Here is a 72,089-nt window from a genome sequence, read left to right as displayed (position 1 = left end):
AAAACACGCCCACGACAATCACCTGGACAGACAAGCAATTCAAACACTTACTTTGATTATGTGTGTGTGTGTGTGTGTGTGTGTGTGTGTGTGTGTGTGTGTGTGTGTGTCCTGTGTGTGTCCCTGTGTGTGGATATATAATGTGTACAATCATCCAAGTCTCTAGGAGTGTAAAACCAAACTTTTAAAAAACACTATAGTAATTCCTCCCGTCGACTTTGCCACTTAAGAGGATCTAAGCGTCCGTTCTGAGGAATTCTTCAATATCCCGAAAAGGACTGAAAACTCTTTTGCTAACTTTTTTCTAAGATAAGATAAAATTGAAGACATCTGTAAGATTTCGTAGTGGTATTTATATATTTTTGTTGAAAGATGAATAAAACTTTTGTTGTACACATTTGAAAAGACACACACACACACACACACACACACACGGACAAACCAGGCGTCAGAAATACGTCACAAGTCAGAGGAAGATTAAGAAGTACAATAAGTGAAGATATAGACGAAACAGAGACGCTGGTTTTGTTTACACCGACGTACGATACTCTTGTTGATATATGAACCAGCAGCCAAGGACGACTTCTTAATACTGTAGGACATCTCTCTCTTCTCTCTCTCTCTATTCTCCTCCCACACTCCACCTCACCTGGCCATCCCACACACTCAGACTTAATCTGGTTCACGATCACAGGAGGACAGAGATGATGCGTCAAGAGGCCGCCGACTGTGGTTTAACTGTTAATTGTCATGAAGGACCTCAGTTAGTGCTGACTGTGATTTAACTGACTGTCACGATTCACAAGGATAAACTCACTTCACACTGATACCATATACTCTACACGTCCTTATATCCTCTGTTGTTTAAGATGATCATAAAAAAACCCCATTCGACGTCAATTAACTTCCTGTAAAATCTGTCAATAAAAACCCACAGCTTTGGAGAGTTCTAACTTTGTCTGCCTGAGTCATAAATATTAATGTATGATTTTCTATTGAATTTTGCTTCCGGCGGCTATTTTGGATTGAAATTTAAGCATCTGGCACTATTTTGAATTTAATTTTAAGCTTCTGGTACTATTTTGGATTCAATTAGCTTCAGTGGTTATTTGGGATTGAATTTTAAGCTTTTGGTTCCTATTTTTAATTGAATTTAAGCTTCTGGCGGCTATTTTGATTTGAACTGGTTCAGGTTCATTTTGGATTGAATTTTGCTTCCGTACAATTTTAATTTATAAAGAATTTCACTATACATAAATAATACTCGCGCATTCATGTGTATTTTGGACGCCTGAAGTAACATCATTGATAATAATCTTTATTTCATGACCCGAATTTTCACTTCATGGTCACAGTGACGTAGAATGGCCGCCATCATCCAGTCAGAATGATTTGGGAGAGTTTATTATCTCATATCTTCTAAATGGTTTCGGATAGTGAGATAGTCTCTTAAATTTAATGCCTTTAGAGATAGTTTGAGACGGGAACTGAGGTCATGGGAGCCTTCTAGAACAGGTCATGAGTGGTTGAACTTCAAATCAAATTGACCAATCAGAATCTAAGAATGACATAAACAATAATGGCCGCCACCAACCTAACAAAAAGTCTTGATCACAATATTCCGTCGACAAATAAAGTGTCTGTTGTGTTGTTATCTCTTGAAGATGATGATTATGACGGCCATTTGCTCGAAACTTTAGTCATTTCCTTTGATGAAAATGGTCGATAGATTGATTTTTTTTTGGGAGGGGAGAGACATCTTGTATCGGTAGTGTGTATTTGGTCATATTTCTTAGTAATTATTATTATTATTATTATTATTATTATTATTATTATTATTATTATTATTATTATTATTATTATTGTTGTTGTTGTTGTTGTTGTTTGTTGTTATTATTACTACTACTACTTTTTCTAATTTTTTTAATACTCACTACTACTACTACATACTACTACTACTACTACTACTACTACAACGACTATTATTATTAGTCATTCTATTATTATCGTCATCATTATCAATACAGCAATTTTATAATTTTCATCACATTTTCCAGAACTCAAAAAAAGGTAATTTTATTTTACCTGTAATAACAGAGTCCATTACCCAGTGTTAATATCAGCCAAGTGTAGTCGATTAAAGCTTAATACCAGTGACGGTCAATAGGTTCTTGTTCACCTTTATTGTCCAGGTGAGTCAAATTACCGCCAGGTGATGATGTTTACGCGTGCAACAAAGGGCACCCATTCCGTCAATGTGTGTGTGTGTGTGTGTGTGTGTGTGTGTGTGTGTGTGTGTGTGTATGTGTGTGTGTGATGTTTTTTCTGTTAGTCTGACTGTCCTCTGTCTCTTAGTTACACCGTCAGCTCACCTAATTATACAAGGTATGTCCGATAGTCTGTTTTTCCATACCGTCTGTCATCAGTCTCCCCTGTTCTACCAGGCGGACTGTTGCCATATTCAAAATATGTTATAAAATGTTTAGTGACCCGTTAGGAGGTGAGTGAGGGCGCAACCTGCAATCTGACTACTGCCTGGCACTCAGGTAAGTAGCTGCCGCCAGGAAAGGTGTGTGTGTGTGTGTGTGTGTGTGTGTGTGTGTGTGTGTGTGTGTGTGTGTGTGTGTGTAAATTATTCCTAGAAGCGCGTAGCCTAATGTCTCAGAGTGTACGTGATTTATTGTGTCAGGAAGTAGAGAGATGATGTTATGTGTATGAAACCAACACACACACACACACACACACACAAACGCCTTTACCGGCAACTTTTATCTATATCTAGAATATCGACAACGTTTTGACAGTAGCGCTGACCAACACTGAATTCCACGCGAACGGTTTTTAAAATTCATTGGTGAAAGTTTGACAGAGAATATTCCAGAAAAATAAATATCCACAAGTTCCATTTTTTTTAATTATTTTTTTTTTTAGAAGTTGATTCACTCTTGTAATTATTTTGTTCTGACGCTTTTAGAAAATTGTTCTGGAGTTTGTTTAGTATTTACCAACATTCTTGTTCCTCTCTCTCTCACCAATTATTCCTGTACTCAGATTGTGTACAGTAATATTTCTCATCACTACACACTGGTATCACTCGCATCATAAAACACAGTTCATTTCCTGGTATGATAAAATCGACTTTGATAGAATGATGAGAATGATATCAATATATTTGTTTTTATATGTTCCAGGTGTAATACTGAACTGTATACCTTTAATTAACCATAGATCCCTCGATTGATACTTACATTTTTTTAATATATATTGAGATAAAATAGTCCCCGATGTGTACATTTTCTCAGCCTCTTGCCAATATTTACTAAGTGTCAACCCGCACCCTGAGAGAGTTGTCAAATAGGATATTTCTTACCGACCGTAATGCTATATGTGTCATCCCACCTGGTGTCATATCATGTGAGAAGACAAGAATATCATCATCATCATCATCATCATCACTATCATCATCATCATCATCATCATCATCCATCACTATCATCATCATCATCATCTAATATCTTGACGACAGTTAATATAACATCTATGTCATATTATTATCATAGTTATTGTGTTATGTCAGAATATTATATGATAATTAAAACGAACAACTAAAACATCTCCACTAAATATAATCATACATGACGCATTTATTCAATCCTGTTTTATGAACTTAGTATATAATTGTGTTCTGTTGTTTGTTGAATAATAATAATAATAGTAATAATAATAATAATAATAATAATAATAATAATAATAATAATAATAATAATAATAATAATAATAATAATAATAATAATAATAAAGTAGTAATAGTAGTAGTAGTAATAAGTCACTCATTTACTCATAGAAATTGAGTCAATGAGTAATATAGAGACTAATATGTCGTATTCAGATGAGTGTTTTATGACTCACTTCTGGAAATTCATCAGCTTATAGTGAAGGTATTTAGTCATTTGTGGAATTCAATGAGTTTTTATTTACTCACTGATAATTTCTCGCCTTGTTGAGCATACGTGTTTTTGAATGGGTTAAAATGTGACCTGTATGTATGTGTGTGTGTGTGTGTGTGTGTGTGTGTGTGTGTGTGTGTGTGTGTGTGTGTGTGTGTGTGTGTGTGTGTGTGTGTGGCAAGCTACCCACTCTGTAAACATAAACTCTTGCGTGAATTATACCTTAAATTACCATTACATTATGTTATTGTAACTAAACACACGAACTAATCCGTTTTCAAGTACAATAACGTTATTCCTGGGAGAATTATAATCGTTTAGTGTTTACCAGAATAATAACAATAGCTGTAATGTTATGTACAAACGACTACACTTACACTCATACAGTACCTGACGCGTTTTGTGAGATGTGCAACTCTGTCCAGGAATGTTTATTTGGTATCTTTAATCTGGCTACTATTGTGACGTTCCTGTGGCCATGGGAGTTATAATGTGACGTAAACAAACAGAGGTGTAAGTCAAGGCAGCAGTACAGCACATCCACACCGACGCGACACCAACACACAAATCCTTGAATACTGTGGACGGTTGATGCCCCTCCCCTCCTTTGCTTATCGGAAATTGACAGACATGTTGATAAAAATGAAATAATGTCCTTTTTCCGAGTCTTCCTCCTCCTTCCCGTCTCCACACCCTTGCTAGAAACGTTTATACGTCACTGACTAGGCACTGGATGATCACCAACAAGCAATTACCCAAGTGTTAAACTACCTTTCCAACGACCCAGAACGACGCTCATAACTCTAACCAAGTCAATGTGGGCGGTGAGGTCCACATGTCCGCCAGTAGCTCCTTACACAGTGTTGGTACCGGAACAGGAACACACCCAGCACAGGCAGGCAACACAAAGGTACATGAAGTTATAGTGTTTTTAAAAAGTTTTATTCCGTTTTGATTATGATTGATGATGCGTTTTTATATATTTTTGTGTTTTTGTTTGTAATGGCCCTGTCTCATCAACAGAAAGTATTATATAAATGGTTACATCTGATTTATATTCAGATTTATCCTGTAAATTTCCACTGGCTATGAGGTAACATGTTCAATGCACGTGATAAGGTGTTACGAGGGCTGCGTCATACTATGCTGAGTAAAGGCATAAGTAGCCGGCTCCCGGTCACCTGACGAGCAGTAGTTTGATATCCTTGACTTGAGGAAGATGTTATTTGAGAGCCGCAGTGGATGGCTCCGCCTTCCCTCGAGGGAACGACGAAGTCCCAATTCCTTTCTCCCTCCATGGGTCACTACTCAGAGTCACTCACACCAACTAATATCGAATGGACGTTGATTCACGTTTATATACATAAACGCCGTCCCTTCTCATCACACTCATAAATAGTGGAACTTACTGTTGATCTACACTCAGGATATACATAATACTTTTCTAATAAAACAAGAAACTTCAATTGGCTTTCGTTTCCAAAGCCCAATATAATATATGTGAACCAAACTGGTTAACATTGGAATTAACCAGTCGTTTCCAATTGGTTTTTGTGCTCGTGTGTTCAGTATATTTGTCATGATGAATAAGTTTATTTATCTTTTTAACGAGGTAATAAGTGTCTTCTGTTTATTTATTTATTTATACATCATCACGTTAAAGTGTATTTTGACGAGTCAGTTTTATGTTTTGTGTAAATATTGTTAATGAGGATATTGCGTGTATGTCATCTATGTTTGTAAAGACGTGAATAAGAGGCAGCTAAACAAGGAGTAATAAGGCAATGCGAAGGTAATGCTTACTGTAGGACACACACACACACACACACACACACACACACCATACCAAGACCATGGTTATGCACATCAACCTCTCCTCCGACGTTGTCCAACTTCCATTACTTTAGGTCCCAACACACTCCAGGTTGTAGATTCCACGAAGCTCCTCGGCGTCCATAGACAACAAACTAAATTGGAAACCACACATCAGTGCAGTTGTCCAATCCTCCAGTTTCCGTCTCCTCCTCCGCCGACTCAAGTCCCTCGGAGTTCCTGCACCCAGCTCCTCAGTGTTTACTCAACATTCATACTTCCCAAGCTCACCTATGCCTCCCCACCTGGTCTTCCTCTAAATGCCACACAACGTAAACCCTAGAAAAAGTGCAAAGAGGGCATGCAAGATTATTCTCTTCCCTTCCTACTCCACATATCAAGAAGCGCTCAACATAATGACCCTCTCCCACGACCTCATCTGCAAATTTAGTGAGAAGCTTCTGCATCATCCTCGACACCGGCTTCAACTACCACCTGAGATCCCTCGCCCGAAATTGCTGTTCGACACCACAACCGCATCCAGCCCATACGTGCAGAACTGATCGCTATAAGAACAGCCCAGTCCCAACCATTGTAAAAATTATCAATAACTTGTAATCAACCAGTGTACTCCCCCATTCAATCTTCCTTTTTGCACTGTCACTATGTTGAAATGCTCTGTAGTTTGAGCTTCTCCCCACCTAGTTATTATATATCATATTTGTATCACTTATGTTACTTGTATATTATTTGTAAATCAAGAGACCCATTCCCCAATTATGTAACTGTATATTTTCAGCTTTCCGGCTGCCAGTGCTCTTCAATAAACCGTTAATTATCATTATTTTATTATTATCACACACACACTCACACACACTCACTCACTCACTCTCTCTCTCTCTCTTGTTGATGCTTGCGAGAACACCTGACGCATTCCTAAATGAACCCAACTTCAGATAAATTCCTCAACACTTATATAGTATAAAACTACGTAAAAAATACTCTATTGCATCTTTACTTTTCCCCATCATCTCAATTCAATTAAATTTTAACCAAGTTTAGTTTAATCATCAATGAATTCGTATATATAACTGTCGAATCTCCCAGCTGTAAAAAACCACTCAGAGATGGATGAAATTATTTGCTCCCGTTCGTTAGTTGTGTCGGGGTGAGGCGGTGGAATCCCCCAGAGAACGACAGGAGGGCTGGGTAAATAATGTGTCCCAACTCGGACTGTTTACTGAAGGAAGCTTTTATGGGCGCCGCTCACGTACACAGAGGTGTTTAGTGATGGTTTGTTGTCGCCAGGTGTGTGATGTGTTGACAGGTGTGTGGCGTGTTGGCAGGTGTGTGATGTGTTGGCAGGTGTGTGATATGTCGACAGGTGTGTGGCGTGTTGGCAGGTGTGTGATGTGTTGGCAGGTGTGTGATGTTCGACAGGTGTGTGGTGTGTTGGCTGGTGTGAATGTGTTGCAGGTGTGTGGTGTGTTGACAGGTGTGTGGTTTGTTGACAGGTGTGTGATGTGTTGACAGGTGTGTGATGTCTTGGCAGGTGTAATGTCTTGGGGTGTGTATGTCTTGGCAGCTGTGTGATGTTTTTGCGGGTGTGTGATGTGTTGTCAGGTGTGTGGTGTGTGGGTGTGTTGGTAGGTGTGTAATGTGTTAACACACTGCTGGGAATGACACTTGTGGTTGTCTTACTTGACGTCATGGTTGGCAGGCGTGACAGAAGGTTGACACACTGCTGGGAATGACACCTGCGCCTGTCTCCGTTTAGTTTTATGTTTTTTCTGCTCGACGTGGTGGAGATGTAACACAATAGACTCTAACTTCTGTTGACACTATACTCGTACATGTTGCCAGAGTCAGATGATTGTCACTTTTAGTCGTCTATTTTACAATATCTAGTTTGTTAACTTTTACTAATAAGTTCCAAATCAAGGAATAAACTATTGAAATTGAATTGAATTTAAATAAGTTCCAGCGTCTACGAACCTAAAACAATCTAATATTTTTCTTCAATTTCTTCTGTTTCCATATTAAAGAATATAAACGTGAAATATAGTCAAATAGAATACAAAAATAGAGAAAAAGAATAATAATAGAAACAAAACACTAAGGAAGGAATATATATATATTTTTTTTTATTAGGCACTCCCACGTGTAAGGTGAAGCGCAGAAGCGTTTACAGCGCCCAACGGGAAGCATGCTAAGTTCATGCGCTTTTATGTCTCATGAGTTAAGGGCGTAGAAGCCTGAAGAGTCAAGGGCGTAGAAGCCTGAAGAGTCAATGGTTTATGTCTCAAAGTTATTGAAGCTCCAATAACGTCCCTGAATACAATTCGCAACTTTCGACTTACAACAGGTACCTACTTTACTGCTAGGTGAACAGGGACTAATGGGGGCTGGGAAGTATCCAAACAACTTCCACCGGCCTGGGAATCGAACCGTGACGTCGCTTGCGAGGCAAGAGCGATACCGCTTCTACCACCGGCCCCCGGAAGGAATAGTTCTACACCAAACACGAAAAAAAGCAATAAATAAAATAAAAAGACTAAGAGTAGCTGGGCCGCCTCTCGTAGTTTCTGGTCCGTGAGTATCGAGGCCACTCCGTAACAACCGGAGATGGTAAGGCATTATGGAGGCACCATCTCTTTCTATAGGCAGAGGAGGATAAATAAGACCTCCACCATAAGACTCGTCATAGTAAGAGACTTAAGACCATATAATGTAAAATGAGAGAGAGAGAGAGAGACTATGGCTTTTGACTCTCAAGAGATATTACCCAGAATATACGACGAGGAACTTTTTCTAATGTTAATATCTTTTTTTCTGGTGTTTAGCTTTTTCTATCATTATATTAATTCTTCCCGGAATGAGATTATATTTCCGTGTTGTTGGGTATGAGAGGAGAGACTGGCCTGGTACTACACTAACCATCTTTAAGTTGCTCTTCCATGTTGCTGCTGCTGGTACACACACACACACACACACACTTAGGTACATACACAGTCACACCCACACTTGGAGTTGGTGATACAGTCGGCCTTAGGGTGAGCGGGCTCTTCCACCCTTACTTGACGGCGGCGAGTCACTGTGTTGAACCTCCACACTTACTTCCATGTTCTAACTGTTAAGGACACTACCGTTTGGGTTAATGCAAGAGGTTAATACAACTACAACATTGTCTGGTAAATATGATCTACAAACTTCTAACAGTGGTGGTTTGAATGACTGCCCCTCACGCTCCATCTACTGACCCCCTACACACACACACACACACACACACACCGACAGCTTACGTGTTGTCATGTGCGCGTGTATGGTGGTAGGTTGACACAACGGGTTATGTGAAATATTACATCCACTTTTTTCTCTCTCTGTAAAGCCACACTAACAACTTTTGCTGTTAATATATCAACAATATACACGCAGACTAGAGGTTCCTACTGTGCTGGCGATTTTAGTTAGTGAATGAATTACTAGAATAGAATTGGCTGGAAACTAAATATATCACATACAGGCAAGAGGAAATCAAGGAAACATGTAAGAGTCCAGCAATGATGTCCAAATTGACATCCTGAAATAGTCAGGTCGAATCATACCCTAAGTAAGAAAAACTATCCAATTACTGGAAAGCCTTGAACTTATGAAGGCCAATGGTTGCAGCGAGTCAGCGACGTATGATCACTACACCTCAACATAAACAGTATGAGTTATTTCTAAACTTCAGAACATAATATGCAAAAATAATCAAGTATTTATAATAAGGATCGCGTTTACAGTGTAAGTTATGTGAAAAACATTTACACATTTTAGAAGTATTATATTTAATATGTAAATACATCCTCATAACCTGTAATGTATCTGGTATTGAAATATATTTTTTTGAGTGATGTATTTAGTATTTAAATACATTTGAAGGTATTTGTATCCATCTCTGTTAAGGCCACTAATGAGGACATACAACACGAACCACCTCATCCAATCTTAATGATCTTATACATCTAGTGGTTTAGTTTGGTTGGTGTCTGTCGCCATTTGTCGTAGCTCCACAAAATGTTGTCGTTTTGTAAGAACACTTCAAGGTACAGTTGTAGGTTCATAGTCGTTGTTTAAAGCTCTCCCACCCTATTAAACTTTTTACTGTAGAACAAACACCTGCTTAAGATCCTTCCAATGTGGTATAAATAGCAACTTTCTCCTAAATTTTGAAGATTTTTTTAATAGTAAAGGGAAGGAAGAGGCTAATTTGATCTTTGTTTTTCAGGTAGGTGAAATTAACAGCTCATCGAGGACCGTAACGCACCACAACATATCACCTCAGGTATGTCAGTCAGTTTTATATAATTATCAGTTATCGTTGTTTTTGGTACTTGCTCGGGGTCTTTCGTCTCCACTTAGTCACCGTTACCTCCGTGTTGATGATCAGGATCACGTTGTTTAAATTTAGTCATTGGAAAGTTTCTTGATCCAGCGATTTTCTAGATACTGATTTGCATATATCATACTGTATCAACTTCAGAACTTAAGTTTCTTTACGCCATTATTACACAATCTTGTAAGTCCTGCATCATGGCCCCTCTTAGAACTGACAGGATTTCCAGTGTTTCTTATGATTACCAAAGATCGGGTCCAGAGTGTATCACAATATTTGGTTCTTCCTTTAAGACATCCCTCAGTTTGTTATGATCTACAGTACCTCTCTCATGCACTGGTAGTTATTTGAAGGAAACACAATATTCCTACTTGAATGTCGTGTTTTGTTTTCAAATAAAATATTTCATGGTAAAATATGTTGCTCTGGCAGGCATGAATTGTTCCCAACGTTGTCTTGTTCACAATAGGCTCTTCAGCTTTTGGGGTGACTTTCAAAGAAGAAAACTTAAAGATTTTTTTAGTGGAATCTTTTGTTAGTTCATATTTACAATTACATTCAGAACAGAATGTTGTAAAGGAAATATATAACATCCCCAGACAAAGGACTTTATACCCAAGAATGTTCACTGGTCAGGTGTATGTAGTTCAGGATCTCAACACAGCTGGCGCTGCGTTATCCCATTTAGTTTCGATCTATATTCATTCGGAAGGGACTCGAATTTTTCAGGTGACTGTACTGTAATGTAGATACGTATACAGTCACACACACATAACGCACATGATTATATATATATATATATATATATATATATATATATATATATATATATATATATATATATATATAATATATATATGTATATTGTGTGTTTATGTGTGTTTTACTGTATATAAGGTTTTACGGTTTATGCCATACCCGTTTCACCTATTCTGGGAATACATCAGAGAGGCAGTGCTTATATACATGGTGTCCGTAAAGTCGTGGTGCAATTTAAAATATCAATAACTTAGGTTCCATAGGAGAAAAAAATATCTGTAAAATGCATTGGAGAGTAATTTATTCAAGTTTTTCATGACCAAAGAAATTTAGTTATTAATTTGTTTTTCTGTTTTTTCAAATAATCTGCCCCAACACTATATTGAATGGCTAATAAAAGAGAAGTGGTGTGTCCTCTCGTTAGCTGAGTTAAAGTCTGTAACAGCTGTGTGTGTGTGTGTGTGTGTGTGTGTGTGTGTGTGTGTGTGTGTGTGTGTGTGTGTGTGTGTGTGTGTGTGAGATAAAGGTCTTTTGTTACACACACTAAGAACTACAGCTGAATCTTATCACGTATCATACTTTACACAGTCTTGAAAGGGTATAGTTCATTTATTCATAAGTGCCTGGTGGGCCAGTGGTAGCGTGTCCGTCTTTCACTCGATGGGTTGACGGTTCGAGCCTCACTGGTATATGTGAGTCATGAGTCACCGCTGAGAGAACTCCAACACCAGGAGTAGCGTCTCAGGACACTAAAAGCTTTTGGCGTTTTTCAGCCCAACTGGGTAAAAATATAAAAATGCATTACGTAACGGTTGAGTCTCAGAGCAATTACAGTCCATTGTTCCTTATCCAGCCTCATGAATTATTCCCCACAACCAATTAGAGGAGAATATTATCCTACCTTGGATAATATTCCTGTTGTTAGCAACAGGTAATATTCCCCGTTGTCGTAGCTTGGATAATATTCCTGTTGTCGTAAGCTTGATATATTCCCCATTGTCGTAAGCTTGGGTAATATTCCCTGTTGTCTTAGCTTGGATAGTATTCCTGTTGTCGTAAGCTTGGATAATATTCCCCGTTGTCGTAGCTGGTAATATTCCCTGTTGTCGTAGCTTGGGTAATATTCCCTGTCGTAAGCTTGGGTAATATTCCCTGTTGTCGTAAGCAGGTAATATTCCCTGTTGTCGTAACTAGGTAATATTCCCTGTTGTCATAAGCTTGGGTAATATTCCCTGTTGTCGTAAGCGGTAATATTCCTGTTGTCGTAGCTTGGATAATATTCCCTGTTGTCGTAAGCTTGGATAATATTCCCTGTTGTCATAAGCTTGGATAATATTCCCGTTGTCGTAAGCTTGGATAATATTCCCTGTTGTCGTAAGCGGATAATATTCCCCGTTGTCGTAAGCGGATAATATTCCCTGTTGTCGTAGCTTGGGTAATATTCCCTGTTATCGTAGCTTGATAATATTCCCCGTTGTCGTAAGCTTGGATAATATTCCTGTTGTCGTAAGCTTGGATAATATTCCCCGTTGTCGTAAGCTTGGATAATATTCCCGGTTGTCGTAAGCTGATAATATTCCCTGTTGTCGTATCTTAAAGGAATCGGTTAAATACGTTCTCACATCTGGGAGTTAGAGGCGAATATTAACGGAACTCAGGTGAATTAAGCCTTGTCCCCAGCTCAGTTAAGAGGAGTTCTTATATCCCCAATTAGAGGAAAATGTTAACGCTGGTGCTCAGAGAATCCCTGGTCTAATACTCTGACCTACAATAACATCCTAACCCGGGGTGAAGTTTTTATTAGTTAGCACAGTGGCTGGCTGTGGTGGTGGTGGTGGTGAGTGGTGGTGGTAGTGATGGTGGTGGTGGTGGTGCTGGTAGTTAGGTGGTAGTGGTGGTAGTGGTGATGGTAGTGATGGTGGTGCTGGTGGTTATGGTGGTGGTAGTGATGGTGGTGGTTGGTGGTGATGGTAGTGATGGTGGTGGTGGTAGTGGTGCTGGTGGTTATGGTGGTGGTAGTGATGGTGGTGGTTGGTGGTGATGGTAGTGATGGTGGTGGTAGTGGTGCTGGTGGTTATGGTGGTGGTAGTGATGGTGGTGATGGTAGTGGTGGCTGTACCAGTAGGAAATTCCCCTCGCGTCACAGGCCAAAGTTCAGAACCTCCTAACTGAGACAAAGTAAATTTACCTGCATACAACACCTCTGCCTCACCTGCCCCACCTACCTCTGTCCCACCCACCTCCGTCTCACCGACCCCTCTACCTCCACCTACCTCTGTCTCACCCACCCTGTCTCACCACCTGTCTCACCTACCTCTGTCTCACCTACCTCTACCTCCACCCTCTGTCTCAGCTACCTCTGTCTCACCTACCTGTCTCACCTACCTCACACCCTCACCACACCTACACACCCACCCCACCTCACCCACCTCTGTCCCACCTCCACCTCCACCCACCTCTGTCCCACCCACATCTGTCCCACCGACCCCACCCACCTACCTCCTGTCACCTACCTCTGTCTCACCTACCTCCTCACCTACCTCTACCTCCTCACTAACCTCTGCCTCCTCACCTACCCTCTACCTCCTCCCCTCCCTACCTCCTCACCTACCCTCTGCCTCCTCCTACCTCTACCTCCTCCCCTACCTCTATCTCCTCACCCACCCTCCCTCTCCAACCCCTCTACCTCCTCTCATGCCCCCTACCTCCTCTCCCCTCTACCTCTCCCCCCTCTACCTCCTCACCTACCCTCTACCTCCTCCTACCCTCCCTACCTCCTCACCTACCTCTGCCTCCTCCACCTACCCTCTAGCCTCCTCTACCCTACCTCTACCTCCCTATCCCTACCCCTACCTCATCTCCCCACCCTCCCCACCCCCTCACCCACCTCTACCTCCTCCACCTCTACCTCCTCACCTACCCTCTAGCCTCCTCTCCCCTCTACCTCCTCTCTTACCCCCTACCTCCTCACCTACCTCTACCTCTCCCACCTCTCCCCCTCACCTACCCTCTACCTCCCTACCCTCTACTCCTCCCCTACCCTCTACCTCCTCACCTACCTCCTACCTCCTCCCCTACCCTCCTACCTCCCCCCTACCCTCCTACCTCCTCACCTACCCTCTACACCTCCTCCTCCCCCACCTACCCCTACCCTCTACCTCCTCACCTACCCCTACCTCCTCACCTACCTCTAGCCTCCTCTCCTACCCTCCTACCTCCTCTACCTCTACCCTACTCACCTACCTCTACCACCCCTCTCCTCACCTACCACTCCTCTCTCCCACCCCTCTACCTCTCCCCCTACCTCTCTTCCTCTACCTTCTCACCCAGCCTCCTCACCAACCCTCTACCTCTCCCTTACCTCTACCTCTTCACCTACCTCTACCTCTCCCTACCCCCTCCTACCTCTTCACCTACCCTCCCCCTCTTCCCCCTCTACCTCCTCACCTACCCTCTACCTCCTCTCATGCCCTCTCCTCATCCTACCTCTACCTCCTCCCCACCCTCTACCTCCTCACCTACCCTCTACCTCCTCTCTGTACCTCTCTCCTTCACCTACCCCCTCTACCTCCTCACCTATCCTCTACCTCTCATCCTATCCCTACCTCTCCACCTACCCTCTACCTCCTCCACCTACCCTCTACCTCCTCCCCCACCCTCCCTACCTCCTCCTACCTACCCTCTATCTCCCTCATTACTCTCCCTACCTCCTCACCCCTACCTCCTCACCTACCCTCTGCCTCCTCACCTACCCTCTACCTCTCTCGTACCTCCTACCTCCTCCACACACTCTACCTCCTCACCTACCCTACCTCCTCTTCTACCCTCTACCCTCCTCTCATTACCCTCTTCTCCTCACCTACCTCACCTCTCCACCTACCTCTACCTCCTCCCCCTACCCCCTACCTCCTCTCCCTACCCTCTGCTCTTCACCTACCCCTCTGCCTCCTCCCACCCTATCCTCCCCTACCTCCTCATCTATCCCACTACCTCCTCCACCTACCCTCTACTCCTCACCTACCCTCTGCCCTCTACTCTCTACCTCCCCACCTACCCTCCTCTCCCCCCTACCTCTCCTCCTCACCCCATCTACCTCCTCTCATCCTCTCTACCTCCTCCCTCTACCTCCTCCACCTACCCTCTACCTCCTCTCTACCCTCTACCTCCCTCTACCCTCTACCTCCTCACCTACCTCTACCTCCTCTCACCTACCCTCTACCTCCTCACCCTACCCCTACCTCCTCTCCTACCCTCTGCCTCTTCACCACCCTCTGCCTCCTCACCTATCCTCTACCTCCCCCATCCACCACTACCTCCTCCCACCTACCCTCTGCCTCCTCACCTACCCTCTACCTCCTCTCACTCTACCTCCTCACCCCTACCCTCTGCCTCTCACCTACCCTCTGCCTCCTCACCTACCCCTCTCTCCTCTCATACTCTCCTACCTCCTCACCTAGCCCTCTACCTCCTCCCACCTACCACTCTACCTCCTCTTCACCCTCCTACCTCCTCTCATACCCTCCTACCTCCTCACCCTCCCCTCCCCTACCTCCTCACCCCTACCCTCTACCTCCTCCCCACCTACCCTCTACCTCCTCACCTACCCCCTACCTCCTCACCCACTCCCCACCTCTCCCACCTACCCTCTACCTCCTCCCCTACCCTCTACCTCCCTCTCATCACCCTCTACCTCCTCCCACCCCCTACCTCCCCTCCCCACCCTCTACCTCCTCTCACCCTCTACCTCCTCCACCTACCCTCTACCTCCTCATCTATCCACTACCTCCTCACCTACCCTCTACCTCCTCCCCCCTACCCTCTACCTCCTCTCATCCCTCTACCTCCCTACCCTCTACCTCCTCACCCCCTACCCCTCCTCCCACCTACCCTCCCCTACCTCCTCTCCCACCCCTCTACCTCCCTCACCTCCTACCCTCTACCTCCTCCACCTACCCTCCCCTACCTCCTCACCCTACCCTCTACCTCCTCACCTACCCCTCTACCTCCTCACCTACCCTCTACCTCCTCACCCCTACCCTCTACCTCCTCTCCTACTCTCCCCTACCTCCTCACCTACCCTTTACCTCCTCACCTACCCTCTGCCTCCCTCACCTACCCTCCTACCTCCTCTCATGCTCTCTACCTCCTCACCTAGCCTCTACCTCCTCACCTACCCTCTACCTCCTCCCCTATCCTCTACCTCCTCTCATCCCTCTACCTCCTCACCTTCCCCTCTACCTCCTCCCCACCTACCCTCTACCTCCTCTCATGCTCTCTACCTCCTCACCTAGCCTCTACCTCTCCTACCCTCTACCTCCTCACCTACCCTCTACCTCCTCTCGTACTCCCTACCTCCTCACCTACCCTTTACCTCCTCACCTACCTCTGCCTCCCTCACCTACCCTCCCACCTCCTCTCATGCTCTCTACCTCCTCACCCCTAGCCTCCCTACCTCCCCTCACCTACCCTCTACCTCCTCCCCTATCCTCTACCTCCTCTCACTACCCTCTACCCCCCTCCTCCACCTACCCTCTACCTCCCCTCACCTACCCTCACCTCCTCACCTACCCTCTACCTCCTCACCTACCCTCTACCTCCTCTCATACTCTCTACCTCCTCACCCCTAGCCTCTGCCTCCCACACCTTCCCTCTACCTCCCCCTACCCTCCCTCCTCCCACCTACCCTCTACCTCCCTCCCACCTACCCTCTACCTCCTCCACCTACCCTCTACCTCCTCCACCCACCCCTCCCCTCTCCATCTACCCACTACCTCCTCACCCACCCTGTACCTCCTCTGCCTCATCACCAACCCCTCTACACTCATGCCCTCTACCTCCTCCACCTACCCTCTACCTCCTCCCCACCCCCTCTACCTCCTCTCGTACCCTCTACCTCCTCACCCTACCCTCTACCTCTCTCGTACCCTCCCTACCTCCTCACCTTCCATCTACCTCCTCACCCCACCCTCTACCTCCTCACCCACCCTCCTACCTCCTCCCATCTACCCACTACCTCCTCACCTACCCTCCTACCTCCTCCCACCCCCTACCCTCTACCTCCTCCCCACCTACCTCTACCTCCTCCCACCTATCCTCTACCTCCTCTCCTACCCTCTACCAAGTCCCCCCACTCCTATCCCCCCATCCTTAGTGTTATCTCATCTTCACTAAGTCAGATCATCCTTCCTACCTGTCGCACCACGTCGCCTCCACACAATCTCTCTCTCTCTTTCTCTCTCTCTCTCTCTCTCTCTCTCTCTCTCTCTCTCTCTCTCTCTCTCTCTCTCTCTCTCCTCCTATCCTTTGTACCAGGTGACTCAATTACTCCTCTTCCCGACCAACATTCTTCACCTCTGCCACAATAATTTTCCTTAGACCTCTTTATCGTCACGTCTTCCACACCTCTGAATCTTTTTTGTTTTCATTATTCCTCCGTCTCCGCATCGGCACACACCTTCCACTCTACTAAGTCCCTTCTCCTCTTCACTCATTTTTTTCATTCCTTTTCCTTCCCTCTATCACAAATGGGAGAAAAAATGAGAGAAATAATCTTCCCCCACTTCTTTAAATATTTGCTTCCACATCAACGTAACACATCCACATTTCTCTTCCTTCGTCATTCCACTTCAGTAAACACCTTCCACTTGTTCTCACCATCTGCCCATGACCTCACACTCCACACTCCACACTTCTCTACTAGTGTCTCTCCCATAAGGATGTAAGTTTCACCATTAGTTGTTGGTCCCCAAGAGAGTGGTGAGGGTTGGGAGGTGGTCAAATGTGTCCACTTTTCAGCAGCATTGTTTTATACATAAGCTGATGTTGTCGCTCGGTGCAGTGCTTTTTGTGAGATATAAACTACATACATTAACTAGAACTCCTACGATATTGAGTAAATGTTGAATTCTTTGATTAGTTTAATATTCTGTGTCATACGGGAGTAGTATACAGGAAGGCTTCTGAAATACTGACACCGTCCGAGGAGCATCAGTCCTGTTCTTGTATCAGTCCGAGGAGCACCAGTCCTGTTCTTGTATCAGTCCGAGAGCACCAGTCCTGTTCTTGTATCAGTCCGTGGAGCATCAGTCCTGTTCTTGTATCAGTCCGAGGAGCATCAGTCCTGTTCTTGTATCAGTCCGAGCACCAGTCCTGTTCTTGTATCAGTCCGTGGAGCATCAGTCCTGTTCTTGTATCAGTCCGAGGAGCATCAGTCCTGTTCTTGTATCAGTCCGAGGAGCATCAGTCCGTTCTTGTATCCGTCCGAGGAGCACCAGTCCTGTTCTTGTATCAGTCCGAGGAGCATCAGTCCTGTTCTTGTATCAGTCCGAGCATCAGTCCTGTTCTTGTATCAGTCCGAGGCATCAGTCCTGTTCTTGTATCAGTCCGAGGAGCATCAGTCCTGTTCTTGTATCAGTCGAGGATCATCAGTCCTGTTCTTGTATCAGTCCGAGGAGCATCAGTCCTGTTCTTGTATCAGTCCGAGGAGCATCAGTCCTGTTCTTGTATCAGTCCGAGGCACTAGTCCTGTTCTTGTTTCAGTCCGAGGAGCATCAGTCCTGTTCTGTATCAGTCCGAGTGATCATCAGTCCTGTTCTTGTATCAGTCCGAGGAGCATCAGTCCTGTTCTTGTATCAGTCCGAGGTGCATCAGTCCTGTTCTGTATCAGTCCGAGGAGCATCAGTCCTGTTCTTGCATCGTCCGAGGAGCATCAGTCCTGTTCTTCTTGTATCAGTCCATGAGCATCAGTCCTGTTCTTGTTTCAGTCCGAGGAGCATCAGTCCTGTTCTTGTTTCAGTCCGAGGTGCATCAGTCATGCCTTGTATCAGTCCGAGGAGGCCATTCCTGTTCTTGTTTCAGTCCGGAGGAGCACCAGTCCTGTTCTTGTTTCAGTCGAGGAGCATCAGTCATGCTCTTGTATCAGTCCGAGGAGCATCAGTCCTGTTCTTGTTTCAGTCCGAGGAGCATCAGTCAGCTCCTGTGTCAGTCCTTGCATCATCAGTCCGAGGTGATGCTCTTGCATCAGTCCGAGGAGCATCAGTCCTGTTCTTGTATCAGTCCGAGGAGCACCAGTCCTGTTCTTGTATCAGTCCGAGGAGCATCAGTCCTGTTCTTGTATCAGTCCGAGGAGCACCAGTCCTGTTCTTGTATCAGTCCGAGGAGCATCAGTCCTGTTCTTGTATCAGTCCGAGGAGCATCAGTCCTGTTCTTGTATCAGTCCGAGGAGCATCAGTCCTGTTCTTGTATCAGTCCGAGGAGCATCAGTCCTGTTCTTGTATCAGTCCGAGGTGCATCAGTCCTGTTCTTGTATCAGTCCGAGGAGCACCAGTCCTGTTCTTGTTTCAGTCCGAGGAGCATCAGTCCTGTTCTTGCATCACTCCTAGGAGCATCAGTCCTGTTCTTGTATCAGTAAAGTGAATGAAATATTTAAAGAAATTTTATACTAACTTGGCAGATTGTTTAAGTAATGAGGGTTTTAATTCTTATTTTTATATTTTGGTAAATATTGGGCAAAATTGTCGTCTTGTCATTAATATCAGTCGAGTTATTCTGAACTGTATTAGACCAACTTTAGCAAATATTCTAATATCCAGCTAAAGTCAAACTGATTCAAGAATGGTACTTATATTTGGCAATCAATAATGCAATTAAAAGCGTTTCAGACCTGAGTGAATGATACTAAATATTTACTTCATGTGGAGTTAGGGACAATGAATTTATTCTGGATTATGTCGTCAAAGATTATATTGAGCGATAAAAGTTTAATAGTATTTACAATGGCGGGCGGTTATTGCACCCTCTTCATGTCTTCCTAACTAATATTGTAATAGTGTAAGTTATATGACTGTTAGTGGTGAGTATTACAAACCTCCATGGATGGCAGGAGTCTGGATGGTCACACTTCATAGCTATTACACGACAACTCTCCCCGTTAAAACTCTCTCTCTCTCTCTCTCTCTCTCTCTCTCTCTCTCTCTCTCTCTCTCTCTCCCCATAGTAAACTATGGACAGCAGCCACTCTGGGTAGTACTGTCGTCGAGGCTTACTATAGAGGGCTAGAGAGATGCTTAGATCTTTCCTTTCTTCTCTATATCACGACTGGTGACTTTTACTTTCCCTCTCGGCAACATTAGACCACCGGGCTATCCTTCCCTCTGCCAATTATCATGTGCACACACCTCCCACCTACGAAATGCTAAACGTGACAAAGCCCAATACCATTATAACCTGTGGTACATCAGAACACCAACACTGGTTGACTGGGCTAGAGCTTTCCTAATGGGGTTTTCATGAACGTCAACAAGCTATCACGACACGTAATTTGTGATATCCCATGCGTCTCTTAGCAAATAATTTAACAGTAATCAACACTGTCGCCCCAATAGTTGTGGCAGGAACATCTATTTTGCCTTTCATTCAATTTCACTTACGGTCAGGTTATTTCATACTTTCCCTTGCAGTGTTCAGTTTCCCTCCTGTCCCTCCCCGTCATCCACATTCAACTGCCCTTGTAACTCTGTGATACTATACAAATATGTGACGGCTTTTAACATAGTCTCCAACTTCTTTTCTCTTCACGTTGACAACTCTTTTGAAAACACTGATAATTCATTACAGAAATTAGTTATTGTACTAATATTTGTAAACCTTAAATTAGTTGAACAAAATGGCACCAACTTAAATTGACTAAAATATTATAACTACAAAAATTGTCTTGATCTTTCCAATTCTACTTTTATGATTCTGAATACTTTCATTAACGGCTCAGTTCAAGAGTGTTTATGAGCTTTATTATGAGTGAAACCTGAGGCCTTGTGAGCTCCTCAGACGCCGAGTGAGTAATGGAGACTACGACCTCTGTTGAACTCTGTATACCATCAACATATTATATTATTTAAATGGAAACTGTGATAATAAAACACCAAGTAGAAATAGTAACATCAAACTATTCATAAATTAATTTCCTCTACAAAATTCAATACATTTATAAGAACTTGATTCAAATTTGCATAAACCAACTACATTAATCGAGAACGTTTATTATTATAATTATTTGCCCTTAAGTTTAAAACAGCGGCTCATTCGCTACGCCACCGTAGGACACCTTACTCCGGGAGGCTCCACATTGTCTCACTGTTCAGTACCCAAAACTACTTCTTCCATCAATAGTTCATTAACGGTGTATGTAAGTTCCACCATGTTTTTCACTACAACGGTACAGCAAAGTATATTTTTTTTAGCATTAAACTATTATTATTTTATTGTCTAATAATCACTACATATAACACCACCCATCATCACTACATATAACAACATCCATCATCACTACATATAACACCATCCATCATCACTACATATAGCACCATCCATCATCACTACAGATCGGTAAAGTAGTTTCCGAGAGTCTCGTGCGGACACACAAACAGACAGACAGACTTCTTTGTTTTATATAGATAGATATTGCATAACTGTTTTGCACAGTAAAGCACATTTGTCTTATAATATTTATTTACAGAGCCGATCAGCCGAAAAGGTTGGACAACTACTTCCAGGGTTCACCAAGGCAGAGGAAAGAAATTTACCAAAAGTAGATGTAGCTATGATTGCAGAGTATTATCAAGAACTCCGCCGTCCAGCTATGAAGCACGTTAAATTACATCTGTCATCTAATCATCTCAGGCCCATTCCCCGTCCATGGTCGTCCTTAGTCCTCCCACAATATTAAATATAGACATCAGTGACGAAAACTTACATTTTCCATACATGAAATAGAGAACATTGATGTAAACTTCCATGTTGGAGTTATCGGTCTTTTGCATCATTTTGGCACCCAGCAAGTAAATACACACGATGATACTTGAGCAGTAATTTATTTAAACGTAAAAATAAGGTATACCTGTGTATATCAACATTGTATATGGCCACATGTCCTGTATTTCTGCTGGTTACAACACACACACCACAGCTGGCTGCCTCCACGTTCGTGCTTGGCTCGAGCCAACCTGTGACGTCACAACCAATCACAGAGCTTTTCGAAGTACACATGAATTTTTAGCGACTTTAACCCTTATTTAACCCCTATTTTTTTACACTTTTTGGCTCAAGTCATTTAAAAATATTATTACCATAGTTAATTTAAGTGCTTTCTTTACCCATTGACCTGCCAGCCTGCGTAAAAAATTCTGACCAGCAACTCGTTTATTACAGGGTTTTAATTATTTCTCTTTGACAACACAATATAACTATATCGTTTCTCACTATTTATCTGTTTGTTTGTTTTTATTTGTATGTATTTATAGACCTTTTTTTATTGTTAATATTATTATTAATATTAACATTATCATTATCAATATTATACTTTATTATTATTATTATTATTATTATTATTATTATTATTATTATTATTATTATTATTATTATTATTATTATTATTATTATTATTATTATTATTATCAATATTATTATTATATTTTCATTTAATATTTTTTTTTAATTTTTTTATTGTTATTAATTATTATTATTATTAATTATTATTATTATTATATTTTATTTAACATTTTATTTTTATTTTTAGTAATTATTATAACTATTATTATTATTATTATTATTATTATTATTATTATTATTATTATTATTATTATTATTATTATATTTTCACCCCCAGGCCCTGATGTGGGTCATTGACTTGTGCTCTTATGGGATAATCACATAAAAAAAGACTAATCAACACCAAGGCTCACTCACCGGGTAGCACTGTGGTGATACACAACTCCAGCTTGTAGTGACGACACAACTCCTATTATCCTTTGCACGGCCCACCATCTTGTAGGTATAGATGCGTTGCATTATGGGACTATGTGATGTAATGTGAAAACTAAGAAAAATTTGACCTCGCGGAGACATGCAAGGTGCACGGCTGCAAAGCTACGAGTGAGATGCGCAGCCACAATGCTACGAGAGTGATGCCCGGCAGAAACACTCCGAGAGAGGTGCACAGCCTCAACGCTACGACAGAGGTGTGTGGCCGCAACGCTCCCGGGAGGTGCGCGGCCGCTCCACTACGAGAGAGGTGCGCGGCCTCTCTGCTACGAGAGGGGTGCGCGGCCAGTCCACTATGAGAGAGAGGCGCGGCCGCACCACTACAAGAGAGGTACGCTGCCGCTCTACTACGAGAGAGGTGAGCGGTCACTCAGCCACGAGAGAGGTGCGCAGCAGCTTCGCTAAGAGAGAGGTTTGCGGTTGCAACGCTATGAGACAGGTTCGCGGCCGCTCCTCTACAATAGAGGTTTGAGATCACTCCGCCAGGAGAGAGGTGCGCGGCCGCTCCGCTCGAGAGGGGTGCACGGCCGCTCCGCTACGAGAGAGATCAGAGGCCGCTCCACTACAAGAGAGATGCGCGGCCGCTCAACTACGAGAGAGGTGCGCGGCCACTCCACTACGAGAGAGATCAGGGGCCGCTCCACGACGAGAGTGGTGCACGACCACTCCACTACTAGAGAGGTGCGCGGACGCTCCACTACGAGAATGATGAGCGGCCTCTCCGCTACGAGAGAGGTGTGTGGCCACTCCACTACGAGAGAGATGCGCGGCCACTCCACTACAAGAGAGGTACACAGCCGCTCTACTAGGAGAGAGGTGCGTGGTTGCAACGCTATGAGAAAGGTCGCAGCCGCTCCGCTACGAGAAAGGTCGCAGCCGCTCCACTACGAGATAGATGCGCGGCTCTTCGCTATGAGAGAGAGGTTTATGGTCGCAACGCTATGAGACAGGTGCGCGGCCGCTCCTCTACAAGAGAGGTTTGAGATCACTCCGCCACGAGAGAGGTGCTCAGCCGCTCCGCCACGAGAGAGGTTTGTGGTCTCAACGCTACGAGAGAGGAGTTGGGTCAAAAAATAAGGATTCAAGTCCTCTTTGTATAATATAATATCATAAATGTGGCCTGTGGTCCAAGGCCCCATAAAGTACAAAAGATACCTCGGACTGTGGTATCTTTTGTACTTTATGGGAAGTCATGACATTAATACTGACCAAGACTTACAGCACCCTCACTGAGGCCAATTCAAAATTTGACCATTCAGAAATATACAGTAATTAATGAGGTTGTAATTTCTATATTTAGTAAGAACTTAAGCTCAGTTTATTATTATAGTGATGACAGATGGTGTCAAGTATAGTGATGATGGATGTTGTTAGGTATAGTGATAATGGATGGCGTTATATGTAGTGATAATAGATGGTTTTTAGTATAGTGATGCAGGATGGTGTTATATGTAGTGATAATGGATGGTGATATATAGTGATGGTGGTTGGTGTTATATGTAGTGATGATGGATGATGGATGGTGTTATATGCATTGGTGATTCATGGTGTTACACAGCATGTAGTGATGATGGATAATGTTATGTGTAGTGATGATGGATGGTGTTATATGTAGTGATGATGACTGGTGTTAAATATAGTGATGATGAATGGTGTTAAATGTAGTGATGATGGGTGGTGTTATATATAGTGATAATGCATGGTGTTATATATGGTGATGATGGATGGTGTTACATATAGTGATGATGGATGGTGTTATGCGAATTGGTGATTCATGGTGTTACACAGCATGTAGTGATGATGGATAATGTTATGTGTAGTGATGATGGATGGTGTTATATGTGGTGATGATGACTGGTGTTAAATATAGTGATGATGAATGGTGTTAAATGTAGTGATGATGGGTGGTGTTATATATAGTGATAATGCATGGTGTTACATATAGTGATGATGGATGGTGTTACATATAGTGATGATGGATGGTGTTATATATAGTGATGATGGATGGTGTTATATGCATTGGTGATTCATGGTGTTATACAGCATACAGTGATGATGAAGTGTGTTATATTATGTAATGATGATGGATGGTGTTAAGTATAGTGATGATGGATGTTGTTAAGTATAATGATGATGGATGGTGTTGTATGTAGTGATGATGGATGGTGTTATAGGTAGTGATGATGGATGGTGTTATTTGTAGTGATGAGGGATGGTGTTATAATTAGTGATGATGGATAGTGTTACATGTAGTAATGATGGATATTGTTATATATAATGATGATGGTCTGTATGTGTGCACACACGGTGGTGTAATGCATCTAGTGTGGTTGCATTATGCTTGCTTCCTTAGTTTTCGTCTACCGCCGGTGGCTAGCCCTCGTGATGAACAGGGAAGCAGCCTTGCCGAAGTCTTCCCCTGCCATTACACAGCCTCTTCACCATCAAGACTCCTGCTGTGCCTCCTCGTGATAACACATGGTAACTGAATGCCTCACGACCCCAGGCTAGACCAGCAGGGGATCTTGGAGCAGCATTGTACCCCAGAGGGATAGCATATAAGCCCAAGAATATGTGAACACGACCTGGCGCCTACCAGGCACTGCACTACTGCCTTGCAGATTAACCTTGGTTCGTAAAAGGATGGGGAAGAAAAATCGAACGAAACATCTGCATTTACACCGCGTTGTGGTCGTTTTTCTGTCTTGAGCCTAACATAAACATATTATACAGTGTGACCTAACACAGCCAATCATCTTTATACAATAAATCTCACAACTCTTCTGGTTTAGTTTAAACAGTAAGGTGGCATAAATTTCAACGGACACTAACACTAATCAATATACTGTATATTATTTACCGTGAAATGTAAAACTGTCAATTCACACTATGATCTAAGTGTCAATCAGTTGTTGGGATGGAGTTAACTTTTAGTTCAAGTATAGATGGTGGTCGGCCACACGTCTCAAGACAATTATCATAATGCAACTTTATTTCATGTGTATGTCATCAGGTAACAGGTGGATCAAAATAACATCAAGTTATTACTTCACCCCTTAGTTAAACTGGGGTTAAAGTTAAACAATCCCCTCATACCATGATGGGGGTATAAGCTGCACAGATTTACAGTGTGTTGTCCTCAATCGCACCAATATAATTTGCAACCATGATCAACTCATCTGATAATTATGTACCCGTATGTTAGAAAATGAAGTAAAAGACTCCTGGCCCCGAACTGGTATACTAAAACTGTTCTATCTCCATGCCAGTCAGTAAATTGGTTACATAATCTATTTTGTTTTGGTAAGTCATGACTGCTCCACATTGTCTCACTGAAGTGCATTATGGTAGACCACATTTTTGGTATATATATAAGGATAAAATTAGCTAAAATACGTGGGATGGGATACGACTTTTCAACGTCTGTGTGGTGTAACGGATGGAGGTTGAATGCAGAGAAAAGAAGGCCATATTGAGAGAGAACCTAAGGATCAAAATAGCTGAAAATCATAGGAAGGAATACGACTTTTCTACGTAAGTCTCTCTCTCCTTCTCTTGTTCTCTCAGGTGTGTCGGATCGGATTGGTTGGAGATTTTTTTGAGATCACTTCATATAACACCATCCATCATCAATACATATAACATCATCCATCATCACTACAAATAACACCACCCATCATCACTACATATAACACCATGCATCATCACTACATATAAACCATCCATCATCACTGCATATAACACCATCCATCATCACTACATATAACATCATCCATCATCACTACATATAACACCATCCATCATCAATACATATAACATCATCCATCATCACTACAAATAACACCACCCATCATCACTACATATAACACCATGCATCATCACTACATATAAACCATCCATCATCACTGCATATAACACCATCCATCATCACTACATATAACATCATCCATCATCACTACATATAACACCATCCATCATCACTACATATTACACCATCCATCATCACTACATATAACACCATCCATCATCACTACATATAACACCATCCATCATCACTACATATAACACCATCCATCATCACTACATACAATAACATCCATCATCACTACATATAACAGCATCCATTATCACTACATATAACACCATCCATCATCACTACATATAACACCAGCCATCATCACTACACATAACACCATCCATCATCAGATATAACACCATCCATCTTCACTACACATAGCACCATCCATCATCACTACAAATAACACCATCCATCATCACTACACATAGCACCATCCATCATCACTACATATAACACCATCCATCATCACTACATATAACACCATCCATCATCACTACATATAACAACATCCATCATCACTACATATAACACCATCCATCATCACTACACATAACACCATCATCATCACTGCTTATAACACCATCCATCATCACTACATAAACACCATCCATCACTACATAAAACCATCCATCATCAATACATATAACACCCATCGCCACTACATATAACACCATCCATGATCACTACATAATACCATCCATCATCACTACAAATAACACCATCCATCATCACTGCTTATAACACCAGCCATCATCACTACATATAACATCATCCATCATCACTACATATAATACCATCCATCATCACTACATATAACACCATCCATCATCACTACATATAACACCACCCATCATCATTACATATAACACCACCCATCATCACTACATATAACACCACCCATCATCACTACATATAACACCACCCATCATCACTACATTTAACATTATCCAACATCACTGCATATAACACCATCCATCATCACTACATATAACACCATCCATCATCACTACATATAACACCATCCATCACCACTACATACAACATCATCCATCACCACTACATATAACACCATCCATCATCACTACATATAACACCACCCATCATCACTACATACAACACCATCCATCACCACTACATATAACACCATCCATCATCACTACATATAACACCATCCATCATCACTACATACAACACCATCCATCACCACTACATATAACACCATCCATCATCACTACATATAACACCACCCATCATCACTACATATAACACCACCCATCATCACTACATACAACACCATCCATCATCACTACATATAACACCATCCATCATCACTACATATAACACCATCCATCATCACTACATACAACACCATCCATCATCACTACATATAACACCATCCATCATCACTACATATAACACCATCCATCATCACTACATATAACAACACCCATCATCACTACATATAACACCATCCATCATCACTACATATAACAACACCCATCATCACTACATATAACACCATCCATCACCACTACATATAACACCATCATCACTACATACAACATCATCCATCATCACTACATATAACACCATCCATCATCACTACATATAACACCATCCATCATCACTACATATAACACCATCCATCCTCACTACATATAACACCATCCATCATCACTACATATAACACTACCCATCATCACTACATATAACACCATCCATCATCACTACATATAACATCATCCATTAACACTACATATAACACCATCCATCATCACTACATATAACACTATCCATCATCACTACATATAACACCATCCATCATCACTACATATCACACTATCCATCCTCACTACATATAACACCATCCATCATCACTACATACAACATCATCCATCATCACTACATATAACATCATCCATTTACCATACATATAACACCACCCATCATCACTACATACAACATCATCCATCACCACCACATATAACACCATCCATCACCACTACATAACACCACCCATCATCACTACATACAACACCATCCATCACCACTACATATAACACCATCCATCATCACTACATATAACACCATCCATCATCACTACATATAACACCACCCATCACTACATACAACACCACATCCATCACCACTACATATAACACATCCATCATCACTACATATAACATCTTCCATCATCGCCACATACAACATCATCCATCATCACCACATATAACATCATCCATCATCACTACATATAACATCATTCATCATCACCACATATAACATCATCCATCATCACCACATATAACATCATTCATCATCACTACATACAACATCATCCATCATCACCACATATAACATCTTCCATCATCGCCACATACAACATCATCCATCACCACTACATATAACATCATTCATCATCACCACATATAACATCATCCATCATCACCACATATAACATCATCCATCATCACCACATATAACATCATCCATCATCACCACATATAACATCATCCATCTTCACCACATATAACATCATCCATCATCACTACATATAACACCATCCATCATCACTACATATAACACCATCCATCTTCACCACATATAACATCATCCATCATCACCACATATAACATCATCCATCTTCACCGCATATAACATCATCCATCATCACTACATATAACATCATCCATCATCACCACATATAACACCATCCATCATCACCACATATAACATCATCCATCTTCACCACATATAACATCATCCATCTTCACCACATATAACATCATCCATCTTCACCACATATAACATCATCCATCTTCATCACATATAACATCATCCATCATCACCACATATAACATCATCCATCATCACCACATATAACATCATCCATCATCACCACATATAACACCATCCATCATCACCACATATAACATCATCCATCATCACTACATATAACACCATCCATCATCACCACATATAACACCATCATCACTACATATAACACCATCCATCATCACCACATATAACATCATCCATCATCACCACATATAACATCACCCATCATCACTACATATATACCATCCATCATCATCACATATAGCACCAGCCATCATCACTACATATAACACCATCCATCATCACTACATATAACACCATCCGTTATCACTACAAATAACACCATCCCTCATCACTACATATAACACCATCCGTCATCACTACAAATAACACCATCCATCATCACTACAAATAACACCACCCATCATCACTACATATAATACCATCTATCATCACTACATATAACACCATCCATCATCACTACATACAATAACATCCATCATCACTACATATAACATGATCCATCAACACTACATATAACACCATCCATCATCACTACAAATAACACCATCTATCATCACTACAAATAACACCACCCATCATCGCTACATTTAACACCATTCATCATCACTATACTTAACACCAGTCATCATCACTATACTTAACACCAGTCATCATCACTATAATTAACACCAGTCATCATCAATCCAACATCACTACACATAACATCATCCGTCATCACTACATATAACACCATCCATCATCACTACATATTACACCATCCATCATCACTACATAAAGCACCACCCATCATCACTACATATAACAACATCCTTCATCACTACATATAACACCATCCATCATCACTATATATAACACCATCCATCATCACTATATATAACACCATCCATCATCACTGCTTATTACACCACCCATCATCACTACATATAACATCATCCATCATCATTACATATAACACCATCCATCATCACTACATATAAAACCATCCAGCGTTACTTTACCTAACAACATCCATCATCACTATACTTGACACCATGTGTCATCACTATGGTAATAGACTGAGGCTGCGTTCTTACTAAATATAGAAATTCCAACCTCATTAATTACTGTATATTTCTGAATGGTCAAATTTTGATTTGGCCTCACTGAGGGTGCTGTAAGTCTGGGTCAGTATTAATGTTATGACTTCCCATAAAGTACAAAAGATACCACAGTCTGAGGTATATTTTGTACTTTATGGGGCCCTGGACCACAGGTCACCATTATGATATTATATAATACAAATAGGACTTGAGTCCTTATTTTGCGACCCAACTCCTCTCTCGAAACGTTATAGCCGCGCACCTCTCTCTTAGAGGAGCGACCGCACACCTCTCTCGTAGTGGAGAGGCCGCGCACCTCTCTCGTTGTGGAGCGGACGCGCACCTCTCTCGCAGTGGGGCGGCTGCGCACCTCTCTCGTAGATGAGAGGCCTCTCATCTCTCTCGTAGTGGAGCGGCCGCGCACCTCTCTCATAGATGAGAGGCCTCACATCTCTCTCGTAGTGGAGCGGTTGTGCACCTCTCTCGTAGATGAGAGGCCTCACATCTCTCTCGTAGTGGAGCGGCTGCGCACCTCTCTGGTAGCGTTGCGGCCGCGCACTTCTCTCATAGTGTTGCTGCCGCGCATCTCTCTTGTAGCGTTGTGGCTGCGCATCTCTCTCGTAGCCTTGCGGCTGCACACCTCTCTTGTAGCGTTGCGGCTGTGCACCTCTCTCCGAGTGTTGCCGCCACCTCTCTCGTAGAGGAGAGGCCGCTCATCTCTCTTGTAGAGGAGAGGCCGCTCATCTCTCTCGTGGTGGAGCGGCCTCGCACGTCTCTCGTAGTGGAGCAGCCGCTCATCTCTCTCGTATTGGAGTGGCCGCACACCTCTTTGGTAGCACACTTCTCTTGTAGCGTTGCCGCTGCGCATCTCTCTCGTAGCATTGTGGCTGCGCATCTCTCTCATAGCGTTGCAGCCGTGCACCTTGCATGTCTCTGCGAGGTCAACTTTTTCTTAGTTTTCACATTATGTCACATTGTCCCATAATGCAGCGCGTCTATACCTACAAGATGGTGGACTGCGCAAAGGATATTGGGAGTTGTGACGTCACTACAAGCTAGGAGTTGTGTATCACCACAGTGCTACCCGGTGAGTGAGCCTCGGTGATGATTAGTTTTTTTTTATGTGATTATCCTATTAGAGCACAGGTCAGTGACCCACATCAGGGCCTGGGGGTGAAAATATAATAATAATAATAATAATAATAATAATAAAAATAATAATAACTAAAAATAAAAAAATAAATGTCAAATAAAATATAATAATAATAATAACAATAATAATTTTTATTATTATTATTATTATTAATAACAATAATAATAAAAATTACTAAAAACATTAAAAAATATTACATGAAAATAAAATAATAATAATGATAAAAATAATCATAATAATAAAGTATAATATTGATAATGATAATGTTAATATTCATAATAATATTAACAATAAAAAAGTCTATAGATACATACAAATAAAATCAAACAAACAGATAAATAGTGAGAAACGATATAGTTATATTGTGTTGTCAAAGAGAAATAATTAAAACCCTGTAATAAACGAATTGCTGGTCAGAATTTTTTACGTAGGCTGGCAGGTCAATGGGTAAATGAAGCACTTAAATTCGCTATGGTAATAATATTTTTAAATGATTTGAGCCAAAACGTGTAAAAAAAAATAAGGGTTAAATAAGGGTTAAAGTCGCTAAAAATTCATGTGTACTTCGAAAAGCTCTGTGATTGGTTGTGACGTCACAGTTTGGCTCGAGCCAAGCACGAACGTGGAGGCAGCCAGCTGTGGTGTATGTGTTGTAACCAGCAGAAATACAGTACATGTGGCCATATACAATGTTGATATACACAGGTATACCTTATTTTTACGTTTAAATAAATTACTGCTCAAGTATCATCGTGTGTATTTACTTGCTGGGTGCCAAAATGATGCAAAAGACCGATAACTCCAACATGGAAGTTTACATCAATGTTCTCTATTTCATGTATGGAAAATGTAAGTTTTCGTCACTGATGTCTATATTTAATATTGTGGGAGGACTAAGGACGACCATGGACGGGGAATGAGCCTGAGATGATTAGATGACAGATGTAATTTAACGTGCTTCATAGCTGGACGGCGGAGTTCTTGATAATACTCTGCAATCATAGCTACATCTACTTTAGGTAAATTTCTTTCCTCTGCCTTGGTGAACCCTGGAAGTAGTTGTCCAACCTTCTTGTCTGATCAGGGGAAAGTGGGAAGGAGAAAGTAAGAGAGGAGAGGAATTATAATATCAAACTAAGATCACACTTTTTGGTCTTCGCCTCAACTAAACAACTAAGAGCGACTTGTAGTGACTAAACTCGCTATTCTCACCTCTCGGTCCACCGCCAACAGGGGTCACATTCTTGGCTATACGCTAGTTGTATTGATTCTCCTTAGCTGCCTCGTTTAATCTGGTCTCTTAAGAACGTTCAGCTTACGGAGTCATTTTGGTGTGTGTGTGTGTGTGTGTGTGTGTGTGTGTGTGATCAATCTACGATGAGAAATAATATTTATAGCGGTTGAAAGGATGATTTATTATAGTACTAATGGTTGTTGTAGGCAGCACTAATAGCAATAATAGTTGTGGTTGTAACACTAGTAATGGTGGTTATAACTAATAGCAGTATTAGTGGTTCTTTATAATAGTAGTAATGGTGGTTATGACTAAAAGCAATAATAGTGGTAGTTATAACACTAGTAATGGTGGTTAAAACTAATAGCAGTACTAGTGGTGGTTATAGCAGTAGTAATGGTGGTTAAAACTAATAGCAGTAATAGTGGTGGTTATAACAGTAGTAATGGTGGTTATGACTAATAGCAGTATTAGTGGTGGTTATAACAGTAGTAATGGTGGTTATGACTAATAGCAGGAATAGTGGTGGTGAAATATATGGCTCTGGCAATGACTGTTTTGTTAAGTCTGTCCAGAGAGTTTCTCACCCACGCGGGTTCACAAATTTATTGCCAGAAGTTACATTCCTCTCTCTCTGCTGGAGACAATTTATTGCTCTTACGCGAAGGTATGACAAATCTAATCTCTCTCTCTCTCTCTCTCTCTCTCTCTCTCTCTCTCTCTCTCTCTCTCTCTTAACATTCCAATAATTACACAAAACATCATCACTACAATATAAAGCAAGTTTATAAAAAAATATACCAACAAATAAAACACGAATACTCCTCAGGTGTTCAGTGTGAAGATCTTGAACAAGAATTTTGGCTGATTTAATGTTAAACTTAAGAATTTCATTACAGCTATAATCCTAATAACCAATCATCATCTATTAATATATTCAGGATGAAGTCAGAAGAAAAGTGCATCAGTTATCCACAATGTTTATTTCTGCAGATTGTATATTTTTCTCATGTCAGTAGAGTTTATGACACAGTTGGGAGTCTTGACCCGGACTGGCAGGGGGTAGTACACGAGGAGTCCATCAGGGTTGTTCTTTGCGGCTCCTGATCGCTGACAAAGGTGGACTGTAGAGAGTAGTTCCCTTGCCCTAGGTGATTGAAGTTATCCTACACATAAATGTCCTCTATTTCAACAGGCATTAAAGTTGTAAGAATTAATAATAGAGGATTGTAATTCCCTAAGTGTCAACTCCTCGAATGTAAAGAAATCTTGTATAATTTTACCCGGCTTAAAAATTTCTCTTGTTAGAAGTTAAGGTAAAAATCAATGAAAACGATTAGTTTTTTTTTAAGGGCAAATTGCTCTTTTTGGTACAGTATATGTAATGGAAGAGGAGGAGACACTGCTAGCTGTGGTCGGTGGTTGTTTGGTAATATCAGAATTTGCAAGTGTACATCCTTATGTTATTTATAGAAACAACTGGATTGAATTTATAAGTGTGCGGAGACTTGCAGCATATAAAGGTAGGGTAGACGAAATGATCAATCGTTCGTGTCTAAAAACCGAAGTTCGTGGTCGGCTCATATTGTCCACCGTTAGCATCTAGCGACGAACACAACGATAAACTTACGCGAAGGTTACTACTGTATAGCTGCATAGGACCCCACAATTCCATGGCTTAGTCCAATGGAGTTAAATCAGGCGAACGGAGGGGTGGAGGGACTCGACACTTTCTACGCCCTATCCACCGATCTAGAAAATTAACAATAAGGTAGACCCAAACATAGCTATGGATATGCGGGGTGCCTCGTCATGCTGGTAGTAAACATCCTCAAGCTGATGAATGGCGTTGAGATATACGGCACCAGTCGCCGACCCCACAAAGAGGACAGACCCACTACACCACTCTCAGTCCTGACAGATTCACTTCCTTGTCCACAATGTTTGGAATTTCAAGGGAACAGTACACACATTTATAAATGTTCACCTTACCACTGAGCTAGAAGGTGCCCTCATCACCTCATCCGACCAAATAATCACACGTCAATGAACTGTGTGTGTGTGTGTGTGTGTGTGTGTGTGTGTATCCTCGTGTTCAGTTAGGACATGGACCTGTTGCCGCACATGAGATTGCCACTTTACAGAATCATGCATACAGCTTTCGAAATTCCTGGTTCCTATACCGTCGTTACTCACTAAAGATCAGTATAGTACACGTTGTCAAATATCTTCACATTTACCAAAAACATATACGACCTTAAGGTTAATTATTGTGTGTTGGGAAGCTCTGGCGTTAAGTCATTATTTATCAATATTTCCTTTTTCGGAACTATTGACATTTGTGTTAATGTTCTGTTTGCAGACTGTGAAGAGGTTCATTCATTCACAATATTTTAACACGAGCAACATTAGAGGGTCAATAACTTTGCCTACACTCACACTGACGGTGTTGCCAGGGTCTTATTTGTGGTACATGTTTTTGCAGTAATAACTGACTATCGTTTACTCTTTTCAGCAATACACGCAAACTATTAAGTATTAACATTCTATCAACCAAAAGGGAGTTTCAATCACCCTTGATATATGTTTAGTTCTTACTGAAAATATATATCGTGAAACGTCTCCCAAGCTGGTTGACGTTATAATGTTATTACTGTTCCTGTCAACCTTAGTTATGACACTAATTCATCAACAAATACAAATTATGAGCGATAGAACTTTCCTTGGGTGATGTGGGCCCTTCTGCTCGCCACGTGGTCGGCTTTGTATGTATGTATATATGTATGGAAGGATGGATAGGCGGATGTATTGTGACGTAACGTTGAGTCCCGGGAGTAGAAACCAGCAATTAGAAACTACCGCAACAACAACAATAAACCATAGCTAGACCACGTGGGCATGGAACGTGTGAAGCCGGCTGAAACGCCAGAGGAGACGTTTCATGGCGCCACTGGGAAAATGATGACTGATTAGTTGTAGATTTCCGCCAAAATGTGATGTGGTGACCATAGTACACTGCTGGACAGAGGGGAAGCAGGTTTGACGTGGCTGAGGAAGGTGGAAACGGTGGAAGGAGTTCAACACATAGAGAAGACCTTAACTTGAGTATACATTATATTGTTGAGAGTTTGTGAGGCAAGGAAAGTGGAGGAAAATTTGGATAGAATATTTTCTGTGTGTAGGATGTAATATTGTGTACTGGGTTTGAAATTTCTTAACATTATACTGATAAAAGAATGTTGACGTTCTGAAATGTTCTTTGTATTGTATTGGTTTGTGTACCTCAACCCTCGTTATTGTTTGCTCACTTGTCACTGTAATTATGATTAACGTAACTTGTTTGTCTGCTGAGTTGTGAATGTTCCCAAATCGTTTAATACTTGTAAACTTGTCTTTTGATTCGTTTGTTGGTACTTGTCTGATGATTTATTTCTTTTGTTAAATGAATTTGTATTTTAATTTACTCTAGTGTATTGCTTATTCCATTGGCGACCTTGTTATTTGTTACTGTTACCGGAGTGGTGAACCTATAGTTTGACACAATCTAGGACCGGAACAATATGTATGTATGTATAATACTCTGCATTATGTCATATTTTCATAAAACACATACTAATATTCCTGTGAGCACGTGAGACAAGATACACCTGTAAGTAAATCCCTTAAGATGAGTAGGAGGGTTTCTGGCAGTAGTGTGGTAGGTGAGAAGATAAAGTATGACACTCCGTACAGTCAGCTCAAGACGAGACACGGTACAGTACATCAAACTCCCTGGATGTAGAGGTCAAATTTGTCTATATAGCAAAGAATGTGAACTGCATCTATGCTGTAAGGCCATAAAACACTGCTCTCTTAGTTAACTTAATCTGTTTTTATGAATAATGTCGTAATATATATCATACATTACGTGGATTCTAATCAAATTTTATCAACTACTCTTGAATGTGTAGCTACCAGCGGGTTGTAATGTGTTTGTTTATCAGCGATCATGGAGGTATTTATTCTCCAAGACCTTTGTGTCCACGTCGTCTCTATTCTTCCACATTGACGGGTAAAAAAAAAAAAACGTTCTATAGGTGAAGCGTCTGTCGGGGCGAGAGGGGCATCATGTACCACTCTCCAAGGTGCGTGTAACACCCTTCACCAGGCATGTACCACCTCCACACGGCGTGCCTCACCTCCACCACTAGGCGTGTACTACTCTCCAAGGGGCGTGTACCACCTTCACATAGCGTGTACTAGCCTCCTTGGGGAAATGGAAAGCTTCTTACCTGGGTTCATTCTTTTCGTTTATTTAATCACATTGTTCCACGTCTATCCTTCCATGAGTCATAGAGTAGGTGTTGTGCTGCGTACCTGAGGGAAGTTAGTTCTCTCAGTCATATTAATAATTGCGTCTTAAGTATAAACTAATAAATAGGTTACAGATAGATCGTGTCGTACTGTATTTTCATATCGTCAACAGATGCCACCGTCAAGCTTTGTTATAACCTACCAAAATATACTGTATGTGATTTATTTTTATTTTTGTTGGTAATCGACTCAATTAGTGAAGGATATATATTACGTTTTATTTGACAGTGGATAGTGAAAGATTATATTTCGCTATATTTCAGTTTTTTGTTGTATAAATAATAAAAAAAAAAAAATCAACAACTTACTAAACTACCAAAGTTATTACCCTGGGCCATAAATTTCAGTAACATTTAACCTTCATCAGTAAAAGTATCTCTTGGTTATTCTCGTTACTTGGTTCGTTTGGAATGTTTAATTTTCCAAACAACTTTCATCCAGCGTTAAAATATTGCTCTCGGAAGGAACATAGAGGGACGGTGTATAATGATGGGTTGGAAGGAAGCCCCATTATTTGTGATACACGAGTCTATCATTGACTTCCTGTATCTTATCCGGTGGTCAGAACACACACACACACACACACACACACACACACGCATAATTATGTACGTAGAGTAGTTGAGAATTTAAGCTGGGGCGTCCAGTTTTCCATGCCAAGAGGCTGACAGGAACTCTCGTACTGGGGTTACGAAATGTTAGCTTTTTGTAAATAGTGTGTAACACTCATGACGTAAACAGAGATTGAAGAATAAGTGGAAGACAAGTACTAGTTTTAAATGCTTGAATTCTTAGTCATGTATGTAGGAAATTAATTCTGAGTGCTAGAAAATACCGTCCACTTGAAACTTTTACAACTTTGAATAAGCATAATTTCCGAATTGGATCATATAAAATATCAATGACAAATGGGACACCATATCGAAATGTAGTGAGGATGACAATGGGTGAACATAGACTGTAGGATATGTTGTTGTTTTTTAATAAAAAAAACTCCATTAGATTATGTGCTTTCATTCACTATTCCTAATCAATCAAAGTTGTATAGGTGTCATGTGAACACCCTGTACAAAAAATAAGGAATTAAATTAAATTGAATTGAATTAAATTAAATTCAGCGGGATGCAGAAGCTTACCCGCGAACCGTTGCCATGATAGGGTATACATCAAAAGAACGTTGCTATTGTTGTAAATTAATGTTATCGCCGCTGGAGACTTATCAAACCATTGTTTTCTTTAACCGCCAAGAAATCGTTATCATGCCAAGACTTGATCAATTTTAGTCCTATTTGCTTCACAATTCATCCTGTGGTCCTTGTCACAAACCCGTTCTTCAGTTATTTTGAAGACATACATGCGGACAGACAGGACTGAGTGGTAGGTGTTTTGCGTTTGTGGTTACTACCTGACCATAACCTTAGTTAATAATATGTTACCACGGCCTCCGTCTACAAGTCTGTCGCACGAACCTGTTTTTAGTCTGTTCGTCACCTGAGCTGACCCCATGTGAACGTGGTGTTTGCTTGAAGGTGTGTTGAGATGGTGTTTACTTGTAGGTGTGTAGAGATGGTGTTTACTTGTAGGTGTGTAGAGGTGATGTTTACTGGTAGGTGTGTAGAGGTGGTATTTACTGGTAGGTGTGTAGAGGTGGTATTTACTGGTAGGTGTGTAGAGGTGGTATTTATTGGTAGGTGTGTAGAGGTGGTATTTACTGGTAGGTGTGTAGAGGTGGTATTTATTGGTAGGTGTGTAGAGGTGATATTTACTGGTAGGTGTGCAGAGGTGATGTTTACTGGTAGGTGTGTAGAGGTGGCATTAACTTGTAGGTGTGTAGAGGTCGTGTTTACTTGTAGAGGTGTCCTTCTGTAAGGCTGTCTGTGTGGGTACTGTGTGTTTCACCTACCCGCACTCTTTTATATGCCACCAAGGAGGATGTTAATAGACGCTTAGACTGTGTTGTATTAAGAGTCTGTTCAAGTGGGCTTGGTTACCAGATCAGACATCCTCGGTACTATGATTCCCTCTATGGCCGCCCTCGTCATTGTAACCATCAAGGAGCACAGTAAAATACAATGATTATAACAATTCGTTTAAATCATCAATATCAATGAATCTTGAAATTTATTAACGTTACTCCCATTAAATTATTATTATTTGATATATTATTTTTTCTTCTCCATGATTTCTTGTTGGTAAAGTTTTGTTGCTCGTGGTGATATTTTGTGTCAATTATCCCTTACTTAAAACACAAATTTAACAAAGCCTTTATGTTTAGACGGCTCCAGTACCTTGTGGCTGTTGGCTAATAGTTAGTTCTCGTCTCTGTTGTCTTTACTTCTGCCAGTTCTTTTTTTTCTCTCTCTTTCGTCCATTCTCTACACTTGCTTTAATATTTCGTTCAGCCCTTCTGTTATATTTCCTTTTATTTATCCAAACCCTTTATCATATTCTTTTATCTTTTCTTAATCATCTCTGTTAATTATTCTTCCTTTCGTCTATCTCCTCTGCCACTTAATATTTCTTCTGATGATCGTCTTGTTTTTAGTTCCTCTTATAATAACCTAGAACAATTTCCTCTCTTTCTCTCTAAATTTGTACATTTTGCTCCACTTATTTTTTCTTCTTTATTTCATCTCTTTATGCTAATTCTTCTTACACTATTTAACCCGTTGTTCCTTTAATGCTGTCCAGAGAGATGATAAAACTGGCCGAACTCTATAGGAACTTCTTTTAAAAGCCACGAACGATATATTGGCTGGAGCGAGTCTGCCCAACCCTTGCTCTGCCTCGTTCTGGACAATAGTTACCCTATCGACTGGTCTGCCTCCCTTTGTCTTCCCTCCCGACCCACACCACCATATTTTTTAGCCCTTCCAGTAGTGTAGCCATACGATAAAGGTACATAGCACGTTCTCTTCTTTTAACATTCTATCTGCGATGTAATTTATGGAAGGGAAATTATCAGACCTTTGCTGTGAAATAAAACTTTGAGGCTTTTTGTTTTGTTAACTCAAGAGTACAAGAGAGGTTTAATACTGTGTCTGATCAAAGGTTAGGTTGCATCAGCCAACATCCGCAGCGTCCACAGTGTCAACCACCTCCTTATCACCCTATATGTTACGAGACGTGACTGTGCGTGTGCCCAACTTCTAATCTAGCTGTCGTTTCTATAGCCTCTTCTTCATATTATCTCGCCACGACTCTTATCACAAGTTCCCGCTGTTGCATTTGTTTGTTTCAGAAAGAACTGACAAAGTAAAAAGGCAATATTTTATGCATTTATTCCGGCTATACTGACAATGCTCACAGTCCTCAATAAATCTGAACACTATCAGCCTCCACATCACCACCCATAAGCTGCCGCCGTCTGAGCACATCCTGTTATTGTTTGGCTTCGTGCCAGCGTGATGTTTCATTGGCCACTCTCGCCAATATGAACCCATAAGTAACTACACGACCCACGCACCCTGGAGGTGATCTAGCTCATGGCCTGGAAAGCGGTCGGGTGTGTAGGAGAGCGCGGAGCTAAGAATATCAGGAAGGAACATTCAGGGAGTTAACGAGCTCGGTTAGATGCAGTTGTATACCTCTGTCAGTGTCGGATCAATTATAAGAACGAGAAAAAAATGACTCGCGATTAGATCAGGACAATATGGGACACACAGAAGTTAGAAATATATAAGAACAAAATAAACGGTAACTATAAGGAATCACGGGTTTCATCATTGAGAATATGAAGACATAGAAGGTGAAGGTTAGTTAGGTATGAAAATAACATGGGGAAAGTTGAAAGTCTCAGAACGAGTAGCCAAGTTGGCACTCAAGACAAAACTTACTTTAGAAGGTTTCAGAATAGTTTTTCCCGAAAGTAAAATCCGCCCAAAAATCTCGACTTCCGTAAAGTATATTACAAGGAGAATGTCGCCTCAGTCGCAGGAAACAAACAAAAAAGCGTGATAAAAAGATATAATGACTCTTAAAAACTCAGTGAAGTGAAGGAGAGTCATTGATGCGTAAAAACAATCCCGGAACAAAAAATGAATATGTTGATCATTGTCAAACAGTGAAAATATCTGCTCGTGTAAGAAGGCGTTGATGACGAAAACTGAAGAAAACATTAATATTTACCTCTCTCTCTCTCTCTCTCTCTCTCTCTCTCTCTTCTGTAAGTTATGTGGTTTTACAACTGCTAAACCATTTACATTGTATTTTCGTGCATTAAAATAATAGACCCAACAATACACGTATAAGTGCGTTCAGTTTGTAGCCGAGTCGATGATGAGTACAGCGAACACGTTTTTTGACTTGGTTTAATTGGTGTTCCATCACTCATAAAGGCTCAAAGATATATATCCGACTAGAATAATGAAGATTTAACTCATTATATTCATACTTAGTAAAAACTTTACTGCTGTAAGTACTAAAATATATTCAATAGTTGTCGAAGAATTATTTTTTTTTTATCATTCATTGTTATTAAATATCGTCCATCTTGTTTAACTGTTGAATTAATACTGTATTAGGAAACTCTATTGACAGTCTATGATTACCTGCTGCTGCTACTTATAAATGGTGGTTTATAGGATAACATTGCTTTACAAACATCAGTGGTATTGCAGTTTTCATGATGTCATTTTGGCAATAAATTTAGCTATCTTCTTCATCTAAGTCTATATTACGGGAAGGCCTGAGGGGTTTAGTTATCACTTATGTCAGTCGTAAGAATATTGCATGTTATTTTATCTCTTAACTTTTGAGTTACGAATAATAATTTTAGAAAATGTAATATTTCACCTCGAGAGCAAATGACTGTCGTGAAACCAAGTTGTAAAAATTTGTGGCGTATGTCTTGAATGCACTCATACATTTATTGTGGCACAAGGGAGAGAGAACGGACCTAAAATGGTTTACCACCGAGATGAATTAACCCAACGGGAAGAATGATGAGGACGTAGACACATAAATTATCTCTTACTAATATTGTCGGACAGCTTCAAGTTTCTCGCCCATGAGTATATTTCTGGGTAAAGAGACGGGAAGAAGGACACCTAAACGACCATCACAGGTCACAGGCGGGAAGAATGACACCTACAAGACCATCACAGGACACAGGCGGGAAGAAGGACACCAACACGACCATCACAGGACACAGGCGGGAAGAAGGACACCAACACGACCATCACAGGACACAGGCGGGAAGAAGGACACCTACACTACCATCACAGGTCACAGGCGGGAAGAAGGACGACCATCACAAGACACAGGCGGGAAGAATGACACCTACAAGACCACCACAGGACACAGGCGGAAGAAGGACACCAACACGACCATCACAAGACACAAGCGGGAAGAAGGACACCAACACGACCATCACAGGACACAGGCGGGAAGAAGGACACCAACACGACCATCACAGGACACAGGCGGGTAGAAGGACACCAACACGACCATCACAGGACACAGGCGGGAAGAAGGACACCTACACGACCATCACAGGACACAGGCGGGAAGAAGGACACCCACACTACCATCACAGGACACAGGCGGGAAGAAGGACACCCACACTACCATCACAGGACACAGGCGGGTAGGACACCCACACTACCATCACAGGACAAGACAAACAACTAAAGATTAAACGTTTTGTTATGTTGCCCAAGTAAATACATTCTTAATGGTGTCTCCGTCAAGGAACAATTTATGTGAAGGTTTAGCGTCACTGTAAGAGAAGATAACAGGAAGGTGTAATGCGTCACATGACTCTAACGTTCAGTTTATTACCATGTTGTTGAATGTTGTTAGTTTCCTACAACTTGTATTATTATGTTGTGTTTACTTATGGGAGTGAGAACAGTGGTGGAAACTTGTAACATCCTGGAATGGTGAAGGTTATAGTCGACAATGTTGTAGTTTGTCTTATATCTATATAATTTATGGCGACCTGTGGTGTAATTGTCAGCATGCTCGCCTCGCAAGCGAGTGGACCCGGGTTCCATCCCCGGGCAGGGTAAACTATGGGCAAGTTTTTTTTACGCAATTTGTCTCTGCATACCCAGCAATAATTTGAAACCTGGATGTTAATCGATTTGTTGGCGAGTTTTCCGGTCTTCTCGGACTATTCCTTGACACTGGGTCATGCAGCTCGTTAACTCGGGGTGTGGTTGTTGTGTTGGTGACAGCTTCTACACCTTAAACGAATTCACGCCAAGGTGGCCATAGGGCCGGCCATCCTCGATTAGGCAACCATCATTATTGTTATATGCGTAATCTTTTTAAAGCATTTGTAACTAAACAATGTAATAATTGATAAAATAATCTTCGGGGAATTTGTTATATGAACAGGAAAATAAAAGTGAAACTGAAAAATTCAATTACATTATAAGAGTTGCGTGCGTGCGTGTTTTATGGCGTCAGCAACTTTAGAAATAAGTAACTTAATTTAACAACTATTATGGTGTTATCAGGAGGCGGCGGCCTAGTGGCTACAGCACTCGGCTCTTGTCCTTCGGGCCACTGATTCTGCCGTACACAATGCACGGATGTCATGTGTTACTGGAGGTAGTATGCAAATATACAGGCAAAGTTAGATGATAAGCAATACATGTATATAACCTTACGTGGTGTCTTATATTAAGATTAAGGAATCGTAGTAACACTAAACAAATATAATCTAACACAACGGATTTGCTCTCACGGGTTAATGGTTCTTCCCGAATTCATAATTACCTTTCTTGGATTCTTTCTGTTGTCTCTTATGTTCGATATCTCGCTCCTATGTTTAATTCTAACTATCATACGATGTGTTAATCCTTTTATTGAAACATAGACATTGTCCCTTGGCCGTTTATTGCATAGTCATGATTATGTGGTCGTTTGAGGGAGGCACCAGGATAAATACTCATAACATATACCTCTGTCTGGTCAGCGGGTTGCACGGAGATGGTTCGCCACCTTGTTTGCTCGTTTCATCAACACGGGGTTCAGCTGAGAATCCGTACACCTTGCAGTATACCCCCTTTTAATCCTTTACCCCCTTTTAATCCGTTACCCCCATCCCTGACTCAGATCCATAGTACACTGTATTTAGTTTATCTGATCGTGTAATTTTGGTACCTTGTCTTATTTTTAATATGTATGTTAGTTTAGCGAGGGTATTTTATGTGAATCCTGTGGTCTATGCCCCATTGCCCCAAGCCAAGAACCCAGGACATTTGCTCTTCACTCGTCTAGGTGTCTGGTGGTCACACTTGGCAAGGCGAGACTTTTTCTTCTTACGGGTGAGAGATTAACTCTTCATTATTTCTCCCACGTAGTCAGGAGTGTTCAAAAGTGTTTAAATTGTGACTTATGTATATATTTAGACTCTTATTATGTGTCCAATGTATATTTTTACACTCGGAAGGAGGACACCAATCAGTACAGAGGAGAGAGTTCTGTGGGTTATAATTGGCTGCCGTAACACTGGCTCTCTCTTCTTAGGCCCGATAGACAACTCCTAAGCTACGTCACCGCGTCTGTATTACCTCTGATTACTATTATTGTTATTATAATGATGATGATAATGATCGTGGGATGCAACACCAAAGAGAGATGAGATGATGGATAGGCTAATAACAGATGGGGTTAGTTGACGAATGGATAGATAAGTGAGAGAGATTAAGAATGATAATAGATGGGAAGGTAATGGGTGTGTGAGGCCTGCTGAGAGGTGGGGGAATTATACCATCCGTCAGGGGACAGAGTCATGCCAAGAACCACCGCCTGTCTCATACACTCTCACTCACCTGTCAATTAATCATCCCTCCGTCACTTCTCAGGTATTCCTTAATCCTTCACCTCACCTCTCTGTCAACTTGTGCCACACTATTATCACCAGAAAGATTGTGATGATGATGATGATGATGATGATGACAATCTCTTCCTTCAGCTCTCGGTTAGAGTATTCAGCCTCTGTCACTATCACTAGCTTCCTCTTCCACTAACTTACTGCCGAACACATTAGCGTCACTCAGTACTTGGATGTATTGCAGACGGTAATCACAAGGGTTTTCTCCACTCCATCACTCAATGTTTTTCTCGATCCTCCTCCGCGTCTTGTGCCATCCAGCCTCCAGTTTATCTTCTCTTGGCAACTCTTCCTTCCGCCTTCCTCTCCAGGCGTCCCAGCTGAGTTGTGCCATCTCTGTATTTTGTTGCATTTGCAGAACTTCCGCTATTGCGATTCTAGTTTTGTCATTTTTTTCCAACCAATGTTATTCGTGTTATCATTGCAGCTGCTTGTAATCTATTTTTAGTATTTCGATGGATGTGAGTATACCGTTACAAATTATTATTTTCATTTATTTTGGCAGGGGTACTAAATTACTAAACTACCGAATGGTTCGACAGTTAGATGACGTCACGTCCTAAGGGTGAGAGAAACCCACAACTAGGACTCTTTGAAGCAATGTTATCAGGATCACCACGCAGAAGCCTCAGGGCTATCATGAGGTTGACTTCAATTATTCTATCTTTAACACTGGGTATACCTAGTTCTTTCCTCATATTAAGTACTTTAGTGCTCATGGGACATCCTAAGATAATTCTGAGGGCTTTATTTTGCATTTTCTCTAGCTGGTGCGTGGTAATCTATCAGAGATCTTATATAGCCTAGGTACATTGTTTTAACAATTCTAATATTAGCACCATAGTGCGGGCTGTACCCTGCTACACTTCTAAGAGGTCTCAGTCTGTCAGTACATTGGCGGGTTAGCTGTTGTATGGCAGGTAGGGTACAAGGGACGGAAACACCAAGATATTTAAAAAAGAAACCGCGTTTGCGGTTACCAGCTTGTTTGTTGAACACCTTAGTTTTCTCAGTGGAGATAATAAGACCGAGGTTCTCACAGGCTGCGTATACATGGTCCAGGGTGGTTTGCATTTCACGATGAGTTTTAGTATGTATAAGAATATCATCAGCATAGCTGATTGAGATATTGCTGGGGTTGTCTGGTATTAAATTTAATAATGCATTCATAAGAACATTGAACAAAGTGGGGATAAGCACTCCACCTTGAGGGGTACCAAGTTGCATATCTATAACTTCACTTTTGTAACCCTGAAACAGTGCAGCAGCCCTTCTGTTGGTTAGGTAACCACTTATCCAGTGTAACAGCCTACCTCCTATATCCATTTTGGCTAGTTCGTACAATATCAGTTGCCTATTGGCAATATCAAATGCAGCTTTTAGGTCAAGAAATGTGGTGTATCTGTGCCTTTCATCACCATGCACAGTTAGGAATGTGGTGATGCAATTATGTACACCTTTACCATGGGTGAAGCCATTTATGTTAGGAGACATGTGTTCTCTGATTCTATATAAGAGTCTGCCAAGAACAATCCTCTCAAAGGTTTTACACAGGCAGTTGGTTAGTGATATGGGACGAAAACCATCAGGCTGTTCTGGTTTCGGTATTGGTACAACAATACCGCTGGTCCTTGATGTGGGTAGTTGGCCCTCGGCATGACTCATATTGTACAATACCAACAATGGATTGCCTGGCACGCGCCTTAGTAGTCTAACGATGTTGTAGGTGACTCCGTCCTCTCCAGGGGAAGTAGACCTACCCCTGGCGAGGGCGGCGTCAAGCTCCCACTCAGTATATGGAACATCACACTCATCGTGCTGTTTGCCCAGCATAAAGTTAATAAGATTACTTCTCTCTACAGACTTCGCATCAAGGAGTCTCCGAGTCCTAGCTGGTAACATGCCATAGCTAGACACATGAGCCCACTATGTTATTAGCTCATTCGACTTTTGCAGAGGGTTTGGATGGGAGACGTGTCTACTGTTTTTACCTCTGATTGTGTTTATGTCTTTCCAGGCTTTGCTGAGGGATGTGTGTTGGTTTAGGCTGTTGACATATGTCTCCCATGCATTTTGTTTGAGTTCGTTTACACGTTCCCTGACAGCAGCAAGGGAAGCTTGATACAATTGTAACATTTGAGGTGTTCTAATTTGTTTGTAACCCTTACCCACCCTCCTGGCCCTAGTCCTGAGTTTTTTCAGCTCAGGGTCATTATAGCACTGCTGTTGCCTGTTCCCATTATGCTGACCACGTTTTCTCCTTTTTTTGGTGGAGGCATTGTTGGTGAAGTATGCATAAGTCCTATCTATCAGATCGTCATGGAAACTTTGGTAGTTGTCAGGCTTGTAGTCCTTGTACCAGTCATAGATGAAGTCTATGAACTGACTTTCATGTTCTTGCTTGACTGTGATTCTACGTCTGTTGAGTTTACCACCAGTGGGGGTGTCATTGGATACATGTATACTAGCTTGGATTGGGCTGTGGTCAGACATAAGATCAGTGACAACATCAGAACTATGAGTTGTATATGAAAGATTAAAACCAATACACTTGTCTAGACCCCCGCCATATATGTGTGTTGGTTCATTATTACCTATAATTTGAACATCTTCATATGCGCTGAGAAGTGAGATAAGTCTCCTACCATTGGTGTTAGTGGTGGAGTCACCTAATTTCTTGTGTCTAGTATTCAGGTCACCCATCAGGACAGTGGGCTCAGTGTGTAAAAAGTCTGGGAGATCTGTGTACTGAAGCTGATTTGAGGGAGCATAGGCGTTTAGCACGTTGAGTGTGGAGTTGCCCAGGTGGATAGTGATCCCATGGTACTGAAGGTTGGTAGTCTTTTTGGATACAAGAGGTACATGCGGGAGTGACTTCTTAACATACATCAAACATGTGTGAGTAGAACTAGGATCATAATACACATAATTGGGCAGACTGGGTGGGGGCTTACCATTAGGTGTGAGACACTCCTGCAGACACACAATATCGATGTCCTCAGTCACAACTTTGTGGTGTAGGTCAGGGTATCGTTTTCTAAGGGATGAGATGTTCCAACTCATCACCTTCACCGCTCTGTATCTTTGCCTGGTATTAACACTGGCCATTATGAAATGTATTTGGAATTTTGTCTGGTATTAACACTGGCCATTATGAAATGTATTTGGAAAGAAGCAAAAGGCACTGTATGATACTGTTCTTTTCTGCGCTGCCTGTCCCTTCGGCAGGCAGTAGGCCAGTTAACCTTTTGGAAACATTTCTGGAGCACGTACGGCTCAACAATTGTTGTATTTCATTGGCAGACAACAACACACTTTGGTTACACTCGACATCACCACCATTTTCTGTTTGTGCTTGTTCATCTTCACTGACCATGTCCACAGAGGCATCAGTAGAACTGTTACCAGTATCACTATTTTCCTCTGCGTGGACACTAGTTCCTGGTGGGTCTTTAGTTTCCACATCTGGTACTGACATCTGAATGTCTTCAGTTTGACTGTAATTTTTCCATAGCTGCTGCACTGTGTTGGTGGTGTTCTTTTTCTGTAGTGTATCACAGAGGCTCCTTAACATATCAGTTTGAGCTGCAAATTGAGCTTTGAGTTCTTTAATTTCATTTTTCAAATCATTGATCTCTTCACTTTGTGCGTGTTCACGGTGTGTGTTGGCAATTACCTCTTGTGTCGGTACGTCTGTGTTGCCCCATGTTGATCTTTCGATGACTGCTGGTGATGATCCTGGAGCTTTGGTGGGGAGGGCGGGCCATGGGTTGGCCGTAGGGAGTACTCTAGCAGCAACAGTGTTTCTTGAGACCTGCCTGGGTGGCGGGTCTGGGCGCTGAAGGGGTTTAGGAGCTCTAGTACAGTCAGGGTGCCATACAGGAACTCCAACTGTTTTGCAGTTTTTACACTTCTGTTGAATGACACCCCCTCGAGCAACTGTATCTCTGCAAGTCTGTGTTGCATGTTGTCTTGAGCAGAGACCACACCACGGCTTAGTCGAGGGGCATAATCGGGCCACATGGCCCCAGTGCCAACAATTGTAACACCTCCGGGTTACCTTCAGAGTCCGATAGGCACCACGGACTCGAATGGTCTTGGGTGGGTCTTCCGAGCCAACCCAGTCTGCAATGACTGCATTCTTGCCCCTGAGTCGCTTCGTCCTTCTGATGTCGGGATGAGCTTCTAGTAGTGTAGGGGTCTGGTACTGGTCGAGCCCTATGATTAAGATGGTTTTCTTGCTCGATGATTGGGATGATTGTTCCATGGTTATTCCCCTTATGCTACTGGTGAGGAGATCCTATCTGACTGCTGGGTCGCTTCTAATCAGAGCATGATCTTGTGTACCGACTCTGAACTGAAACTCAGCCTCTGGGTGTTTGTCTTCCGCATCGTTCAGCCAGAGATACTTGACTTTAGGTGGTGTACCTTCAGGGAAGTTGATGGTCTCTTAAGTTTTTTTGCCATTTCGGCCTTCCGCTTGTTCCTGGACTGAACTAGTTGAAAGCCATCCTCTCCGTTGGTGTCAAAGTCAACACTATAGTCGCCTGGCTCACTCAGTGCATCAGGTGAGTTAGAGCGAGTAGCTGGGTCTCCAGTCAACTCAGACATGGTGGAGTTACAGGACCCGACCAATATGCCTACGTCAAAGGGCCGAGGACTGCTTGGCACTCCTAGGAAGTCAGCGGTGGTTGGGAGGCGTAACCCTCTTAGAGGACAAAGGAGACTGGTATCTACAGCGTATTAGCGGTGTGAGGGGAGGCCGTGAACGGGCCTCCCGCGGAGGGAGTGTGGTGTCGGGGGGACTAAAGTAACAGGAGTATTCTCAGTTTATAAACACTTTTATTACACTACACTTGGTCTTAATAGTATCTCTGTTTTTCTGGTTAGATACAGTATCAAAGTCAATTTTAGTTTCAAAAGAACTATCCAGCGTGGCACACTATGAGGAGGGGGGTTTGTGTAAACAAACCCTCACCACATGGCCGAGCGTGACCACAAGGGTATAGGCCTTGCCTCACTGGCACCTACACCCGCCACAGTGCTCAACCCACGTTAGTTCACTTGTTATACAGGCAACATATTTGCAGTTGTTGACCAATCTGTTAAGGTAATCCTCCAAGTGATAGTGTTAGGAGGAACACCTAATATTCAGTACCACCCTGTGAGAATCCTGCACCTTAATTCCCAGTGTGTACCACCGTAATCTTAAAAAGATCACAGCTGGTTCACGCACACAGCCCTGCTCACACACACGCTGAGGGGAAACTGGCTGGATGATAGTGTGTGCCAGAGGTGTCCTGAGCCCCCATCTGTGGTCATAACAACGAAACGCTTGTTCTATGGCTGTGCCGCTTACAAACATCTGGCGAGGTCACAGGTCACGTGGCCACAGGGGAGTCAGAGGTCAAGGCATACGAGGGAGGTGATAACAATTACTATATGTGAAGGTCCAGTCACACAAATTTTCTAGGTGGCCAAGGTCCGGATGAGACTTCATTTAGTGTTAGGCAGCAACAAACAAATCAGGAGTACATATTTCAGTTTATTTCCATCTACAGGCATTTATAATCATAAAACCTGTTGACTGTAAATGAATTAAAGAAATGAACAAGAGACCATTGATCAAAAGAAGTCATAAAAGTAACCATCCATCTTACTGAAGAGGCAACCTGGGGGGGGGACAAAACTAATTATCTGTAACACAATTAAACACTGAAGGTAATGTATATATATTTGTGGGCAAAAGTTATCATACATTCTACTCTTGTTGAGGAATGATGAATGAAAAGAAATAAACTAAATCTGTGTAGAATAGGAAAAGGAGGACGATTAGTTTTGACCCTGAGTGTACATGTAATTGTGACAGTGGACCTTTGAGTGATTAAACATCATTAGTGTGAAAGGTGACAATTCGTGCTTCATGCCAATTCCCTGAACTTTGGTACAAATGATATGATAGCTAGTCAAGGACAATGATGAAGGTGTTCATTGGTGATGCTGGAGCGGTATTTGTTCTTCACTAAATTCAAGGCGGAGAAAGCAGACTCACACTGGTAAGTGGAGCCAAACATGAGGATAATTATGTAAAACGACTTTGTGAAGATCAGGTGAACTAACTTGAGACACCTGTGTCCAGAATGTGACGGAATCACAGTTACGAACCTTTTCTTCCAGGGCCACATTTTGGAGATAAATTAGTTCCATTTGGATTGTGTTCCGCACCAAAGCTAACCGCGGTCCGCCAATTGATTACCCCTGTATTAAGGTGTCAGGTTCAGTATGGGCCAATAGACGCGCTACAGTTTCCTTCATTCTTATGTTCTTATTTCTGATTCTCGAGGTTCGTGGATCGGGAGGAGAGGCGAAAAGACTTTATTAGTTGACAGAACTTTATGATCTTCGTCTTATATCCATACAGTGAGCCATGTTGTCCACATGTATCAAAATATATACAACATCCTAGCTTACTTTTCCTCGCAATAAGATCTTATATACAATATATATATATATATATATATATATATAATATATATATATATATATATATATATATATATATATATATATATATATATATATATATATATATATATCATGCAGATCCACAATGAAAACGTGGATAAGATAAATCTTGATAAAATCACACGGGAAAAGGGAAACAACGGAGCGCCATTGTTTCCCTTTTCCCGTGTTATATCTATATATATATATATATATATATATATATATATATATATATATATATATATATATATATATATATATATATATAATAAATAACAAGGTGATATTATCTACCAACACACAGTCAACAGTAATCCCTCAATACACTCAACTTAGTAATCCCCAACACAGTAATCCCCCTTACAGTCAACAGTAGCACAGCAGTAATCCCTCAATACAGTCAACAGTAATCCTCAACACAGTCCAACAGTAATCCCCCAACACTTTGTAAACAGTAATCCCTCAATACAGTCAACAGTAATCCTTGCAGTCAGCAACACACTCCCTCAATACAGAAATCCCCTCAGCAAAATCCCCCAGCACAGTAAGCAATAATCCTCAACACAGTTAACAGTAATCCCTCAACACAGTCCAGCATTAATCCTTCAACACAGTCCTTAGTAATCCCTCAACAACACAAATCCCTCAACACAGTCAACAGTAATCCTCAACACAGTCAGCAGTAATCCTCTGAACACAGTCAACAGTAATCCCTCAACACAGTCAACAGTAATCCCTCAACACAGTCAAGTAATCCTCAACACAGTCAACAGTAATCCTGAACACAGTCACAGTAATCCTCAATACAACCACACACAGTCCTTTCAACAGTAATCCTCAACACACAGTCTTGGTAATCCCTCAACACAGTCAACAGTAATCCTCAACACACAGTCAACAGTAATCCTCAACACACACAGTCAACTTTTGATCAACAGTAATCCCTCAACACAGTCACAGTAATCCTCAACACAGTCAACAGTAATCCTCAACACACAGTCCAACAGTAATCCTCAACACACAGTCAAGCAGTAATCCCTCAACACAGTCAGCATTCCATCAAAAGTAACAGTTAACAGTAATCCTCAACACAGTCAACAGTAATCCTCAACACAGTCAACAGTAATCCACTCAACACAGTCAACAGTAATCCTCAACACACAGCAGTAGTAATCCCTCTTACTCTGTAATCCCTCAACACAGTCAACAGTAATCCCTCAACACAGTCAACAGTAATCCCTCAATACAACCAACAATAATCCTTTAACACACAGTCAGTAGTAATCCCTCAACACAGCCAACAGCAATCCCTCAACACACAGTCAACAGTAATCCCTCAACACAGTCAACAGTAATCCCTCAACACAGTCATCAGTAATCCCTCAACACAGTCACCAGTAATTCCTCAACACGGTCACCAGTAATCCCCCAACACACAATCGCCAGTAATCCTTCAACACACAGTCACCAGTAAACCCTCAACACACAGTCACCAGTAACCCCTCAACACAAATACCTTATCTAAATATACAACTGCATTATACGCATTTTTTTATCAAATTTTCATGACATTATAACTAATTTTTTTACATTATATCCGCATTATTTTTTCTCCTAAACAATATCAAACTAATTATTTCTCATGGTCTTTGCTATGTGACTCATGAGAAATACCCCACAGTAATCTAGACACTATCTGCGTTCTCATTCACCTTTCTATATATATGAGAAATACTGTAGCGTTGTTTCATTCTTCCGGCATTTTTTTTTCACGTTTCATTTATCAAGGCTTCTGCTGCTCTTTCATCGCATTTAAGGAATTTATTATTTGTTATTGAATATCTTGCTTTTCCACCTTTATCAACTTCTTCATTCTAATTATCTATTCGTCCCCATCATTATTGTAATATTCACTTTTGTGTTCATGTTCGTTAAAAAAAATATTAATTTTTTCTCTTTACTTTACTAAGACCACATTACCTATTTCTTCCTGTGATATATATGTTTTTCTTCTTCAAGGTCTCTCTCTCTCTCTCTCTCTCTCTCTCTCTCTTCTTCGACCTTCGTTCTCGCCTCTAAATAATTCAGTTCCGTCTCTGGTGGTCTTACTCCTCAGTCAGACTCGCAGCTTCTTCACTTTACTCTTCAACTACCAGGAGAAATGTATGTGTCTTCTTCCAACCAAACTCATTTACTTCCTCAACTTTCTTCTCCTTCTTTTAATGTCTTCCTTCAGAGTTTTCCAATCATCCTTCTTACTCTTGTGTCTTTTTCTTTATCCTCTTGTCTTCTCAAGTTTGGAGATTGTCTGATTTTCTTTGGGTCTTTTAAAGCTGTTTTTATTATTATTTTATTATTATTATTATATTTTTTTTTATCTTAGGTATTGTAAGGTTTTTCTGCTACAACCAAACTATGATCTTGTCTGTCTGTCTCTTTGTCTGTCTCTCTGTCTCTCTGTCTGTCTGTCTGTCAGTCTGCGTATTCCCTTCTATGTCTAAAAGAAAGAAAAAAAACACTCATAAATAAATATTTTCTTCCACCTAAATTAGTCTTTCTCTTTTATTTTTTCGTTTCTTCTCATCAATCTTTATCCTATTTCTCTCCTTAACCTAACCTAACCTAACCTAACCAAACCTTAAATAACTTTTTACTCAATAGTTTAATGTCCTGTATGTATACTGTAAACATTCGCTTCCAAATGTACCTTTACGAAATTCATCCATCTATCCATCCGTCCCATCATCCAGCCATCACTTCTACGTAATCTCCTTTCTCTCTCACCTCACCTTTCCGTAACTCATCCATCCGTCACTTCACTTCACGTAACTCATCCATCCGTCACTTCACTTCTACGTAACTCATCCATCCTTGTCTTCATATCCTCAACACCTTAACTCTCGATTATTTAAACATCACAAAACATTCCCTTTACGAACCTAACCTAACCTAACCAACCGTAAGCTGAGCCAGGAAGCCACAACCAAAAATGGACTTTAGGGAAATTGGAAATGGTGTCTTCCGTGATGGACAGTAGACATTATTATCATCCTCTCTCTCTCTCTCTCTCTCTCTCTCTCTCTCTCTCTCTCTCTCTCTCTCTCTCATCCATCAACAAACTACCTTATCTTTGTCATCCGTCACTCCACCACTTCACCGCACATTCAATTATCCATTTTCCATTAATCTTCGGCCATCCTTCCATTAATTATCAATCTCATCTCTCGTGACAGCTTTCTTTCTGTCACCACCCTGCTTCATCATCACTACCCCGCACACACACACACACACACACACACACACACAAGGAACGCTACAACAACAGTGACGCTAAACCTTCACATAAATTGTTCCTTGACGGAGACACCATTAAGAATGTATTTACTTGGGCAACATAACAAAACGTTTAATCTTTAGTTGTTTGTCTTGTCCTGTGATGGTAGTGTGGGTGTCCTTCTTCCCATACCAGCCCAATCTGCTTGATGGTCGTGTAGGTGTCCTTCTTCCCGCCTGTGTCCTGTGATGGTCGTGTACATGTCCTTCTACCCGCCTGTGTCCTGTGATGGTCGTGTAGGTGTCCTTCTTCCCGCCTGTGTCCTGTGATGGTCGTGTAGGTGTCCTTCTTCCAGCTTGTTTGCCACACGTGTACACTCAGGGGAAAAACTTCACTACGAGGTATCCCAGTGTATTTCATCCTCGTCATTCTTCCCCTTCAGGAAAAATTAATTATCCTATATGACTGGAAATAAAACATAAATTTCTACACCTCGGTCATCTGTTTGTAATTCAGATAGAAATATAATTGAGAAATATAATTGAGAAATATAATTAACATCATTTTATTATTATTAACATAAAACAACTCGTCCTTATAATCAATTCACATCTTAACTCGTTTATCATGTTCTTCTCTAATAAGACTTATAGTTTAAAAGAAAGACTATTTGGTTGTAAAAATGACTACATTAAATTTTACACAATTACCGTCATTTAAATACCAAATAACTATATTTAAATATGGAAATAATTACACTCCTGTTCGCTGGTGAAACGAAAGTGAAAGTGATTGCTATACTGTAGGCCTGACCTGCCCGTTAGTGTGTGGTGGATACAGCGTTACTAAGTATCCAGTAAAATAATATCTCTACATTGATGGGTATGTTACATTGCATTAATAGTTAAACAGGAAAGAAGATATATGATAAACAATAGTTAATTTCTTTATTTACATTCCATTAACAACTGCTTCATATCTGTCTGATTTACTGTTAGAAAGTCTTCGCTAAATATATTCATTGTGTATATCTTTATGTCCTTATGAATAATGGAACACCAATTAAACCAAGTTGAGAGAACGTGTTCGGTCTTCCAATCACTGTCTCACTTGTGTTCGGTCTACCAATCATCGTCTCTCTTGTGTTCAGTCTACCAATCACCGTATCTCTATTGTGTTCGGTCTACCAATCACCGTGTCTCTATTGTGTTCGGTCTACCAATCATCGTCTCTCTTGTGTTCAGTCTACCAATCACCGTATCTCTATTGTGTTCGGTCTACCAATCACCGTGTCTCTATTGTGTTCGGTCTACCAATCATCGTCTCTCTTGTGTTCGGTCTACCAATCACCGTTCCTTGTGTTCGGTCTACCAATCACCGTCTTTCTTGTGTTCGGTCTACCAATCACCTTCGTCTCTTTGTGTTCGGTCTACCAATCACCGTCTTTCTTGTGTTCGGTCTACCAATCACCGTCTCTCTTGTGTTTGGTCTATCAATCACCGTCTCTCTTGTGTTCGGTCTACTAATCACCGTCTTCTTTGTGTTCAGTCTACCAATCACACCTGTGTCTCTATTGTGTTCGGTCAACCAATCACCGTCTCTCTTAGAAATAATCCTCTATTTAGAAATGTTTACATCTTACTCTAATGATCGTGGACAGGAGAGGTACCAGACGTCTCCAGAAGTATTCGGGGACATTGGACACCAAATTGCCTACTTTTCTAAATATAAGCAAATTATTAATACTACTATTTTACTCTTTCTTGCTTATTCCTGTTACTCATTCCCACCATCTTTCCAAACCCAAGTAGACCTTTTTTTTCTGTCTCCCCTATGTGAGCAGTTGTTTACACACACACACACACACACCACACACACCACACAAACTAACAATAATAATTTGCCACCATATGTCAGACCCCTGCAGTTTGACGCTACCTGCTTACTTACCAGACACCTCAACTACTGACAAGATACAGGATATAAATGCTCCACCTCCCGTTGATCTGTCAGTGAACCTGTACACGGAGTTATCCATAAATTATCCAAAATCCTGTTTTTGTTTTTTTCGTGTAAATAATTGAATAAGACAAAACTTGATGGATCACGTGAAGATTAGACACCCCAGCTTATTTCACATGATGATTAAACACTCTACCGCTACCTGGGGAATTAGGTTAGATTAGGTTAGGTTAGGTTACTGTTAAGGTGTATCATCAGGTGAAATGAGAGGGTGTCTAATCTTCATGTGATACAACTTGCTGAACAGTTGACGACAGACACTAGGGGGTTGAAGTGCTCCTCCTCCCTTCTCAAGTAACACTGATAGGTTGAATCACAGCCATAAGAACATAAGAAAATAAGGAGTCTGCAATAGGCCGGTTGGCCTGTGCATGGCAGCTCCTGTCGAGAGTTACTACCACTCTATCATCCATGAATCTATCTAGCCTCCTTTTAATACTTAACAGCTTTCCAGCACTTACTATAAAGTTGCTAAGCTTGTTCCACTCGTCCACCACCCTATTTGTGAACCAGTTCCTTCCTATCTCCCTCCTAAACCTAAACTTATCCAACTTAAATCCGTTGCTACGAGTCCTATCCTGCTCGGATATTATAAGAACTTTATCTATATCCCCTTTATTGATTCCTTTCACCCACTTAAATACTTCTATCATATTTCCACGCACTTTTCGTCTTTCTAGGAAATGCTTGCCTTTTAACCTATCTTGATATGGAAGGTTTCTAAGTCCCGGAATCATTTTCGTCATTCTTCGCTGCACCGACTCCAGTGAATTGATATCCATTCTATAATAAAGGCACCAGAACTGAACCGCATAATCGAGGTGCGGCCTGACTAGCGCAAGATATAGTTGCAACAAGACCTCTGCACTCTTATTATTTACACATCTAGATATAAAGCCTAATACTCTATTTGCCTTATTTCGAATATTAACGCACTGTTTTCTAGGACGTAGGTCCGGGCTTACAAGTTCCCCTAAGTCTCTTTCACAAGTTGACTTCTCTAAGTTGATGTTGTTAAGGCTGTATACATTGACAGTATTTGTTCTTCCAATATTAAGTACGCTGTACTTGCTGGTGTTGAATTTCATTTGCCATTTTTCTGACCACTCCTGCAGTTTATTTAAATCCTCCTGTAGTGCATTTGCATCCTGCCCTGAATTAATCTGCCGCCCTATTTTTGGTGTCATCCGCAAACTTGCTTATGTCAGTGCTGATCCCAGTATCTAGATCGTTATGTAGATTATGAACATGAGTGGGCCTAGTACTGACCCCTGGGGAACCCAGTTACAGCCCCACTCAGATTTAACACCATCTACGCTGACCCTCTGCGTTCTATCCGTGAGCCATGATTTTATCCAATTTCCTCGATACCATGAGCTTAATTTTCTCAGAAGCCTCTGATGCAGTACTCTGTCAAATGCTTTGCTAAAGTCTAAGAATATAACATCGTAATTTTCGTCATTCCACTACCTCGAAGACTTTCCTAAAAACGTCAGCAGATTTGTTAGACAAGATTTTTCCTTTGTAAACCCATGTTGAGAGTCGTAGTTTTTGCTTTTCTAAATGCGATCGGATGCTATTTGCTATATTGATTCAAAACACTTGGATCTCATACACCATTAACTTACCTAATTGTTTAACAGAAAAAATTCCAACCTTAGCTAATTAGGTGAGTAAAATTTTCTTCATTCGACCTTCTTCATTTCCATCTTCCTTCTTTCTTTCCTTTATCACTTTCTTCTCCATACCTCATTCTTCCTCTCCTCTTATCCACTTAACCACGGTGGATAAGGCTCAGTGGATAAGGTTCCTACCTGTCATTGATGGCGGTCCAGTTTCGACCCCCCCCCCCCAACCCCTAAAAATAAAAAACACCTCGTATTAAATATTATGTTTCAGTAGCATCAAGCGGCCCGGAGAGGTTTCAATACTGTTGATGAGAAATAATTGACTCTACCATTGGACTAGAACCTTTCAATGGTACTACCTCATCCTTCAACCTTAGCCTGGTTATATGCCCTGTATGTGTTATAAGGAATTAGGGATAACATTGATGTAGAGATAATTTCACTTTTCTTCTCGGATATTGGAACAGTTCAATACATAGAAACAATTATATACTGTAGATAAACCTTATGTAAACTATAAATTGGTAACACCATTGCTAACCTAACCTAACCTAACCTTATGTAAACTATAAATTGATAAAATCTTTGATAACGTAAGATGACCTAACCTAACCTAACCTAACCTAACATAAACCTGATTCAACCTAATTTCAGTTTTGTTTGGCTATCTTAAGAACGCCCAGCATTCCGTGAAAAGAAAAAAAAATCAGCATATATAACAAATAATACATAATACTCATTATGACAATAAGACCAAAAAGTTTCCTTATTATGCAAAACTTTTACCTTCTAATGTTCCATCAAAGGAATATGTTTAAAAAGTATAACTATATGTGTAAAATATCTCTGTTTCTTGTATTGGAATGTCTTATTGTCTGCCTTAAAATTGAAATAACAGATTTAGTCTTGACATATTCACTAACCTGAACTGTAGAGGCGAGGTGTGTGGGTGACGTCACAAATAGTTTCGAGGGCTATATGTTTACTTATGTGGTACTCTATATCACCAATTGTTTTCTGTTGACACAATTTTGTAAACATATGGAATAAACGTCAACATTTGAAGCAACTAGCTGTATAAGTTTTCCTGTAAACGCAACTGTTTTTGTATTCTTCTCATTTGTTCAACTCCACAATAATTCTATAGAGTTTTGGTGCCAAGGTGTTGTATCAGATTAGATTCTTAATAGTGTTTACCCAGATAGTGAGAACCTGACTTACTCTTAAATAAAATGTCTGAATTTGACTTTCGAGAGATTTATCAGTCATAGATTAGTGTTATTACCCCGCGTGTACAGCTCATCACGGCTTCCTCGGGAGATCAGTGAGTGTGTTTGGTTAGATAGTTGTTGGTACATGTTGGTCATTATTATACTTTCCGTAAATTAACGATTTTAACCTTTAACTTCCAGTGTGTTTATGGTTCATGTTTAATAAGTATCTTCATTTATTATATACCGAGGGATAAAAGAACCCGTGTTTACCATCCAAAAGGTGGCTCGGGATTAGGGCTGGAAATAAGCGCTTCCAGGTAAAAGAATTTAACAGTTAAAGTATGAAATATTTTACTGATTACATGTGTGTTTATATATTGGACGAATAAGTCAATTAATATGTTGCTGATACTTAATACTTACTTGGTCTATCTTGCAGTGTAGTAACCAAAGTGCGATATTATTCAATTTTGCTCAGTCGCTTTCAAACATCAACAGCGGTAAGATTTGCGTGAAGCTTCATCTAAAACATTCACTTTTCGATACCGACTCAGACACTCGCCCTGACCCTCTTCCCCTATGGCCCTACTGCTAATATTCTGTGTTTATGACCGAAAATTCGAGACTCCAATATAAAGTTACCTATGGAGGAAATAATCTCCCCAATTGATTTTAGGATTAGTTGCCCAAAAGGTTATGGTCCATATAAAATGAAACTCGAATACGTTTCAGAAGTTTAGTCACAGTGCTTCGTTTCACTGACTCTCATTGGGTTCAAGTCTGGGTGACATTATTGATATATTATTATGTCAAAAATATCAACCGCCACATCAAACCTACTAATATACATGGCTGGCTGATGATGTCATGAGTCATAAGTGTCCAAGTGAACCGAATGACTACGAGAGGACACCATAAGGACACTATACTGTCTATATATAAGTTATTTCATTCTTATTTCTCCTCCCACCATTCCTTTGGTGTTATCTTCGCATTATGCATAACCTATCAACTTTTGTGATCGTGAAGATTCTCCGTCCATCCTTTACATACGCTACCTGGTGAGGGTAGTTATACGGTTGGGTAGGTTGGTTTAAGGGTATATCGTTATGCATGGTTGGGTAGCGTTATGTTTGGTATTATGGATAGGATAAGAAGTTAGCGTTGGTAGAGGTTGTTAAGGTTAGTTGGGTTGAAATTGGTATTGGTTTGGTTATCTTGGTCAAATTAAGTTTGGTGGTAGTTATTATTTAAGGTGTGTGAGGTTAGAGATAAGTCGGGTGGTGAGTTAGTAGTAGTTTGGTGGTGTTTAGTTTGGTGTTGAGGTTATGGTTTTAGGTTGGGTTACCGTTAGTTTGGTGACTATTAGTTTTAGTTAGGCTTGGTTATCTTGGTCGATGTTTGGGTTACGTTAGGTTGGCGTTAATTTAGGTTAAGTTAACGTTAGTTTAAGTTACCATTAGTGGTTGGCTTGATTATCTTGGTCGAAGTTTGGTTTGGTTAGGTTAGGTTTGGTTCACGTGGTTAATCTTGAGGTGAAAAAAAAATCTTTGGGGCTAGTCTTCAAATGATCCAACTCTAGTCTTTAAATTCTCATATTTTCCCGACTTCCACCTCACCCAACACCTTACCAACAGTTCCAGGAAGCTCCTTTATCACTCTCGCCCTTCAGTGTTAGTCTGGTACTTTTCATTAGTCTTTGTTACCTCAAGCTAGATGTGTCAGCCTCTCTACCACCTGTTACCTTCATCAGTTACTCAGAATATTCTCATGTTATTCATCAGTTACTCAGAATATTCTCATGTTATTCATCAATTACTCAAGAATATTTTAATCACCTTCATTACAAATTCCTTTTTCTTATCCATAATATTCTTACTTTAATACTTAAGCTTAAAACACTAATGAGAAATCATTACACTCGGCAGATGATACAAATATTCTGGGCGTTTTCCTTATACTCAAGTTATACACAAGTTGGTATTTAGAACCATCGCCTCAGCAAACTTTATAGACTTTATTAAATTCACGTTTTTTTCGTATCTATACAAGGGTTCATAAATTAAACAAGGCTGCGTCATTAGAAATTAGAATTTTAAAGTTACCTGATAAACTATTGTATAATTAGGAGAGCTTACGTGTGTGTGTGTGTGTGTGTGTGTGTGTGTGTGTGTGTGTGTGTGTCCCCAAAAAACACAGCATTACTCACTGGGCAGCACCAGTAATAAATGTCAGATCAAACCTTATTTGTCCCGTCACATCTTTACATGGTCTTATCACCGACGTAGGAACAAATAATTTAACCTCTTACCTCAAACACAGAACAGTGTATTCAAGAACCACTGTAGGGTACACGCGAACACTGTATCACGCCTTCAACACTACCATCCATCAACACTACCACCATCAATACTACCATCATCAACAACACCACCATCCATCAACACTACACCAACCACCATCAACACTACCACCACCAACACCCACCATCAACACCATCATCAACACCACCATCAATACCACCATTCATCAACACCACCACCATCAACACTACCACCATCAACACTACCATCATCAACACTACCACCATCAATACCACCATTCATCAACACTATCACCATCAACACCCTACCACCATCAATACACCACTACCATCATCAACACTACCATTCATCAACACTACCACCATCAATACCACCATCATCAACACTACCACCATCAACACTACCATTCATCAACACTACCACCATCAACACCACCACCATCAACACCACCAACACTACCACCATCAACACCACATCATCAACACTACCACCATGAATACCACCATTCATCAACACTACCACCATCAACACAACACCATCAACACCACCATCATCAACACTACCACCATCAATACCACCATTCATCAACACCATCACCAACACTACCACCATCAATACCACCACCATCAACACCACCATTCATCAACACTACCACCATCAACACCACCACCATCAACACTACCATCATCAACACTACCACCATCAATACTACCATTCATCAACACTACCACCATCAACACTACCACCATCAACACTACCACCATCAACACCAACACCATCAACACTACCACCATCACACTACCACCACCAACACTACCACCATCAACACTACCACCATCAACACCACCACCACCGACACCACTAACCACCACCAACACCACCACCAACAACAACCACCAACCAACACCACCACCAACACTACCACCATCAACACCACCACCATCAACACCTACCACCATCAACACTACCACCACCGACACTACCACCATCAACACCACTACCATCAACACTACCACCATCAACACTACCATCCACTACCACCATCAACACTACCACCATCAATACTACCATCCATCAACACTACCATCCATCAACACTACCACCATCAACACTACCATCATCAACACTACCACCATCAACACCACCATCAACACCACCACCATCAACACCACCATCAACACCACCATCAATACCACCATCAACACCACCACCATCAACACTCCCACCACCAACACCACCAACCACCAACACCACCAACCATCACCACCACCATCAACACCACCACCATCAACACTACCACCATCAACACCCATCCATCAACACTACCACCATCAACACTACCACCATCAACACTCCACCACCATCAACACTACCATCCATCAACACTACCATCCATCAACACTACCATCCATCAACACTACCACCATCAACACTACCACCATCAATACCACCATCCATCAACACTACCATCCATCAACACCTACCATCAACACTACCATCAACACCACACCAACAACACCACCACCACCACCACCACCATCAACACCATCACCACCATCCATCAACACTACCATCCAACACCACCAACCATCAACACCACCATCAACACTACCACCATCAACACTACCACCATCACCACTACCAACCATCAACACCACCACCCATCAACACTACCACCATCAACACTACCACCATCAACACCACCACCATCAATACCACCATCCATCAACACCACCACCATCAACACTACCACCATCAACACTACCACCATCAACACCACCACCACCAACACCACCACCACCCACACCAACCAACCATCCATCCAACCACCAACACCAACCATCAACACCAACCACCAACACCAACCACCACCATCACCACCACCACCATCACCACCACCATCAACACCACCACCATCAACACTACCACCATCAACACCACACCACCATCAACACTACCACCATCAACACCACCACCATCAACACTACCAACCACATCAACACCAACCAACCACACCACCACCATCCACAACACCACCAACACCAACCACCAACACCACCACCATCAACACCACCATCAACACCACCACACCATCAACACCACCATCAACACACCACCATCAACACCACCACCATCAACACCACCACCAATCAACACTACCACCATCAACACCACCACCATCAACACTACCACATCAACACTACCACCACCAACACCACCACCATCAACACTACCACCATCAACACTACCACCACCAACACTACCACCACCACTACCACCATCAACACTACCACCACCATCACTACTACCACCACCAACACTACCACCATCAACACTACCACCATCAACACCACCCACCACCAACACTACCACCACCAACACCACCACCATCAACACTACCACACCATCAACACTACCACCATCAACACTACCACCATCAACACCACCACCATCACCACTACCACCATCAACACACTACCACCATCAACACCACCACATTAACACTACCACCATCAACACTACCACCATCAACACTCACCACCATCAACACTACCACCATCAACACTACCACCATCAACACACCACCATCAACACTACACCACACACCATCAACACTACCACCATCAATACCACCATCAACACCACCACCATCAACACCACCACCACCAACACTACCACCATCAACACTACCATCAACACTACCACCCCATCAACACTACCACCAACACTACCACCATCAACACTACCACCACCAACACTACCACCATCAACACCACCACCATACACACCACCAACTCAACACTACCACCATCACACTACCACCACCAACACCCACCATCAACACCACTACCACCATCAACACTACCACCATCAACACCAACACCATCAACACCACCACCATCAACACTACCACCATCAACAACACCACCACCATCAACACTACCACCATCAACACCACCACCATCAACACTACCAACCATCAACACCACCACCATCAACACACCACCATCAACACTACCACCACCAACACTACCACCACCAACACTACCACCACCAACACTACCACCATCAACACTACCACCAACACTACCACCAACACCAACACCACCACCCACACCACCAACCACTCAACACTACCACCATCAACACCACCACCATCAATACTACCACCAACACCACCACCATCAACACCACCACCATCAACACCACCACCATCACACCACCACCACCACCAACACTACCACCACCTCAACACTACCACCAACACCACACTACCACCACCATCAACACTACCACCATCAACACCACCACCATCAACACTACCACCATCAACACCACACCACACACTACCACCATCAACACTACCACCACCAACACTACCACCACCAACACTACCACCATCAACACTACCACCATCAACACTACCACCACCAACACCACCACCAACACTACCACCACCACCATCAACACCACCACCACCAACACTACCACCACCAACACCACCACCACCAACATACCACCACCAACACTACACCATCAACACTACCACCATCAACACTACCACCATCAACACCATCAACACTACCACCATCAACACCACCACCATCAACACTACCACCACCAACACTACCACCATCAACACTACCACCATCAACACTACCACCATCAACACTCACCACCATCAACACTACCACCACCTACTACCACCACCAACACTACCACCATCAACACTACCACCATCAACCACTACCACCAACACTACCACCATCAACACGCCAACCACCACACCACCATCAATTAACGACACCAACACCACCAACACCACCACCAACACCACCACCACGCACTACCACCACCATCAACACTACCACCATCAACACTACCACCATCAACACTACCACCATCAACACTACCACCATCACACTACCACCATCAACACCACCAACACTACCACCATCAACACCAACACCATCAAACACCACCACCACACTACCACCGACACTACCACCATCAACACTACCACCACCATCAACACCACCATCACACCACCATCACCACCACCAACACTACCACCATCAACACCACCACCATCAACACTACCACCAACACTACCACCATCAACACTACCACCATCAACACTACCACCATCAACACTACCACCACCGACACTACCATCAACACTACCACCATCAACACTACTACCACCACCGACACTACCACCATCAACACTACCACCATCAACACTACCACCACCAACACTACCACCATCAACACCACCACCATCAACACCACCACCATCAACACCACCATCAACACCAGCAACACTACCACCACCACCACCACCACCATCAACACTACCACCATCAACACTACCACCATCAACACTACCACCACCGACACTACCACCATCACCACCATCAACACTACCACCACCGACACTAACACCATCAACACTTACCACCACCAACACTACCACCATCAACACTACCACCACCGACACTACTACCACCATCAACACACTACCACCATCAACACTACAACCACCGACACTACCACCATCAACACTACCATCATCACTACCACCATCAACACCACCATCCACTACCACCACCGACACTACCCCATCATCAACACTACCACCATCAACACTACAACCACCGACACTACTACCATCACTACCACCATCAACGCAGCTCCCATTAACCACTCCCTATATCACTGTTGCTGTTGATCATTTTGTTCAGTAGGATATACTTCACGCTGGAGCTGTGCTATAAAATGTTTGTTCAAGTATTTATTTATTTAACAATAATGGCTACAATGACATTAGAAAAACGTTTGGACTTGACCATTGGTTTGGTTTATGATTATTTATTAGTACGGGATGTTTTGACAGTACAAGAAGTGTGTTCATGTTATTTTCTGTGTAGTTGTGTTGGTCATATCTTAATGCTGTGGTGTTTCTCCGACAGGTGTGGCAGGGCAGAAGAACGTGCCCAGGTGTCTGTTATCTGCTGTCACGCTTCCTGAAGGCGTCATGAACATTGTCGTCAAGATGTGTGAGCCTGACCGATGCCCGGTAGGGTAGGAGTGTAAGAGGGCCCCCATAATCATTAGTCAGAGTTTGTGGTCGTCGTTAGTGTGTGTGTGTTTGTGCGTTTGTGGGTTTGGTGATCATCGGAATCATGGGTGAGAGCAGTGCAGACCTCATGGAGACCTCACCACCTTCATCACCTCCGCCGGAACCGGCACCTACCAGCTACAAGCTCAGCCGGTCCGCAAGGTTCGCAGCACTATTGCGAGCCCGGCGAGCAAAGCTGATGCAGCATGACCAGCGGAAGTGCAGCAGGACGCTCTCCATGTCAGACTCTGAGTCACTGGGGTCAGTCAAATGTCAGTGTGGCTCTCACAAGGGCCTCTCGAGGACCAACTCCACACAGAGCGCCCAGTCCGCCGTCACTATACAGACCCTCGTCTCCACCTCTACATCATCAAATAAAGGTAAGTACAAGTTGCTCCTGTCTCTTTAGACAGTTCACTATGTTTGCGGATTATTTACTTTATGTTGCTCTACTGTATATTGAGTTTGCAGTTGTCGGACTCTTCTGTCACTGTATTGCTCTGGAACCGTTCAAGTATCCTGGTTTTACCTGGTGATTCTGCCGCCCTCTAAGTTCCTTGTCATTTTACCTGTATTTAAGTCCTTATTGTCTCCAAGTCTCCTTTGTCATACGATGCGAGTGTTATAATTCTGTGTGTTAATTTATTCACTCTGGAGGATCACCTGATGCTGAATTAGTGATATTTAACATCTTACGGACTCCGTGTTAACTGTTTGATATCTTTTAACAATATTAAAAGGAATTGGTTCTGTTCTCATTCACAAGCTCATCAACTCTTAGCTCACCCTCGTGTTGTCTAATCACTTGGGGCAACCACAGTAGTCAGATGTCCTTTGTTTAACCACTGGCTCTATTTCTATGTGTCTTTGGGGAGCTATTTGTTTTATTAGAAACTAGCAGAAACGCCGCCTCCGGGCCTATTCGCAAGGCTGTAGGACGCCAACCTCCGGGAAGCTCCACATTGTCTCACTGTTCAGTCCCCAAAACTTCTTTCATCAATAGTTCATTAACAGTGTATGTAAGTTCCACCATGGTTTTTATTACGGTACAGCAAAGTATATTTTAGCATTAAACTGTTATTATTTTATTGTCTAATCATCATATAACACCACCCATCATCACTACATATAACAACATCCATCATCACTACATATAACACCATCCGTCATATATAACACCATCCATCATCACTATATCATCCATCATCACCATATAACACCACCCATCACTACATATAACACCACCCTCATCACTTCATATAACACCACCCATCATCACTACATATAACAACATCCATCATCACTACATATAACACCATCCGCCACATATAACACCACCCATCATCACTATAACACCATCCATCATCACTACATATAACACCACCCGTCATCACTTCATATAACACCACCCACCATCACTACATATAACAACATCCATCATCACTACATATAACACCATCCATCATCACTACATATAACACCATCCATCATCACTACATATAACACCATCCATCATCACTACATATAACACCACCCGTCACTCTCATATAACACCACCCATCATCACTACATATAACATCCATCATCACTACATATAACACCATCCGTCATCACTACATATAACACCACCCATCATCACTACATATAACACCACCCATCATCACTACATATAACACCATCCATCATCACTACATATAACAATCCATCCATCATCACTACATATACACCATCCATCATCACTACATATAACACCACCATCATCACTATATAACACCATCCATCATCACTACATATAACACCACCCATCATATATATAACACCATCCATCATCATACAGATCGGTAAAGTAGTTTCCGAGATTCTCGTGCGGACATACAAACAAATAAACAAACGGACAGACATACTTCTTTTGTTATGTATATATAACAGAAGCTGTATCACCTGGGACCTGCTTTACGTTCTCGAAAAAACTTAACGTCGTCTATATTAAATGAAATATATAAGTACTCTAGGTTAAGGAAAAACACCGGTCATAAGCTTTTGCATTGGTAAATGTTACTGTGTTTAGTATTTGGTCAGAATGTTTGGTTCAGGAGAGAGAGTATTGTATAAACGCCTAGGAGAACAGATATCGGATTACGTGAAGATTAGGCACCCCATCTTATTTCACACACACACACACACTCACACACTACAGAATCATACAATATACACAATAACAATCCATAATACTCGCCACAACAATACACCACAATCAGCTATGCACATAAAACAAAAAAAAACAATATTCAAAACAACACAACAATTACACAACAATAACAAAACAAAAACAGGTCAAAACAATAACAACAAAAACAACAGCATACAACCTCACTAAAACGTTCAACATAAAACTACGACAATATATAACAACAGTACATCAATTACACGACAACCACACGACACAAAAACAATAACAACAACAACACACATATAATAGCACACAGCAACAACAGTAGAAATAACATCCTACCAGCCAGCATTAATGACCCAGACAACAGCGACATATAATAGACGGTTACTAACACGAACAATAGGACTGAAAAGCATTAGCTGCATCTGACCCAACAAGATGCTCATACTTGTAATTCTATTTAATGTGATTTCTAATGTATGTGTGTGTGTGTGTGTGTGTGTGTGTGTGTTATTAAGGTCGGTAACATCGGCACCTCCCTACCCCTCGTTGTGGCTTAGTAACGCGGTGACTAAACGCTGTGACTGCAAGTAACGGGGTGGCTGTAAGTAACGTGGTGGCTGTAAGTAACGCGGTGACTAAGTAACGTGGTGACTGTAAGTAACGTGGTGACTGTAAGTGACGCTGTGACTAAAAAAGGCGGTGACTGTAAGTAACGCGGTGACTAAGTTAGGCAGTGACTATAAGTGACGCGGTGACTAAGTAACGCGGTGATTGTAAGTAATCGTCACTGTAACACGGTGACTGAGCTAATGGTGACTGTAAATAACGCGGTGACTAAAATAACACGGTGACTAAGTAACGGGGTGACTGTAAATTAACGCATGAGTTGTAAGGTGTAACAAAGGCAACAATTTACCTGACCAGACCCGACCTTCATACACCTACACTGTGATCATCTATACACCTCATAACTTTTTATTTGGCTGAAAATTATACAATGAAACCTCCATAGAGCAGACCTCGATATAATGGTCATAGTCCGTTAGATGGAGGTTTCACAACTAACGAAACATCGATTTAGTGGACTCTCTCCATCATATAATCCGCTAAATGGTGAGTTAGTTTATTATTTGTAAGATTTTCTAGTTTTCAAGATCATTAAAAGACTTCATATAAGACTTAACCCGGCAGGAGAAGAGAGAGAGAGAGAGAGAAGAGTTGTCTCTAAAAAATCATTCTTGTGGGATAGTTAGACTGTGTAGGAATGGTAGAAAAATAAGGAATAGCCACAGTAACGAGAGACTTAGAAAAATTTCCCGTGTGTAATCTGACTCGTGGAAGGAATTGATTGATATACTAATACCAAACCTAACCTAACCTAACCTAACCTAACCTAACCTAACCTAACCTAACCTAACCTAACCTAACCTAGCCTAACATAACCTAACCTAACCTAGCCTAACCTAACCCAACTCCAACTCACCAAGACCAAGGCTTAGGGTGTTTTAATCATCAGATAAAATATGCTGGGGTGCTTAATCATCAGGTGATCCAATAAACTCGAGAGAAACCAAATTAAGAAATTCTAGTCATAACAACGAAATGAGGGAGTAAGGGTTCGAACCGAGGACCTCAGAGAAATCGACTCGGGCGTGTCATCAAGAAGACTAATGGAGGCGGAGGCAGGTAGTGTTATACAGGAGCATCATTACTCATAGACCGGCGGATGTTGGCTCTTACATTATGGCTTAGACAAATGTTGATGGTCTTCCGGATGCTGATATCTGGTGGAGGGCGTGACAGGCAAATGACCTCTCGTGCGTTGTCAGGGAGATGGTGAGGGAGCAGAATGAGGTGGAGGGATGGTGAGTGGAGGGTGTGAGGTAGTGGAGTGGAGGTGGAGGTGATGAGGGAGAATAGAAAAGTGATGAGGGTGGAGTGAGGAGTGAAGGTAAAGGCAGTGAGGTGGGGGGTGAGGAGGGTGGGAAGTGAAGGGGTGATGAGGTGGGGTAGAAAGGAAAGGGTGGGGAGATGAAGGTGATGAGGTGAGTAGAAGAGTGGAGGTGGAAGTGAGGTGATGAGAGGTGAGCAGTGGGGATGTTGGAGTGGGGAATGGAGGTGGTGAGGTTGGAATGTTGAGGTGGGGTGGTGGTGGTGGTGGTGGGGTGGTGGTGGTGGAGTGGTGGTGGAGTGGGGTGGGGTGGGATGGGGAAGGGTGGGGAGTGGAGGGGTAATGAGGGTGTGGAGTGTTATTCATTATCTTATAAACAACTTGAAATCTGTATCAAACACACACCCCAGAAGGCACCTCAAACTCTGTCATGTCACCCAATGTTAAATGCAAATACTGAAATCCTGGAAAAATCTTAATAATACGTATCGAAATTATTATAGTGTATATTATCTCTGGATGTTTGAAGATGAGCAGCATAATATCCTCACTATACCTGATGTACAGTACGAGATCCACTCATAGTAAACTCGTCCTTCTCATTACTCGTTGCTGGAGGACTACACAGGTTTTCTTACATACTTTTGGCTTTTCGTTCGCATTAGTACTGGAAACTTCATTAAATAGTCTTTGTAAAATAAGTATCAGATATTTGAAAGACGTAAATGTTTGTATTGTTAATTTGATTTACAGAAGCTAAGACAAACATGACCTGGCCGTCGTCTGTTGTGGCCACCTCACCATCCTAGACCCGAGAAGATGCTCCAATTGT

Source organism: Homarus americanus, unplaced genomic scaffold (genome assembly GCF_018991925.1).
Source record: "Homarus americanus isolate GMGI-L3 unplaced genomic scaffold, GMGI_Hamer_2.0 scaffold25013, whole genome shotgun sequence".
Classification (NCBI taxonomy): Eukaryota; Metazoa; Arthropoda; class Malacostraca; order Decapoda; family Nephropidae; genus Homarus; species Homarus americanus.
This window is presented reverse-complemented; position numbering follows the sequence as displayed.